The sequence below is a fragment of the Tachysurus vachellii genome, chromosome 2 (assembly GCF_030014155.1).
Source record: "Tachysurus vachellii isolate PV-2020 chromosome 2, HZAU_Pvac_v1, whole genome shotgun sequence".
Lineage (NCBI taxonomy): Eukaryota > Metazoa > Chordata > Actinopteri > Siluriformes > Bagridae > Tachysurus > Tachysurus vachellii.
In genome coordinates, this window is record NC_083461.1 from 32,495,029 (window position 1) to 32,567,117 (window position 72,089).

Sequence of the window (72,089 nt, forward strand, 5' to 3'; positions counted from 1 at the left end):
GCAATTTCTCTCATTCACTCTGCTACAATGGCAATTTGCATATACTCCAGAATGTTTTGAAGAGTAACCATATGAATTCCTTCTTTGCCATAAAAATGAACTTAATCTCCAAAAAAATACATTTCCACTGCATTCAACTGACATCATGTCAGTGATTCTCTTACTAACACAGAGAGTTTTAACAAGGATTAGCCTGGAGATCACTCTGTCATGCTGATTATGCTAGAATAACAGACTAGAAACTTTAAAAGGAGGATGGTGCTTAAAATCATTGTTCTCTGCTAGTCATGGTTACCTGCAAAGAAACATGTGCAGTCATCATTGCTTTGCACAAAAAGGATTCACAGGCAAGGATATTGCTGCTAGTAAGTTTGCAAGATTGCAACCATTTCAGATCATCAGGAACTTCAAGGAGAGGCAAGCACTCAGTCTCCTAAAGTTGATTTAGCTCTGGGATTGCAGCACCACCAGTGCAGAGCTTGCTCAGGAAGATGAAGACGATGGTCCGGTGTAAAGAAGGGCAGCAAAGAAGTCCTTCTCATTAGAAAAACTTCAGGGACAGACAAAAAGGTACAAGGACTGGAATGCTGAGGACTGGGTTAAAGTCATTTCCCCTGATGAATCCCCTATTCTTTAAAGAATAGAACAAAAACATCCTCTAAAAAGCAACCATCCTGGGGTAAATTAGTATATAACAATTAAAAACTGGTGTAAACCAAATATTTTCAATCTCTTACACCTGTTAATAGTTAAACTTGCCTAAAGCAGGCTACCTGGTTCTATCCTCATAATTTATAACTGAGTCTAGCATTTGCTGATCACATTCACTGTTAAACAACACACTGTTCAACTGGTGTTATTTTTTGTCAGGTTTATTTTGTGCCAGATCATCAAGCATCCCCAATATGTTTATCATTAAAAAAAGTAAAATAAAACATGCACATGCATGCAGTTCATATTATGGAATATAATAAACCTGTACTGAAAAAGACTCAATGATTTTTACACTATTTTAAAAATGTTTTCAAATTGCATTCCTGTCAATAGAGTGGGCATACCAAAAAAATAATGATGATGATTATTGTTATTAACTATTATTATTATTATTATTATTATTATTATTATTATTATTATTATTATTATTATTATTAGTGTAGTAGTGAAGAAAAACTGCAACATACTGCATTGTGCCATACACATTATTGTACACAGTACTAGTTTCCAAGTGCTAGACAGCAGCTACTGTATGCAAGTCATTATAAAAGGCATTAATGTAATTTAATTTAACAAGGTAACCACATTTCTTTGATAATCATCCTTCTAATTGGCTGGGAGGTGACAAGGACTATTACATTATGTCATGACAATATTGCATGCTGATTATATAAAAAAAAGCTAAAAAATTGCAGGTAAATAAATAAATAAATAGAAGTGAAAAATACATAATGAACAGTACCACTATTTATCACTTTACTGTATTTATCCTGTTGTGTAAAATGATTTCTTGGTGCTACCACAATAACAACTGTAACATGAAATTTAAATAAAAATTAAATTCACATCAATCATCATAGAATTAGCATAATATTTAGTAAATCTATCCTGTATACAGTGTATCATTAGCTAAAAAGTGTACAGTATATCATCAGCTGCAGCAGTACCACATACTACACCCAAACCTTACATATTTGATGTTCTTTTTTTGTTTTATGTTGTAATTAAGACCAAGAAGTCAGGATGGAAAATGTCTTGATTGTCATATAATATAAATAAATAAAATTGATGACTTCAGCATTGACAGAACTATCAAGAAATATTTTATTTAATGCAAACTGTGGTGCTGTATATTAGATAATCTGTTAATTTTTATGTAAGTTATCTTTTCTTTAATAACAAATACCTGTACTGGTTTTACTAAAGTAAAACTTTTATTTGTTGATGTTTTCGGTAGGATATTTATTTAAAATATACATTTACAAAATTTTGCAGACACCCTTATACAGTGGACAATATCACAAATTAGGGATCTATCAATTTTAAATATTAAATATTTGCTTTCTTTGTTTCAAATACTTCAATTTAATTATTTATTAGACTAAACAGGTCTGTTGAAAAGAGAAGTTAAATAACTCTTGATTTATTGCACTATATGCAAACACTAGATTTTATTTATTAACTATACAGAGTTTGCCTAAAAAAGAAGCGTAGGCCTCTGTGAAGTCTACAATTTCTACTCAGATTGTCATATAGAAGCATTTGATTTATACCTACACTTAAGGAAGAAAATAGCCATTTAAGGAAACTAAGAATCAGGTTTTTACTGTGCGTATCCAGTTCTATGAAATATACCACATAGAAAATATAGAATATAAAAATCTAAATAAAAGCTTGACACTGACTCATTTCTACTCTGAATATACTCTGAACATCAGTGAAACTGATGTTTCTGTAAATGATTATGTAGTTTATTTAAAAGGCAAATGCACTGTGTGTTGTACACATGCAAATAAGTGACATTTGATGTCCTGGGGCTATAAATCTTTCGTCTAACAATGTGCCAAATCCTGTTGTCTTTGTATAAAGAGATATTGTTCAGTAAATGTTGCTGTGGTTCCATATGTTGTTACCTATAAAAGACAAAGAACAAGAGTGTGTATGTAAGTGCATGCAGCATAGAATGATGGTATTGTTTTCTTAATTATTATGAGTTATTAAAAGCCCCAAAACACAGAAATCTGAAATTTAATTTGTTTTTCAGTTTGTCACGCTAAGAAAATGTCTGATAAAAATGCTGAGAATTAAATTATATATTTAGTGATATATATTTAGTTTCCTGTGCAAAGTTTAGTCATGCAAAAGGGGGCATAAATTCAGGTAGCTATACAGTACCTCAGCTGGTCCTGATAGTCAAATCAAGCTGAAATTTGGTGTATTTGATATATATCGTATAAGCAGATTCTCCTCATGACATAATTTTGATGTCTGTCATCAGCCAATCAGATATCAGAACCAAAATTCCAATTAAGATGAAAAAGGACATACCTTTTCTTTCTGATAATTTCTAGCCTAATTAATTCAGCAATTCTTTAGCAGGTAGCTTACACAGCTAGCACAACGATATCATATAAAATTGCAATAAGTAAGTTAATGTATGGTCTAAAAATCTTCCACAGAAATGGCCACTAATGTGTTGTATGCAAGATGTGCTTGCACCCCGTAGAAAAGTGTTTGTGTCTTTACTCTAATAATAATAATAATAATACTACTACTACTAATAATAATAATAATAATAATAATTATTATTATTATTATTAGTATTATTATTAGTATTATTATTATTATTATTATTATTATTATTATTATTATTATTATTAGTATTATCATTAGTATTATTATTATTATTCATTCATTCATTCATTCATTCATCTTCTACCGCTTATCCGAACTACCTCGGGTAACGGGGAGCCTGTGCCTATCTCAGGCGTCATCGGGCATCAAGGCAGGATACACCCTGGACGGAGTGCCAACCCATCGCAGATTATTATTAGTATTATCATTATTATTATTATCACATTATTATTATTATTATTATTATTATTATTATTATTATTATTAGTAGTAGTATTATTAGTATTATTATTATTATTATTATTATTATTATTATTATTATTATTATTATTATTATTATTATCTGTAGTAGTAGTAGTACGCTTCCAAGATTTCTTACCCTGTTCTAAGTCTCAGTTTCCAGTTCTGGTTCCTTTGTCCAACGGACCTGAAACGCTGATTTCTGGACATTGTCAAATTTAATCTATGAAGAAAAAATTCTGTTATGTGCTATTGTGCTTGAGTAATACTTCACTTACACAATATAATATAATACTCTTCTTACAGTGTAGCAGAACTACAATCAGAGTAATGGCCAATGAGTGTAACTAAAAGGTAAGTGTACATTCTAACAAACACACACCTTTTGAAGAACATTGTCCCTCGTGGTAGGGTTGTTGAGATCTTCAGTGCTGTTAAACTTTACTCTCAGAAATGCCCTCTTGATTACAGGGACTAAAAAAAGAATAATTATTTATATATAGCAACTCTAAATTTAAATTAAATCGTAAATTGAACATAAAGTGGAACCTGCAACTCCATAAACTTCCACTTCACAGAGTGTGAGGTACTGGGTAACATAAGGAAGGATGATGTTCACGTAACGGCCCCGCATATTGCAGGTGTAATTTTCAGAGGCACCAGCAGGGATGCTAAGGATAACAACACATCTACAGAGAGAGAAAATAAAACAACAGAGGTGTAATGTATTAACTTACTTAAAAAAAATTAAGATAATTCCAACATTAATAAATCTTTATAAAGCTGAAACCACCCTGAAGTTTATTATCTTAATACCAGAGGGTGCAGACTATTTTAGTTTTTAATGACACATCATAATTATTCCTTAGTTTATAGTCAGGTTTAATTTTGTAAAACATCTATTTGACATGTAAACCCGGTTAGAAATTATTGTAGAAGCTATAAAAATTATATCACCACATTCTCTTTTTGTCTGTATATAAAAAGACAAAAATGCTTCCACTTCACAGAGTGAGAGAACCTGAATGTATGTATCAGTCACAAATACACATTACATTATTAGCACCTTTAGTGGAATGCTTTAAAAAAAGTAAAAAGTGGTGCATAATGTAAATGCATACAAAGAATTTTTAACAAATTAAAATCACTTATCCTCAGCAAGCTTTATAGGCAATATTTATAAGTTATTATAAGTGTTTTTTTTTTATTTTCACCTAAAGTTATTGTTGCCATTGTTGATTAAGGAATTGCCAATGTGGATCTCACCACCGTTTAGCCGGTCTGTACAGCAGTCACCTCTGTTAGTGATGATTACATTGCTAATGTCATACACAGCCAACAAGTCCACCCTCCACCATGGGTTATACTCAGCATTTGTAGTGGTACATGAGTGGGAATTCACGTTAGTTGCCCTGTTGCCGTCGATAGCAAAGGAAGCATATCTTTGTAAGTATGTGGAAGATTGTGTTGCTATTCCTCCTAAGGCCACATTGACTTGGGAATTAAAACAAAACAAAAAAATTATATATTATTTACACACAAATATCATATGGACATAATGTATAAAATTCTTACCTTGCTGATGGGTCAGTATCCACTGCACTAAGAAAATGTACATCCCTGTACAAAAATGTATTCTAATATTATACATGTGATCATGAAAAGAGATGACACCTCATAGGTATTTTTTAATCTTAAATATTATATTATTTAAATAGATAATTGTATTTTAGTTAAATTGATCATATATATTAAATTGATCTTAGTTTATTACAACCAACCATAACACAATATTTGTTTTAAAACTGTACTTGAAATCTTTTTGATTCTTTTTTACCTAAAAAAAGAAGCATGGACCTTTGTGAATTCTCCACGTTCTGTTCAAATTGAAAGATAAGAACTTCAGATTTACAACTGCACTTTAGGAAAGAAAGTGGAAAGCCACATGAAGAAGCAACGTAGAATTCACCAGTTAAGAACCAGACTTTTACATTGCAGAACCAATTATAAAGTGCATCAGATAGCAAATATATACTGTATAGATTTCTTACCTTGCTTGACATATAACAGAAAGTCATCTCTATGTTGGTTTTAATCTCTGAGCTGTTTGCTCGTGTTTCACAAAAGGATTAAGGAGTTTATTTAAAAGTCAAATGCATTTTTGAATTTCACAAATGCAAATATGTTTGACTCTGTCTGAAAGACAGGTCAAGTTTTAAAACACATTATGCAAAAAGCTTCCATTTAGATTATAAATACCGAAATTTAAAGGTGTAGGTTCTATCCATAATTACAATTGTTTCATGAGTTTATTCTTGTCTGATTCATGTAAACCGTTGTGTAAATGTGTTGTGCTAAAGAGAAAAATAATTTTTGAAATTAATCAACAAGCATTCCCTTTGGTCATCTGATTTATTGATGTTTTTTGGTTTTAGAGATTCACAAGACTTTCAGAATTAAGAGCATTTCGATATCCAGCAATAAGTACACATTATACTTTAGGACAAAGTAATAACACAAAAAAAGTATCCATTTTCCAAAATGTGAAGATGTTTTTTTTAGAGGGAATTCTCAATAATAGTATCAACAGGATCATTCAGTAATAATAGCATAAGATATTCACATATCACATGTGGTAATCAAAAAAGCATCTTGGATCATACAACATGTCAAAGTGAATGGGAACAAGCTACAACCAAACTAGGTTCCACTCCTTTTTGTCAGCCAAAAAGAGGAATCTGAGGCTACAGTGGGCATGGAGTGTTATCTGATCTGATGAATCACGGTTTATGTTATGACATGTAGATAATCTAAAACTCATGAATCTAAGCGCCATGAATTGCTGTAGGTGGTATAATAATGTGGAAAATATTTTGGGATGGGATGTAATCATGCCAACATTGACCAGAATATCAAATGAATGTTTTCAATACCTTCTAGAATCCATGTCATCATGAAATTAGGCTGGTCTAAAACAAAAGGACTCCATATTCTTAGTGTAATGCAAATTTTAAGCAAACTATCACTGTAGAACCCTTTGTGTCTGTGTGGTTGTGTGTGTGGTTGAGGCTGTGTGAGACCAGTGTCTTTTGGGCTTTCTTTACTTTCTATTGTCCCTATTACAACTGTACAAGCACTTTACTAAGCAGGTCTAACTAAACTAAGCAGTCCACAAGTTCAAGCTTAAGAGTAAATGTGGTGTGTTGGCTGTATATGAGGTACAAGGTCCTCAGATCTTTGCTTAGAGACCTAATGATGTGATGTGTGATCTCGACATGTGGGATTGCACCAAATAAACTGGTCCACTCTTTACCAAATAAACTGGTCATCAGAAATATAATACAACCAAAGGCCAAAAGATTACTATTACACAACAACAAATCAATATCAACACATCACTTTTTTCTACTGGAAGGGCTTTTATACTACCTGATCATCAGCATGGATCTTTCTAGACTCCCAAGATAAAGTGGGCTTTTTTTCTCTCTTCACCTGTCTTTCAAATGCTGGCTTCACCAGTATAGATAAGAGGTTGAAGACTTCCTATATCATGGCCAGAGCCAGACAATCCTTCTCTATCATTACAGCTGATGTACAACACAGGGCACTCCTTTTCCTCCACCACTTTGACTACTGTATATCCCTCATCTGATAAGTCACTTTGCAAAACAAAGGGGAAAACAACCTTTTTCTTCTATAGTCTATTTTCTCTAACAATGTGATTCAATAAAAAACTTTTTTTAAACACAGCCCATGTCAGTGTCTATCAGAATGTTTGTGAAATAAAAAAGCTAAGAATGAGATCATTATGTGATATTGTTTTATTATTTGTCCTTTTTTTGTCTCTAGTTTGTAGGCATTTTGGCAGGGCAATTCCTGTATTTTACACATAAAATAGTGCAGTGGTGACATCTGCTGTTCAGAAGGCTCTAACCAAATTTAAGGACAACAGCTCCCTTTCAAGGGAACTCGACGCTGTATCAGGAATGACACTATGGGAATGCTTCTTTGAGGAAGTTGTGTCTGCATCTCTGTGTGCGCACACGCCAATTTAATGGCTCAGAAAGGACATGTGGCAAAGTGATTAAATGCCAGCAAGTCCATATAAGGACATCTACCTCACATTACGCCAGGTTCTTTTTCTGGAGGAAGTACTCTATGTATGTTTGTGTCAATTGTCTATCCTGTCTTTCTAGTTCAGGGGAAAAAAATAGCTCAAGGGAAAAAAGTATGATTTTGCCGAGCAAGCATTTTAGGAGGTGCATGCATCTGTGCCCCTGCTATTTTATGGAGGATGAAATGCACTCTCTTTGCATTGTTTGGAAGAGGAGCATGCCCGGTTGGTTCTTGAGGGAGCTGGCTGCATGCACTGTGATTCCGATCCCATTGTATTTTCCAAGCAGGTATCTGTGCCTCGTTGTTCAGGTCCCACATCTGCCGAGGCGGCACGATGGCTTCAATCATGGAGTTCGCAGGTTGAGTTAGCGGAAGTGGAGCAAGAGATGGGTCCTTCCCTTTATCTTGCCCTTTCCCCTGACTCCCCTGATTTGCTCGGTTTTGGGAGCCCTTGTGGGTAAAGCATATACGGTAGCAGGCCAAGCTACCTACCAGGCTGAGTTGAAAAAAGAGCTTGATGGTGCTGAGGGATTGGACCCTCAGGCAGTAGCTGAGCTCTGCCGAGCCACTGATCTTGTGTTCCATGGCAAAAAGCAGACAGTACGTTCCATAGGCTGTTCAATGGCTGTGCTAGTTGCCATGGCGAGGCACTTGTGGCTCAATTTAACAGGGTTTAAAAGCAAAAATAAGTCCTTTCTCCTGGATGTCAGATTTCGCCTCAGGGCTTGTTTGGTGATCCACCGTACTGACGTCAACAAGCACCAGGAGGTAAATTGCCCGTCAATGTTGTACAAGAAATTTATCCCTCGCTGTGGCGAGCAGCCTGAGCCATCTTCCAGCCAAACTCAACCCCCTCCTAGCTCAAGAGCGATGAAAAGGGTGCAATGTGACTACCAGTGCGCTGTTTCAGGGCACCAGGAAGAACAGTGAGAGGCTGATACCACTCTCAGAGAACCGGGCAGCGCAAGAACTTCTGACAGGCGTGTCTCAGTGGGTCCTGGACACCGTGGTAAATAGGCACAGGATAAAGTTCACCTCCTGTCCTCTACTGTTTCAAGGTGTGTTGCCCACAATCCTTGGCAAACACCAGGCAGCGTTCTACCAGGAGCTTCTCTCACTCCTGAGGAAAGGGGCCATAGTACAGGTTCCCCTCCCTTAAAGGGACTCCACCTTTTACAGATGATATTTCGTTGTTACCAAGAAAGACAGGGACTGAGTCCAATTATGGACCGTCAAGCTCTGAACTTACAAGTTTATGATGCTTACACTGAAGGTTATTGCGTCCCAGATCAGGTCCTAGGACTGGTTTGTTATGATAGACCTTAAAGACGATTATTTTCACACATTTGCTTTCGGGGGCTTAGCTTACCAGTATTGTATTCTTTCTTTTGGCCTAGCCCTTTCATCACACATACGAAGTATGAAGCATCCATGTACTGAATTACCTGGACGACTGGCTCATTCTAACCCAGTCAAAGGCTATGGTGACCAGTCATCAAGATGTTGTGCTTGCCCATATGAGGTCTCTAGGCCCCAGGTTCAACCCAGAGCAGTGTGTGCTTTCTCCTTCTCAGAGATCCACCTGTCTGGGAGTAGTTTCCGACTCTTTCTCCCGCTTGAGTGGCTTCTATATTAGCAGCAAAGGCAGCAGCAGCCAACATTATTCCTTTGGATATGCTTCACATGAACCCAATCCAGCTCTGGCCTAGGTGTGTGGGCTTTCATCCCCGCAGACGTCCCTTTATTTTCATAAGGGATATGCGCTGTCGACTTCATAACCTTCTTATGTTAAAAAGGCCCTGGTTCCAGGTTTTGGGTTCCATTCTAGGGCCCTCATTTTTGCAATGCTACACCACCACCCAAAATGTGGAAGCTGTGGGTCTGGCTCCTGAGGTGGACCAGTTCCTAGAGTCAGGCCTCTCATCTTAGGTGACAGAGGTGACGCTGTTGAATTTTAGGGCTCCCTCCACTAGAAAGTTTGCACTGAAGTGGAGGCCATTCTGCCTCTGGTGCCATGAATGCTGTCAGGATCCAGTACATTGCCCAGTTGGTACACTGCTGGAGTTTCTTTAGGCTCACCTTTCTCTGGGTCTGTCCATGTCTACTTTGATGGCGTATATGGCCGCCACTGCTTCAAACCACAAACCTGTCCTCTGGGCCTCATTGGGTAGGCACTCTCTGGTCTCTCGCATTCTGCGTGGTGCCAGGCAGCTGACACCTTCCTTCAGACCACGTCTTCCTTCCTGCGACCTCTCTGTGGTCCTGGAGGGGCTGCTGAAATTTCTGAGAAGTTTCTGACCCTGAAGATGGCTCTGCTCCTAACCACGGCCTCCCTTGAAATTTGCAGGCTCTGTTGGTCTAGAACTTGTTCCTGGCAGGTGCAAGGCTATCTTGCTCCCCAGGATGGGATATGCCTCTAAGGTGCCCAGGATGGCCGGTTGTCCAGTCATCCTACAGGCCTAATGCCCCCCACCCCATGAGTCGGCAGATCAGGAGAGCCTGCATTTGCTTTGCCCAGTGAGGGCTTTGTCCACCGCTTGAGATTGTGGTGTAACTCCTCCTCCATGTTTGCCTGTTTCGTGAGCTGAAACAGGAGTAATCCAGTCTCAAACAATGCCAGGCATACTGTGTAGTAGAGGCCATTAAACAGGCCTATAAGGCACATGGTGCTGCTTTGCCTCTAGGCATCAGTACTCACTCCACTAGGGAGTGGATATTTTTAGAAATCTATTCCATCCTAGTAACCCTGGGAACAAGGATTGCACAAGACTACACACTGAATGCTACTCATTTATACATAGGCATGTTTTAGGGAGATCAGAAAAAAACAGCAAAGAGGAAACCTACACAGACATAGCAAAACCTGGAGTATTCCACATAACAGATACACTTAAATATCACTTTCTGTTAACATTTATGTAGAGAAAGTTCCTCATATTTAGCATTGGCTTATGCAGGTGCTCTAGGTGGCATGACATTATAAATTAACGTGTTAGATGTTATGAATTCATTGACAGGACAGATACTCAACAAAGAAAATACAACCACTAACTACAATTTCAAGTGCACATTGTTCTATTCTTTAATCCAATTTTTATTTGATATTTTTATTATTAAACAAACAGACCAGAGTGGAAGTACAGTTGTGCACAAAAGTTTGCATACCTTGGAAGAATAATATTAAGGTGAATGTGATGGCCACTCCAGAACCTTCACCTTTTTTTCTGCTGTAGCCATTGGAGGGTCAACCTTGCCTTGTGTTTTGAATCATTGTCATTTTGGAACATCAGAGAGCGTCCCATGACATCATGATATATTGTCTTCCAGTATTTTTGATAACATGCTGCATTCATCTTGCCATCAACCTTTACTAACTTCCCTGTGCCACTGGAGCTCACACAGCCCCAAAACATAAGTGATCCACCACCATGCTTTACAGTGGAGATGGTGTACTCCTCACCATAGACCTTGTTGACTCCTCTCCAAACATAACATTTATGGTTGTTACTATAAAGTTCAATTTTGGTCTCATCACTCCAAATGACTGTGAGGCTTGTCTAGGTGCTGTCTGGTGTACTGAAGGTGGACCTTTTTGTGACATGGACACAGTAATGGCTTTCTCCTGGCAACTCCTTATTGTCGCAGGATAGAGCTTATTGTTGTGACGTCACGTAGTAATAGCCTATCGGAGAGCACTGGTGCGTATAAGGGAGGGTGTCAGGTTCATGGTCATTGAACATGCGTCATTTTGAGGTGCTCTTCCGGTTTCCGGTTCCGTGTTCAACAGAGGCCGCTGGGTGTTACTGGTGCGGCTAGCTGCGCTACGGTTATATTTTGTTTCCAGTCACCTTCAGTTACCTGGGAGTGCTTCGCAAAGGGAAAAAGAAAAGGGTCAAAACAAACTCTGCTGCGACACTGTCTACCCTCAGCGTTCTTTTGTGACCCGATGTCCATCTGTATCCGGTGTATTACCGGACCAGTACTGCATCTGTTGATTTGGTATGGCGGACGGCTGTATTTCTCCGGTTCCGGGGGATTTCTGCAGTTGAGTCTGCACACTGTTCCCGGGACAACGCTGCTGTTTTGTTCCGTGTTAAAGTGTTTCGTTCCAGCTCGCAAAATTCCACTCCAGTTGTTTTGTTTATGTGTTTTGAATATGAAAAATGTGCAGTACCTGTATTTATAAATGACAAATATAGTATAAAAACATACAATAATAAAAGACAATGTTAAAAAAATAAACTGGTTTTACTTTACAGAATATGCGCACGGAGGTTGAGGGAGGAATAATCATGAGGAATTTTGTCTCGTCCTTACACTTTCGCTTTCGTTCACTTACTCGCTACTGTACACTCTTAATACTACTTTACACTTAAATGGAACTTAACTAAACTTCACTAAAATTAACAAACTTAGATCAAGCATCGCGTTAGTTCTGGCAGGCCACGTCGTCAAACGTGCATCAGCTGTTAATCAGCTGTCCACAACGCGCACCAATACGGTTACGACATCCATATTACCCAACCATTTAAATTACAATTCATAGAACCGCTCTAGCGCTTCGCTGCTGCTGCGATTTAAACTCCCTCCTCCAACCCCGACTCCACCATGCCGGAACCTGTGTTCGTTGTACCAATTTACGTCATAAATCTCCACATATTTTTCTCTCTCCCTCTCTCTCTAATTATTTAATTATTTATTTATCAATTCATTCATTTATTACTTTCCAAAAACGCGTAAGCGAACATATCTAATACTATGCATGATTAGTGGTTCTGTTATACGGGGGTTTTATTCTATTTTCTAGTCGCTGCTCTCCCAGCTCTGTCCACGCATGCGCACGGACGGGCATGTGGATTTTTGTCCAGAACAGAACCATACCGCCAACATTAACTGTATGCATATCATCTAATAAATTATCTTTTGACAAAGTGGTCCTGACAGAAATGAAATTCTCTTAACTTAACTGAACTTAATTGCTACAATTTCTGTTTTCTTTACATTAATTTTGCTTAATTTTCTTCATTGCTTTTCTCTTCACTTGTTTTTGCTTTTTTTGTCACTCTTTCCTCACTAACATCTGCCGGTCGTTTTAACAAAAACCTGTTCGGTCGGCATATCAGATGTGGTGTAGTCGCACAAGTTACATTTTTTAACGGATCCAACGCTTAAAACGGATCCAAAAATTACGGATCCGCAGATGGTCGGCACCTCACGCAGCACCTTTGCGACTCTCCAGAGGAAATGAATGACTTCCGTTTTATCGGCCGTCGTTTCTCGTGTGCAGTGCAAAGGCAGCTTTAACCGAGTGAGACGCGGGAAGCTGAGGCGGGAAACAGAGCACACGTGGTTGTTGGGGATCTACGTTTCGGCAGCGGCTGCTCGTATGCTCGTATCTCAAAAATTTGCTCGTACAGTATATCAAGACAAAAATTTGGTCGAATCACAGCTCGTATCTCAAAAAATTTGTATGTCAAAGCACTCGTATCTCGAGGCATCACTGTATTGCATTATGCCATGATTATTTGAGAAAACAATAATACAATATTAAATTATTAGAATCTTCTAATTAAAAAAAGGATGGTTGCAGTGTTTTCTTTTGTGTATTAAAACAATTACAGCTCTTACAGAAAGGCTACCGAATACACCTACTAAATTATGTGAGAGAAATTTAAAGTTTTTCTCATTTGCTAAAACACTAAACCCTATTGTCTGAACCAAATGCTCAGTTGCCTGAACCCACTGATTGAATCAATCACTCTTTTGGCAAAACCATAAGCACTTTTCACCAGTTTAGACACAACTTGCCAACACATTTTCATTGTGATGCACCCGTGCTGCATAATGGTGAGCACAGGTGACAAAAGCCAAACACAATTAAACCACAGGTGTCACCACTTGAACACAACAACTCAAAATTGATCACACTTGTGGCTAATAATGTGAGGGAACATATACAGCAAGCCAGTTCAGAGAGCACTGGTTTGCGAGACCCTACAATGGATAGAAGTCTGAGACACCAAACATAGATTCACTGTGTCCACCATAATCCGAAGATTTAGAGAAGAGAACAGGTAATTACCTTTTTTTGACATTATAGTACAGTATGTAAATGTTGACAGCAATTATTGTATGACATACTATATACTGTACCACAGTATAATGTAAGTAAATATATGTTTCAGTACATCACTGTACCAATGTACTGTAGTATTGTAATGGAGGGTTGGTCTAACTGTTTGTAGGCCTAGTATTCCATGTATAAAACTCCATGTTCTCTTTTTGTAGAATTGAAAGACTGCCACATGGGGGTGGGAGGACAGGTATGTTCATTTCAGAAGATCATTGAGGACCATGTAAATTTTGAGGGTATCTACAGTGTCAGCCTCTCTACTGTTGATCGTGTCCTCAAGCGCAACAAACTGAAACAGCTATACAGAGTGCCCTTTGATCGCAACTCAGACAGAGTCAAAGAGCAAAGATTCCAGTATGTACAGGTTGGCATATATCCAGACACATTCAATGTTGATTACTCCAAGTAGTGATTTACTGTAGTGGCCTAAATCACTTTTTTCCGTATCACTCACCAAACTATATCTATTTCTACAGAGGGTTCTTCAACTGGATGCAATGGAAAGACCCCATGAATACGTGTACTTGATGATGCCTTGATAGAGGTGAGATTTCATTGTACCCTGCACAGATTCAAGGCACCCTGTGCCAGAATCAGAAAAACAGCCCCAGAACAGAATGTTACAGTGTTCTTTTCTTTGTATGCTTCATTTTTGTGTCTGTGAACATGATGAAGCTGATGTGACTTGCCAAAAAGTTTTGTCTCGTCTGTCCAAATGACATTCTCTCTACATTCATGTATATCTCTCCGAGCTGTTTTATAAACTTGATTCATTACTGGTTTACAGTCGGGGCGTTGCGGCGGAGAACACGCTGATTTACAGAGTTTTTGTAAAGATTGTTCTGCCCCCTTTGACTTGTATGATATGTCAGTAATGCATTGCTGTATATTTATCCCTAGTACAAGTTTATTGAATTAACTGGTTTTGTATTTCTTCTCTCTTAAGCAGTTTCAGTGATTTTTAAATTAATCTGTTTTTAACGGTTATGCCTGGACTGTTATTTGTATTCTGTGTTCTTTTTTTTGTTTTGTTGTTTCTAATAGTGTATGTTTGCCGTATATATATCCACCTACGACTATCGGACGATGAACTGTGATTAGTGAGGCTTAACAGAGGGAGCGTATATTTGTGTCTTATTTTTGGTTTATCCTTTTTTATTGGTTTATCAATGTGTTAAATATTATGCACTGCTTTGTTGTGTGGTTTGTCCCTTCTGTAAAAGTGGATCCAATCTAGTTTCTTCTCAATTGTGGGTAAGTCTTTTTGGTTTAACTTATTTTCCTGGGTAACCCAGGTGGCATAGTTGGTTCCTTTCCATTCTCAATACTTTAACCAAAGGTTACATAAGTATTAGTTTAGGAGGTGTGCAGCCAATTTATTGTAAATTTTTTTCTTTGTCTTTTTCTGTATTAAGTTATTCTTATTGTATTTCACTAATATACAGTGGTGTGAAAAAGTATTGGTTCCTGATTTTATTTTTTATTTTTGCACGTTTGTCACACTTTTTGTTTCAGATCATGAAACAAATTAAAATATTAGTCAAAGATAAAACACACGGAGGCAAACAGTTTTTCACAGACGGCAATGTGGGTTTGGATTTCGTTTCCCTTAATAACAAAAACCTTCATTTAAAAACTGCATGTTGTGTTTACTTGCGTTATCTTTGACTACTATTCAAATTTGTCTGATGATCTGAAACAAAAAGTGTGACAAACGTGCAAAAAAATAAAAAAAATCAGGAAGGGGCCAACATTTCACACCACATACAGTATAGCTTGCAATTCCACAATAAAGGTGGCACAAAAACCAGCATTAGTTCACTTATTTACAAACTTAGGATATCATCAACCAAAAAGTAGTTTCAGTATTTTTTAAAAATATAAACATGATTGAGGAAAGAGAGGAGAGTGTCTGTGTCTGAATTCAAGGGTATGGAGGAGAATGAGTCAAGAAGAAGCTTACCCAGTCTCTGGACATTCATTTCAGAGAAGATCTGTGCAAGGAGCTGAAACTTTACGTTAAAGCCTTAAGCCTTAAAACCTTCAGGAATTGAAGAGTATCTGTATAGAGAAGTGGACCAAAATTCCTCCTGAGATATGTGCATACCAATTGACCAACTACAAGAAATGCCTGACCTCTGTGCTTGCCAACAAGGTTTTAAGTCATATTTTACTTAAGAATCAAATACCTATTTCACTCAATCAAATAAAAATTAATTTATAAACTTTTATTTAATGTTTTTTTTTCTGGATTTTTTGATTTTGTATTTTGTCTCTCTCTGTTAAAATAAACCTACCCTGAATTATTTTGGACGGTTTATTTCCTTGTAAGGGATTAAACTTACAAAATCAGCATGGGATCAAATAATTTTTCCCCCACTGTATGCAAATAGCTGAGTTGAAATTACTCAGTGAGATTTCTCCAAACAGTAGGTCATTTGCAACATTTGTTTGACAATTGCTTCTATCAGCAAACATAGCTCTTCTTTCTGTCCCCTCTTGTATCTCGAAGCCTTGATTTCTGGTGGCCATCGTTGACTGCAAATGTTAAGAAGTACGTCAAAGCCTGCGTTATTTGTGCCTGGTCAAGGACACCCTGACAACTGCCTTAAAGGCTTTTTGAACCCTTTCCTGTACCACAGTGCCATCCATGATCAGTTCTCAGTTTACTACCTCTGTTAGTGATGATTACCGTTGTAATTTCATACACCGCCAACAAATCCACCCTCCACCATGGGTCGGTCTCAGGGTTTGTGTGTGTGCATGGGCCAGAATACATGCTAGATGCTCTGTTGCCATCAATAGCAGAGGGAGCAAAGTAAGTGCTGCCTGAAGAAGTTTGGGTTGCTATGCCTCTTAGGGCAACATTGACTGGAGGGAATAAGAGAACACAACATTATACAAGTATAAGTTTTATCCTTGTCTGATTCACAAAAGCTATTGTATAAATAAATGTGTTACACTAAAGCAAAATCAAATATGTCAATATAATTGATGTAATGAATCACAAAGCATTCCTTTTGGTCATCTGATTTATTCTTTAAGAGATTAAAACTTTCATGGTTAAGAGCTTTTTATTTACAGCAATAGAGCACAGCATCAGTAATAGGACAAAACATCAATAACATTGCCATCTGAAATGTCAAAATGTGATTTTTGATTTGTGAAGAGAAATTGTTTTATTATAAGAATTATAAATTATAAATTATTATAAATTCTTAAAAAATAAATAGTGTTAATTTTTATACTTAACAAATGTTCAAAAGCAACCTTGGGGCTATATAAAAAAAAAAAAATGGCCAAAACCCCTGAATTTGGAATTAAAACTAACATGGGGTTTTGGCCTTCTACAAGTCTTTTGTTAAGGAAAACACTATTTTGCATGAATTCTGCTCACCTAATGGTTGTTGTGAATTCTGATTGATGCTGTTATCTGTAACTGCGAGCATCAATCAGAATTCACAACAACCATTAGAATGGTAAAAGAAAAAAATACTGGTCACTTCATGTGTTTTCTCTGATTCGATAGCTATCTGATTTGTTAAAACTGTTCCATTTACATTAGATCACATAAATGCGTCTTGGCGAATTAGATATCAATCCGATCTTTCTACTCCCGCCCAAAATGCAAATATATTTTACCTCATTTCCAGGGTAATTGAAATGGAACATGCTTTGGTGTATGCGGTTTTCAGAATGCAATCAAAAAGAAGATGTAAAAACTTACGACGGTTATGCTACAAAAAAACAGCATTTACTGTTTGCTGCATTTTCGCTGGCAGCAGCAGTGCATTTTAAGACCCAACGAGACACGTGGGTGAAAGTCACTTGCGAGTGATGTACTTCCGTTTGGGAGGAGTATAGCGCTGACGTATGTGGCTTGAACAACCACATTCATTTACACCTGTCCAGTTTCATGTGAAACGCATCCCAGACCACCCCCTGAAGTGGTGGTCCACATATTTATATTCGTCTCAAAAACGTTTCGGAGGGTATTTATACCTGGTCTTTTTACAATCGGATACTGTAGCTATGCGATCACAGAAAACGCATGAAGTGACCAGGTGTAAAAAGCCCCTCAGTGATGATAACATTGTAGTTAACAGTGATTACACAGAATAACCAAACACTGTACTAAACAGAGGGCAGAAGAGTTCAAGCTGACAGAAAGGTTACAGTAACAATTCTTTCAATTGTTTTGAGCAGAAAAGCCTTTTGAATCATACAACCTGAAAAATGCAAAATGTATTTAAAATTTGACTACAGAAACATTTGTGTGTAAACACTGGTGTTGTTTGTACATCCTGTTATTTATACTGTTCCAAATGTGTTCTACTTTATGACGATTTCGGACCTTCAGTGAGAAGAGGTCAACCCTGCGAGGATCCTGGGGCACCAAGAGATGTGCCAGCTCCAGTTGGATTCTGCTTCATGAGGATTTCAGACATTCAAAGAGAAGATGCCAACTACATGTGGTCTTTGAGAACAACATCCTCTTAATCAATGCATAACTGTCGAGCTGTCTATGACTGTACAAAGGACATTATTCACAATAACACTCTCAGAGGTTTATAACAGTTTATAATCACACCTTCAGTGTCGTTCATTCAAAGATGGGTTCACTTTTGTGCCTGGATCCTCTCAATGTTTCTTCCTGTTCCATCTAAAGGAGATTTTCCTTGCCACTGTCACCTCAGACCTTTATCATGTAACGGGGGAATTCCATTTTTACTCAGAGAAGGGGGGTACCGGGTCCGGCCCGTTATCCACTGCAGTAGTGGATAGGAAATCGGACAGATGTCCTGAGCAGATAGAGAAAGCGTGTGGCTGGGTAGGGAGTGATGACAGGATAGGATCAAAGTGGGGCAAATAGAAACAAGGAAAAGTGCAGGGATTAGCTTGTAATTGTGAATATCATCTATCTATCTATCTATCTATCTATCTATCTATCTATCTATCTATCTATATATATATATATATATATATATATATATATATATATATATATATATATATATATATATATATATATATTTTATGAACCAAAATTAACAAGTGAAGTTGGAATGCTTTTGATGACAGAGAACGCCCCAAGCGGGGCTCGATCCCTGGAATTGTTGGACTAAACCACTACCGTTACCACTATGTGCTCTGATTCAGTTTACCACTCTGAAACTTAGTCAGAATTCTTCTTTTCAAGCTTCTAGTCATTATATTTAGCTTATATATATTACCTCTCAGGATGTAATATGTAAATGTAAAATGTAAAACCTCCTGGTCCAGTCCCTGTCGGGTAACATCTGATAGATTATGTTCTCTCAACCAAAGTCATGGAGACTATATTGAGTCCTACCCTCTTCAGAACTGTAAATCTTTTCATGCTAGCGGATTAGCGTTTGGATTATTTCCCTTTCCGCTCCTGGATTTCTCTGTATTTCACAGATCTATGAACTGCTATCTGTGAGTTTTCTGTTTCCGTTGGATTATTCCTGCTCCGTGGATGGTTACCCTCTTCAGAACTGTGAGTTTTTTTTAAACTGAGAACTCTGAACTGCTGTTGTGGAACTCTGTCCAGATCCGTGGATCTTTTTCTATCCGTGAACCCTGTGTCCGCTTTAGGGATTTATTCCTTTTCAGGGTAGTAGCCTTCTGTAGCTTATTAGCTTTCTGGTTTCTGTTTTCTCTCTGTTAACCTGCTATGGTGTTCCTGTATTTTTGCTATTGTATATTGTTACTTCAGTTTTATGTTCTCTGATACTTTTAAGCATTGACAATGTATTGTACTTCTCTTAAGCTTCTCCTGTTTTGTTTCTGTTTTGTTATAAGCTTTCTTGTAGAGATGAGCCGGATACTCGGCTGAAACGAGTATCCGGTACGGATAAAGCACTTCTGCCGAGTATGAGTATTATACGAGTAATACGAGTCAATATCTGTGCTCGGATTGAATGAAAATCATCATTGGTAGCTGATTGTGTCAGCGTTCCTTGATAGGCTAGTCACAGCGCCCTTCACAACCTTCAGCTATCGCTAACCAGTAACCAGACACTGAGTGTCTGACACGTTGTTGCTGTATTTCATAAAAACATAAAGGTAGTAAGCTAGTGTTATAAATATTACAAATGAATTATTAAGCTACACACACACACTCACACACACACACCTGGTGTGGAAATAAAAAAATAAAAAAAGAACCAAAAAAAAAATAAAAAATCACACAGATCATAAAAAAAATTAAAAGTTAAAAAAGAAAGTTATGTTGTTCATTACATTTTACTTCATAATCGCACTGCATTGTTTTGTTTTCATTGTTGCAAAACCTGTTCTGTAATATAGTTCGTTTGCTATCGTGATCAAAACCATTGATCTGAAGCTCAATCCTGATGCTGTCCTGTAAATATTTTTCTAATCAGCAATAAATATAACAATTTCTGATCAACCCATATCAATTGCATGCTTAAAATAACATACCGGTTAAAGCCCCGCCCATTTCTGCCTACTTCCGGGTCAGGCCCCACCCACTCCGAGTACAGATACAGATACAGATAATTCATATGGTTAACAGATACAGATACAGATAATGCTGTACTCGCTCATCCCTACTTTCTTGGCAGTCTATTTAAGCTCTGTGTTGTGTCGGAGCTCAGAGACTGCCTCTAGGTGGACACATCGCAGGGTGAACCAGGGTCTTTTGTCTTCAGCCAATTATTAACTAAACTATATAAAACTTTGCTGGACTAACTATAACATATAGAGAATAAAACAATGAAGAGCCAGACCTGGATGAGAAGGAGCAAACTTCTTTATTGCAGTCAATCAGCCAACAATACCATTGAGCTCAAGGAAAATACCCACAACCAGATGCACAAGTAGATGGTCTAAAATCTCCAGGAAAATCCCCTTCATATATATACCCTGGCACCAGTGGACGCCTTCTCTTTTAATTGACATATTCAATTCTGTTTTTAATTGGCAATTTCCCATTATTTCTGAGTTGCACCTGAAACCCCGCCTAGTCATTTACATGGCTTCTCAGAATTCCCTTTATTTCCCAGAATTTACAAAATTGGCTCATACACCTCCTTACTGACTTAATATACTGTTTTCTGAAATCCCCTAATTTCCAGGAATAGAGGCCTGCCCATTACTCACATGCCCATTTATGGATTTTCCTGCCTATTTGATTTCATATTATTTTCAACCTTTTTCATCATTGATATTAAAAAAAATGCGCTTCCTTGTTCTATCACATTTTGCCGCTCAACTCTTCTATCAGAAATCTGGTGGATTAATTCCTCTGCAACTACAATGAGTAAGTCTCCTCATCCCTTTTCATTTTATTCTGTATTGTTACATAGTTATTTATTGATTATATTTTAATTCTGTGAGTTTTGATTATATTAATGCCTTGTCTCACATTGCTATTTATGTGCTTCGTGTAACTCTTGCTGCTATAATGCTATTGCTAATTTTGCTTATAATTCTATGTTAACTTGCTAAGCTCACTGTGTTCTCATGATCTCAGTCTGTCATTTCCCAGACTGGGCTTGCTCATGCATATTTTAAGCATTAGTTCCACTATTCCCACTAAGAGATACTCAATTCCCCTTTTCCCCTCAGATCCTCAGACATAGTCTCAGAAGGCCTATGCAGCTGGCAAAAAGATTTAGCCTGCTAGTCCCTCCCTTTACAGTAGGCCTACTCCAGCGGGTATTCTAACTTCATACCATCACTGGCAGCTGTCTTACATGGCAGGCGAGCTGTCACCAAGTTTTTGGAACACCTCAGTGCCTCTGAGTTGTCTGAGTGTCCCTTCATGTTGTCACACATTGTGAAGAAACCCTTTACTTCCACCCAAACCCTTCTGTGTGACACTACTTTGCAGTGGACCCAGACTGAGTGTTGCCATCATGTTGAGTCTTGCTGCCCTGAGCTTGAACCACTTGCCTCTCCTCCAGCTCCTCCTCCTTTGTCCCATATCTCCTACTTCACCAGCTTCTCCTTCAGATCCTAAGACTGGATCCCCAGGCCCACTTCTTGCTTCTCCTGGGCCTGCCAGTACTGAGTCAGGTTACATTAATTATTGAGTAATAACCTTTTTCCTAAATTTATGATTTTAATAAACTACTTAACCTGTTTACACTCTGGATCAGGTGTGGTTATTCCCCTTTTTTTTAATTATTATAACATCTGGTTCTTATGATTAATCCTATATGTCTTAGGACACCTATTATAATAATATTAAAGTATATGCTTTCAACCTTGGGGCATTCTTGGATTTTAATATATTTCTCAACATTACTCCAATTTAAAGCCGTAAAGCCTCATCTCTTTTCTCTATTAGCCTTTTGCGTGTACCTTACATTCTATTACCCAAACTATGGCCTCCTGATCCCTCAAACAGTTCCCTTATTTATATAATGCATAACAGCCATAAAGAGAAAATAAAAATTAAGAAATCAGAGAAATGAGAAATAGGAGATATAAAAAATCAATATTACATTTGGTTCAGCAGGAATTACACAGTTCAGCAGGAATTTTTATCTCAATATCACTCTTCTATTCAGGCCTATTCACAGTGAGTTTCACCACAGCTGGTTATGCTTACCACAACTATAAATAGCAGTATTCACTCATGAGACTTCACACTCACACAGACTTACACTCACATACATAGTTAACTACTACTAGTGGGCCTTTCCCTTTGCTATTTCCCATCCAGCTCTTATTCACCCTTGGGGATATACACTGTTGGGGAACTCAGAGCCCTATGCTGAGTCTTGCTGCCTAGGCACACTTCTTGCATCTCCTGGGCCTGTCAGTGCTGAGTCTGGTTACTTTAAATATTATTATTATTATAATAACCTTTTTTTTAAGTTTATGATTTTAATAAACTAGTTAACCTGTTTACACTCTGGCTCAGGTTTCATTATTCTCCTTCTTTTAATTATTATAAAATCTGGGTCTTATGATTAATCCCATATGTCTTAGGACACCTATTAGCATTCATTCATCATTCATCTTCTACCGTTTATCCGAACTTCCTCGGGTCACGGGGAGCCATCTCAGGCGTCATCGGGCATCAAGGCAGGATACACCCTGGACGGAGTGCCAACCCATCGCAGGGCACACACACATACTCATTCACTCACGCAATCACACACTAGGGACAATTTTTCCCAGAGATGCCAATCAACCTACCATGCATGTCTTTGGACCGGGGAGGAAACCGGAGTACCCGGAGGAAACCCCCGAGGGGCGGGGAGAACATGCAAACTCCACACACACAAGGTGGAGGCGGGAATCAAACCCCGACCCTGGAGGTGTGAGGCGAACGTGCTAACCACTAAGCCACCGTGCCCCCCGACACCTATTATAATAATATTAAATAATATATTATATATTATAATAATATTAAAGTATAAGCTTTCGACCTTGGGGCATTCAATTTCTCAACAGATGCCTCCCTCAGATTTTTCCCTCCAGCTTTTGTCTGTTAAAACCCCTTTAATTCTTTTCTGTGTCTCTGAATCTGGGTCTTCCCCTGTCAATGCTTGACAGTACCATCTGACCAACCATGGACTTGTTAGCCGAATTTGCACTACAGCCATGGGCAATGGGTGTAATTGCATGGCACTGTAATGTATGATGTCTTCTACTTCTCTTGTCCAGGCCATAGAGTTTGGATGGTGCCGCATTTCAGTTAATGAAAGGGAGCGATGGATGTCCTATGGACTATGTCTGTACTGTGGTCAAGCGGGTCACTTGGTGGCCACTTGCCCAGCAAAAGTTTGGGCTCATCATTGAGCAAAAGTGCAGCTACAGATTATTCAATATCTTGCATGATAAATAAAATGTCAAATGTTTTGGGGAATGGAATGGTCTGAGCAAGGATATATTAAGATATAAAAAGATGTAAAACATACACATTAAATAAATGATAATAAAAAAATCCAATTAATAATTGTAGTAAGCATGAATCAATAACCGATTATAACTAGTAAGTTGCTTTACTGAGACTAATCAGTCTACAAGTTTTGTACATTTAAGTTTTTACAGAAAGGAAGACAGTTCATAGTGGATACATTTATCCAAGCCTTATTCTTACATGATCTCATACATAAAACATTACCTGTGACAAAATGTGATAAAACAAAAAGAATACATTTATTAAGTGTGTGAAAATTTGGTTAAATCTTAAAATATTTGATTGGATGAGGGGTGATTAATTCTATATATTCCATATCTCATAGCTATATTAAAAGAAGATTTGGAAAAAAATAAAATCATCATCTTCGTCATCGATCATGATTTGTTTTTTTCTGTTCTGCAAACTTTTTTTGGAACTTAAATTTTTGTAACATAACATAATTTGTCACTTTGCCAGAAAGCTAGTGAATACATCTACTCAATTATAATTAGTGATTAGTGTGAGAAGCATAATCCTACCATAATATTTAACTATTATGTTAGGTTCAAACCTAAGCTTGACAATTGCCCATATATATATATATTCCTATTCCTAAATATACAAATTTGTATAACAAAAAGCTACAAGAACTATTTAGCTTTGCTCAATTAGATTATATATTATACATTTATACTTCTCACCAGTAATTTATCACCTAGACAGCTGTTCCATATGCACACACAAACCTTACTTTTTCGAGTTCATTGTTCATGTTCCTTGACCGCTTCTTCTTCTTCTTCTTCTTCTTCTTCTTCTTCTTCTTCTTCTTCATCTTCTTCTTCTTCTACTTCTTCGCATTTAAGATACTTAGTCATATCACTTAGGTAAAAAAAATACACAAATGAGTAAAGAACTAGGTAACAGCCAAACTGTTCTACAAAATTCAAAGAAAATATCAAGAGAGATTTAAGTATATTTAATACAAATCATACCACAGTACTGCTTAAGGTCAGAAGGCTGCGATTCATAGCGTTGGTTCATCTTAAAAAAATCATTCTAACTTATCCTATCTATAATAGTAATTCATTTACAAGGATTTGTGTGGCTAACACTTTGCAACTAAGTCTAATAATAACAGATTTATGTTATTTATGAAAAAAGAAATAAAATTAATTAGTGATTTTATTATATTTATTAATTTTATTATAAAATAAATTATATGATGATGCTTTCTTGTCTTGTGAATGTGCTACATCATTAAATGTAAATAGCTGAAAGTGTCATTCAGTGCAAAATTGCAAATTGTAATTGTGCTTAAGTTGTTTTGCTATATAGGAAGACATGCTATAATTGGAAAATAATCAAAATAACTGGGTGGTAACAGTAACTCCACGTCACATTAGTCCCCATCACTGATTATTTTCCAATAACAGCATGCATGGTCATGCAAGTAAAGAATTTTACTAAACCATTTTTAAATGATCAAAGCTATTCTAAGCCTAATATATATATATATATATATATACGTATATATATCAAAATAACTGGGTGGTAACAGTAACTCCACGTCACATTAGTCCCCATCACTGATTATTTTCCAATAACAGCATGCATGGTCATGCAAGTAAAGAATTTTACTAAACCATTTTTAAATGATCAAAGCTATTCTAAGCCTAATATATATATATGTATACGTATATACATATATATATTAGGCTTAGAATAGCTTTGATCATTTAAAAATGGTTTAGTAAAATTCTTTACTTGCATGACCATGCATGCTGTTATTGGAAAATAATCAGTGATGGGGACTAATGTGACGTGGAGTTACTGTTACCACCCAGTTATTTTGATATATATATACGTATATATATATATATATATATATATATATATATATATATATATATATATATATATATATATATATATATATAATAGGTATAATATATATTATAATATAATATTATTATATAATATATATATATATTATTTTTATTATTATTAAAATTATTATTTTATTATTTATATATATATATATATATATATATATATATATATATATATATATATATATATATATATATATATATATTTTTTTTTTTAATATTCTTAGTATTGTACATAGTATGGCTGCCACATGTCAATAATTTCTAATAAAACAGTGCTTAATTTACTTGAAAGGCATGTAGAGGGCAAGAGTCTGAGATCAGGTGCAAAGTTTAATCATACAAAGGAGGGGGCGAAAGTTAATACTAGTAGTAGTAGTAGTAGTAGTAGTAGTAGTAATAATACTCTTTTAAGATTTCTTACCCTTTTCTAATTTTCAGTTTTAATTTCTGGTCCCACTGTCCATCGAATATGAAATAATGACGGCTGGACAGACTTTATCTATGGAAGAAAATGACTGTTGTTATGCAATAACTTATTTACCTTTTATTTAATTACTGACCAGCTCATCTGATGTTTTCCATTTATTTTGTAGAAAGAAACCACCACTGAAGCACCCTTGATAAATTATATTATTTGGGTGGCAAAACATTCTCAGCACAGCAGTGATACTAAAATTCTGGTGCAATGTTGAATGTATTTTTATGTGCAAAAGTAACAATGGGTTTGGTCACTGCTGGGTTAAGAAAAATAATTACAGGTGAGGCAACAAACTGTACGGTAGAGGGAATACAAGCTAAAGTACTACACTTATTAATGGGCAATATGTGTAGCTACAAGATATTTGTAGTAAACTGAATGTATATTCTCACAAACACAAACCTTTTGATGAACTTCCTCCCATATGGTAGGGTTGCTGAGATCCTCACTGCTGTTGAAATTTAATTTCAGAAATGCCCTCTTAGTAACACGGGCTATAAAAAAAATCAATGCTAATATTTAGCAACTGTGAAATGGATGACTTTAAACTTATATGAAATTGGGAATTGAATATAAAAATGTAATCTAAAACACCATAGACTTCCACTTCACAGAGGCTGACAATGTGGTTAGGACCGGGAATGATGATGTTCACGTAACGACCAGACATATTGCAGGTGTAGTTTACAGAGGCAATAGCAGGTATGCTAGAGATAACAGCACAACTACAGAGGAAGAGAGAAAATAATAGGGGGTAAACTTTTACCACTATGTTAATACAAAGTTATTATTGCTTTATAAATGATTTAAAATGTTAAGAAGTAATTATAAGATAATTCTAAAATTATAAGAAGTACAAACTTATGAACACAGTTTTATGAATATATTCTGTAAGAGTTTAAATGATTGGCAAATAAGGCATACACACTTTATTTATAACTTTACAACTAAAAATGTCTACAACTAAAAAATGCCAAAAATGCTTTATAAGTATGTATAAAAAATAATTCTCCATAATTCTACATTATATTATTATATTAATTATGTGGTAAAGTTTAAATGCATACAAATAATTGTTAATAAAAACACTTATAGGCAAGCATTAATAACACTCTTTAAGTAAACTCTCTTTAATTTGATATTTTTGTATAATTTTTCACCTGGGGTTATTGTTGCCGTTGTTGATTGAGGAGTTCCCAATGTGAATCTCAGCACCATTTATTCGTTCTGGACAGCAATCACCTCTGTTAGTGACGATTACCATTATAATATCATACACTGCCAACAAATCCAAACTCCACCATGGGTCGGTCTGAATGTTTGTGTGTGTGCATGATCCGGAACGCATGTTAGAGTTTCTGTTGCCATCAATAGCAAAGGGAGCATGGTAACTGTTAGCGTATGAAGAGGATTGTGTTGCTATTCCTCTTAGGGCCACATTGACTGGAGGGAATAAGAGAACACACACACATGAAATATATATACCTTGTAAGTTTTATTTATGTCCTATTTTTCTACATTGAAATTGTATACTAAAGCTGGCATGCACTATACATGACTATGAAAAACCTTAAAATAAATTTATATCATATCCATCAGAATGTTGTTTAAAAACATTTCAGTTAAAATATCTAGGCATAAGGAAAATCTCACTGTTTGTACAGTGCAGTTAACATGAACAATATAACTATCATGACCAAATAATTAATTGTGAATATTAAATATTCAAAATACTGAACATATTTTGTCTTTGTACATTTTTTTTATAATATTTAAAACAATTTTAAAGATTTTAGGAATCTCATTGTGGTCTCAGATATGTGGACCCAATTAATGTGTACATAAAATATTTTAACCTTGCTGATGGGTCAGTTTCCACTGCAGTGAGAAAATGCATACCCCTGTGCAAAAATACATTATTTGATATTATACATTTGATTATGTGTCTGTTTAGGCAGAGACATAAGTTCAATTTCAACTTTATTTATATAATAGGATTAACATAAGGCATAATGTATTTATTTTCATTGGTATAATTAGAGAAATTAATTAATTATTAATTAATATTGAATTAATTAATTCAATATATAATAGAAATGAAATGTGTACATATATATATATATATATATATATATATATATATATATATATATATATATATATGAGAGAGAGAGAGAGAGGGAGAGGGAGAGAGAGAGAGAGAGGGAGAGGGAGAGAGAGAGAGAGAGAGAGAGAGAGAGAGAATTGTATATAACAAACAGTAATTTTAAAACTATTACTGGAATCATTTTGATACTTGAAATCAGTGTTTACCTAAAGTAAGAAGCAGGGGCCTTTGTGAAGTCTCCATTTTCTATTTAAAAAAAAAGAAATTCAGATATATAACCAAACTCAACAAAGGAAAGAGAAATAGCAAATTGAGAAAGCAATGTTGTACTCATTAGTTAAGAATCAGACTTTTACTGTGCAAGTACATTAAGTATGTATGATAGCAAATATATAATGTAACGACAAATAAAGTCAAAGATTAGAAAGATTTCTTACTTTTCTTGATGAAGGTCAGAGAGTTTCAGAGAGGTCAGAGAGTTTTAAACTCTAAGCTGTCCACTGATGTTTTCGTGAGTGAGTATGGGATTTATTTAAAAGGCAAATGTACTTTGTTTTACAAATGGAAATTAGATTGTCTCAGATGACAATCCATAACAAAGTTTAAAAACACATGATGCAAAAGGTTTCCATTTAGGTTTTATACTGTATATACAGAAATGCATTATACAAGTATAGGTTTTATCATTGTCTCATTCACAAAAGCTATTGTATAATTTATTCACAAAGCTATTGTATATTTAGTGTTACACTAAAGCAAAATCAAATATGTCAATAGAATTGATGTGATGTGATTAATCACAAAGCATTCCTTTTGGTCATCTGATTTATTCTTTAAGAGATTAAAACTTTCAGGGTTAAGAGCTTTTCATTTCCAGCAATAGAACACAGCATCAGTAACAGGACAAAACATCAATGGCATTGCCATCTGAACTGTCAAAATGTGTAGATTTGTGATTTGTGTTAGAATTGTGTTTTATTATAAGAGAAAATTCTTGAAAAATAAATATATTGTTGTAATTTTTTATACGGGGGCACGGTGGCTTAGTGGTTAGCACGTTCGCCTCACACCTCCAGGGTTGGGGGTTCGATTCCCGCCTCCGCCTTGTGTGTGTGGAGTTTGCATGTTCTCCCCGTGCCTCGGGGGTTTCCTCCGGGTATTGCGGTTTCCTCCCCCGGTTCAAAGACATGCATGGTAGGTTGATTGGCATCTCTGGAAAATTGTCCGTAGTGTGTGATTGTGTGAGTGAATGAGAGTGTGTGTGTGTGTGTGTGCCCTGTGATGGGTGGGCACTCCATCCAGGGTGTATCCTGCCTTGATGCCCGATGACGCCTGAGATAGGCACAGGCTCCCCGTGACCCGAGGTAGTTCGGATAAGTGGTAGAAGATGAATGAATGAATGAACGAATTTTTTATACTTAACAAACCTTAAAAAAGCAACCTTGGGCCTAAATTAAAATTGTCTAACATTTAAGTCTTAAATCCAAATTCAGGGGTTTTGGCCTTCTACAAGTCTTTTGTTTAGGAAAGTACTATTTTGCATGAATTCTGCATTAGGTGATTCATAGCTCCTTGAGTGCCAGAAGTTATTTGCTTCTGCAGGATGTTCTAAAGCTAAGCTCATTCATGTGGCAGCTGTGCAATACATAAAATCATGCAGTTACAGATAATTCAGTCAGAATTCACAACGACCATTAGAATGGTGAAAAACCAATCTTAGTAATCTCAGTGATGAATTCATTGTTGTTGTCCTTTCCCCAGACTCCAGTTATGTTGGCTTTTTAAACACAACCCCCACCTGGACTGGGCCAGTGGGCATGTCTTGGACTAGGGCTCCAACTGCTAGTCTTCAAAGCCTTCTCAGCCTTACTCCTGCTTTGGCTCCGGTGGCCAAAGGACCACATACTGACCTTAGTCTGGTTCCCGCATTATATCATGACCTGGGGGAGTTCTTCAGCATGACTAAGGCCCTGCCTCCTCACCGGTCCTACAACTGCACCATTGAGCTTCTCCCCAGTTCCATGCCCCCTTGAGGCTGGTTTTACAACCTTACCAATCCTGAAAGGGAGGCTATGACCTAGTACATCCAGGAACCTCTTACGACTGACTTAAGCCACCCCTTCTCCCCCAATGTTGCCGCCGTTGATGTCCTTCACCTTTAAGCTGCTTCAGGGAGCCACCATATTCTCTAAGCTCGACCTTCGCAAAGCTTCGAGTAGAAGACGGCTTTCAAAATTTTGTCTGGCCATTACGAGCATTTAGTCATGCCGTTTGATCTCAATAATGCGCCGGTGGTCTTCTAGGCTCAGATTAACAACGCTCTGCAGGATATGCTCAACCGGTTTGTATTTGTGTACCTAGACGATATCCTCATCTTTTCCCGATCCATGGAGGAGCATCAGAGCATGTCCGGGCCGTGCATTGCTGCCTTCTCCATCAGCACCTCTTTGTTAAGGCTGAGAAGTGTGAGTTCCAGGTCACCCCCACCTTCTTGGGGTTTGTCCTCTCAGCTGAAAACATTCTTTTAAAAAAAAAAAAAAAAAAAAACTTTTACATTTACGTTAAACTTATGTTTACCTAAACCAGAACGTTTCACATTCTAAACAAACCCATACTTGATTTTTCTTTTCAAGATTTTTAATGTTGTTTTTATATTTTTATGTTTCTTTATCTTTTCTTGCATTATGACTTCATCCTGAATTCTCAGAGTCAAAAACCCTCCACCAGCTGTTTCTTGCTTGGAAAGTTTGGGCCTTTCTCAGATACAATTACATTCAACTTTTAAAATTCTCATTATAATTTAACATGAAACATATATATAAAAAAAATAGGATCTCTTATTCCTATCATTATGGGGTTTTATTTTTACATTTTGCACTGTGAATCATTCTTATTTTGTGTTGACAAAACATCATGGGTATGTCAGAGTCACTTTCTATTTTCATGTTAATTAATCTAAACACATTACTATTTTATGCATTTTGAATTACATATTTAGTTTTGTGCCAGAGTGAACTTTATGTTCTACAAACCTTTAGCAATATGCTTCAACAATGCATGAATTCTCAAATATTTGAACTGAATGTGTTCCACAGGAAAAACCCTGCTATGAACAATCTACATGTCCTTAACTTCAAGTTCAGAAGAGGTACAATTAATGATGCTGTGCAGGCTCTATATATCTGATAAGACTTGCCAAACTAAGGATGTTCATAAACTACACAAAGCCTATTAATTCTTAACAGATGCACCTAAAAAACTGGTGTTCAAAACTACTCATGACGGCACCTCATCTTTTGCAATTACACAAATTCATAGAGGAATAAAATATATCTGACATGAAAGATTTTATTTTATTTATTTCTTATTTTGGTTATTCTAATAAGGTATACTTTCTTTAATAATAAATCATTTACAGGAACTTGTACTGCAGCAGGAAAGTGTTCAGGACAGAGTGAGGAAAGTGAGGAAGGTTTTATTATAACTACTATTATATGTGATCATTGGAACTATCATATCTTGTGGACGTTCAACAGCATTGCAATATATGTAAAAAGTACAATATCTCAAATTTATTTTATAAAGTAGGGACCTAGAAATTTTGAATATAAAATATTAAAAACAATAAGCATTTGCTTTCTTTATTTCAAATTCTTCAAGAGTCTGATAGATACATTGAATAGGTCTGATAGATACATTGTCATTTTGCATTGTTACAATAAAATGTATTGAATCATTCAAAGTTTATTGCAATACATGCTAACACTACAGGTTATTTTTAACTATACTTAAAATAAGAGTTTGCCCTAAAATAAGTGTAGGCCTCTGTAAAAGATCTATTTTCTACTCAAGATGTCAAATAGAAAATTTACACCTAACATAGCATTCACCAGTTAAGAATCACTTTTACTGTGCACATACAATTATAAAGTACATCATACAAATATACAAGTATACAAGTACAAATATAGAATATATTAACTTAACAGCACATCTTTGACAGTTTACTTACTGTATCTTGCTCTACATTGGTCAGAAAGTAAATATAAAATATTTATTTAAATGCAAATAAGCGACCCTATCCACCCAGTCTATACCTCTATCCTCTATCAATATGCCTAATTAAAATCCACCAAGGAACTGCCATATTCTCACAGAAAGTAATAATAATAATAATAATAATAATAATAATAATAATAATAATAATAATGAAAAAAAGTTACTAATTACAATAGGCCCCTTGCACATTATTATTATTATTATTATTATTATTATTATTATTATTATTATTATTATTATTATTATTATTATTTTTTTTTTTTTTTTACTCTAAAAGCATGATCTATCAGTGAGCATCAGTGTATGATGTGAGCATCAGTGTACTTTTATGTGATCGAATATCATCCATATATCCTGTTATGTTTTTGTATCAGTTAGTGATTATAAACAGTTATTGTCCAGTAGATGGTGTTGTGATTCCGTTGTGTTGGTATCTACAAACGAGAAAGAACAAGAGTGAGTGCCTAAAGCAGAGGCATTCAACTAAAATTTAAAGAGGTCCAGTAAGAGAATATTTCTTGAAGCAAAGGTCCGGAAGATCATAATGTCTAACTAGTTAGTGTGATATATATTTAAGTAGCCTAGTAGTTGTATCAACATCTGCAAGCAATCAATACCTGACTGTCAAATTAAATAAATTCATTACAATTCAAAAACCTTTTGACAATATTTATTGTCACGTAACATAGAACTGAACACATGTATGATTGTAGATATGTAAATCATTCTCTCATTAAATAAATAAAAGTAGGGCTACATTTCAAAACAAGATAAAATAAATAAAATGTGAAAATTGTGTATGTTTAAATAAAGTGCTTAACTTTCCCTCTCTCAGTGAGAGAACTGAGCTCTAGCTTGGCTTGGGTTAGGGTTAGGGTTAAACCTGGGCTTGAATGGAGTCAGGGCCGTTCTCATACATATGTGTATGAGAGTCTAGTCTGTTAAAAATGTATGATAAAACTGCTGAGTATTAGATACTTTAGTGATATTTTAGAATTTGTCTTCTCTAGTTTTATATCACAATAGTTAATATAGTATTATTGCAACAGTGTTGTAACATTGTTTTGGAACATAATAGGATCATTATTTGTTTAGTTACTTAATTACCTACTATTTACTCAATTAGGTAGTCAATAGGTACTCTCTCCCCATACTCAGGGAAGCAAGATGGGTCTGATTGGCCTGATGATGTTGTAGTTTAAGATTTTATATTTGGTCCATTTCTCATGAGTCCTACATGCAAATATTTTTTTCCCCACTGATTTATTATTATTATTATTATTATTATTATTATTATTATTATTATTATTATTATTATTATTATTAATCACACAAAGTTTGATAATTTTAAAAATTAACAAATCTGACTTTTTCAAAATAGTCCCGGAATTTTGGATAAATCTCTACAAATAAACTACTAAGCATTGTACACAATACTGCTGTCAATCAGTTCTAATGAGGCTGTAATTAATTAGCTTGAAAAGCTGTATTGTGCTTGCATGGATTCACACTTATCTTGAAAGATATGTACAGGATAAGATTCTGATTATAGACATACAAATGGGGTGGGGCAAAGTCAGGTAGCTGTATCTCAGAAGGTCCTGGGATCAAGCTGAAATTTGGTATATTTCTTATATATCTTTAAGTAAATTCTGATAACATAATTTTTTAAAAGATGTGGCTGTCATCGGCTAATCAGATATCAAAGGATATTTGAAAATGTTCCCATTAAGCTACCTGATGCAGTCTTACTCGAACTGGCCACCCAGAGGTGGCTTTTTTATTCACAGGGGTCAGAGTGAAGTTCAAATAACTATCTGTCTGGAACCAAAATTAAAATTAAGCTGATACAGTATATGATGTGTCCTCTCTTTCTGCTAATTTCTAACTGAATTTATACAGCAGATTTCTAGGAAACACAATTAGCACAAAGATACCATCTCAAAATATGATAAGTATGTTAATGTATGATCCATGTATCTGGGCACTGGAGTGTTTATATGCATAGAGTCCTTGCACCCTGCAGATCAGGGTTTGTATCTTTTATTATTATTATTATTATTATTATTATTATTATTATTATTATTATTATTATTATTTTTTTTTTTTAGTGTGGTTGTTATTGTTGGTTTTATTATTTTTATAATTATTGTTGTCGTTATTATTATTATTATTAGTAGTAGTAATTAAGTAGAATAGTAGAAGTAATAGAAGTAGTAGTTGTTGTTGTAGTAATAGTAGTACTCTTTTAAGCATTCTTACCATTCTTCAAGTGTTAGGTTTCAGTTCTGGTTCCTTTGTCCAACGGATTTGAAATACTGATGACTGGATGTTGGCAGATTTGATCTATATAGAAAAATGACTCATTACTATGTGCTATAGTGCTATGAGTCATACCCAATGAGTATAGCTACAAGGTATGTTTACCAAATAAACTGACAAATGAGTGTACATTCTCACAAACACACACCTTTTGAAGAATTTTGTCCCTCATGGTAAGGTTGCTGAGATCCTCAATGCTGTTAAACTTTATTCTCAGAAATACCCTTTTAAAAACAGGGACTGCAAAAAAGTCAACAATGTTGATATTTAGCAAAAAAAAAATTAATAATTTAAATAAAATTGTGAATTGAATTTAAGGTGGAACCTGCAACTCCATAGACTTCAACTTCACATAGTGTGAGGAACTGGGTAATACTGGGAATAATAATATTCGTGTAACGACCCCGCATATTGCAGGTGTAATTTTCAGAGGCACCAGCAGGGATGCTAGGGATAACAACACATCTACCGAAAGAGAAAATAAAACAACAAAGGCGGAATGTACTGTATTAAGTCACTGTCAAATATTGATTCATGTTTAATCATTTTTTTATAAAAATGTCACCACCATTAAGTTGATTTTTATATTTTTTTATATATTTCATTTTTATATAATATACATTTTTTATATATTTTAAAATTTTATAAAAGTGTGCAGAATATTTTTTTAATGACACATTATACTTTTTCATTATACATTTCATTTATATTCAAGATTATATTTATTAAAACATTTTTTTTTTTCATTTTCACCTGGGGTTATTGTTGCCGTTGTTGATTAAGGAGTTGCCAATGTGGATCTCAGCACCATTTATACGTTCTGCACAACAGTCAGCTCTGTTAGTGATAATTACATTACTAATGTCATACACCGCTAACAAATCCACCTTCCACCATGGGCCAATCTGAGCATTTGTAGTAGTACATGAGTAGGAATTCATGTTAGATGCTCTGTTGCCATCAATAGCTAAAGAAGCATAGAAACTGACACTGTATGAAGATGATTGTGTTGCTATTCCTTTCAAGGCCACATCGACTGAGAAGAAGAAAACGTATTTAGACAAAACATATATAAAAGCACATTCAAGTGCACGCACAAATACTATATACACATAATATATACATTTTTAATGTAAATAAATTCTTACCTTGTTGATGGGACAGTAACCACTGCATTGAGAAAATGTATATCCCTGTGGAAAAATTATATTTTCTATTGTTATTCCTGTGATTGTGTGATGGCTTATTGGGAGACATAATAGAAATAACATGTACAGTAACAGGTATTTTCAAAATATTAAAATATAAAAAGATATTCTTATTTTAAATTCTTAAAAATATTTCTAGGAGAAATTAAATCAATTTTAAATCAATTTTACAAAATCAACTTTAAATCATTTTGATGCTTGAAACCAGTGTTTACCTAAAATAAAAAGCATTGGCTTCTGTGAATTCTCCATCTTCTGTTCAAATAGAAGATAACTTCAGATTTACATCCTTAATGAAATTCAAGAAAAAGTAATGAGAAAACTAGTTGCAAAATCAATATAGCATTCACTAATTAAGAATCACATTTTTGATGTGCTTTTAATAAAGCAAATTATATGGCAATTATATTAAGTATTAAGCCAAATAAAGGCCAAATAATGTAGAAGGATAGAAGGATTTCTTACCTTGCTTGACATGTATCAGAAGGTCATTTCTTAGTCGTTTTTAAACTAGAAGCTGTCCACTGGTGTTTTAAGAAACGATTATGTACAGTAGTTCATTTAAAAGGCAAATGCACCCTATTTAAAAAATAGGTTTGCCCCAGATGACAGTGAAAAACAAAGTTTGATGATGAAAAAGTTTTCAGTTATGTTTTAGATATACACAAATACATTATACAAGTATCAGCTTTTGTTCAGCATAACAATTGATTCTTGAGTCTACAGATAAGTGTTTCAGTTAGTATTTACATGAACCGACTTTACACAGATTTTTACACAAAAACATACACCATGTTAATGAGAAAAAAGAAGAAAATTGCCAGACTGGATTAATCTGGTGAGAAAGGTTACAGTAACAATAATCCGTTGTTGTAGAGAACAGAAAAGCATCTTGGATAATAAAACATGTAAACGAGAACCTCTGTGTCAGCCAAGATCAGGAATCTGAGGCTACAGTAAGCACAGAAATGACAGCGTTATCTTAGCACCATAAATTGTAACCTGCTGCAGGTGGTATAATAATGTGGAAATATTTTCTTTCAATTATTTCATATCAAGCCATGGCGTTCTTAATAATGTGACTACATCAAGTTTTATAGAAGTAAAATCTCAGTTTAAGTACTTGCAAATACTTAAAGAAATGCAGATTTTATGCAAAATATGACCATGGAACACTTTGTTTATGTGTAGTTGTGGGTGTATGTGGAGACAAGAGTCTTTTGTGCTTCTTTTTATTTATATTGTCCCTATTTCTTTAGCACAAGCACTTTTCTAAAACTAAATAAAAGAAAAGCAAAAAAAAAAAAAAAAAAGCTTAAGTTCAAGCTTAAGAGCAAAAGTGGTGTGTTGGCTGCATATGAGGCATAATGTCCTCAGGTCAATGGGGCGAGCAACAACATGCATCATGTGGTGACACTGATCTCAAACAATCATTATACAAATGTTGCTCGAGGTTGTTTCAACAACACTATGGCATCAGGCCTATTGTTTGGGAACGTTATCTCTTTGTACAGATATTAGTATTAGACTTAGTATTTCAAAAGCAATAGTGATTGTTGGTCTCTACTAATAGAATCTTCATGTGACATCTCATTTCTTTATTGCAGGTTGTGGCTGAGCAGTCTCCTCAGTCAATCTCATTTGACCATCTGCCACTCTCTCTGAGTGCAAGTTACAATCTGGTGCACGCAAATTAGGGAGCTGACTTCCCATCAAGGCAGAGCTTGAGGCCAGGGGAGGGGCGGCCTCACCCTCAGGAGGTGTAGGAAGCCATTTTTCAGAAGTACAGTTGAGTGGACTAGTTTGCCTCCTAGAAATCAACCCACTGTCCCCTCCTCTGTGGCTGGATGCCATGGTGCAGACAAATAGCTCCACTCCCAGAAGTCCTAGGGTTCTCTATGAGTCTGCCAATCATTAGTGGCTCATTAGTGGGATCCTTTGGAGATTAGCATCCAGAGGGCCAGAAATCTGGAATCTTTGGATCTGGCCCCTGTAGCAACTCAGCAACTGACAGATATGTACAGTGCTAAAGTACCTCCTGCAGGAGTTCTGCACAGCATGGCTAACCCTTGCTATCCTTATGGTGTATATGGTGGATATATCTGCTAGCAATGAACCCATCCTTGGGGTAAAATATTATATAACAGGTAAAAAAAAAGGTTCTTACTCCTACTTCTCTCTAGTAGGTGAGCCATGCTTATGTGTTGCCTAATGCTCTTTCAGATTAAATTAAGGTTAATATCTTCAGTGGTTAATTGGTTGATCAGGGATCAATCAGTGACCAGGCATTATTCATATTATAAAAGCTGCAATTTTACTGGTGTAAACCAAACATTATTTTACCCTCTTAGACCTGTTAATTGTAACAGTTGAAATTGCCTAAAGCTGGCTACTTGACAGTCGGGTCCCATCCTCATAATTTATAATGTCTAGCCCTTGAACTGTTGATCACATCAACTATTCAACAACCCCCCCCAAAGTCTATAAACAACACACTGTTCAACTGTAGTTGTTGTTTTTTTGACTCAATAAGACTCAATGATTTTTAAGACTATTTTTAAATTCCTGTCAAAAGAGTGGCATACCAATAAAAATATGTTTATTATAATTATTATTATTAGTTGTAGTAGTAGTAGTAGTAGTAGAAGAATTGCAACATATTGCATTGTGCCATACACACTATTATACACAGTATTAGTGTGCAGGTGCTACACAGCAGCTATACAAGTCATTACAAAAGGCATTAATGTAATTTAATTTAACAAAAATAAACACATTTTATGATAATCAAACCTCAGTGTTGTAATTTAGACCAAGATTTCTGCTTTGTGCAAGTCAGGATGGCAAATGTCTTGAATGACATATCATTTTTATTGAATGTCACATCATTTTAATTAGTTACCCTTTCTTTAATAACACATATATAGAAACCTGTACTGCAAATTCTCCACATAATCAATATCTAATAAACAGATCTGTGTTGCTTTTTATAAAAGTAAATCTTTTATTTGTTAATTTTGTGAAGTTTTCCGTAAGATGTTTATTTAAAATATACATATACAATTTTTTTGCAGACACCCTTATCCAGAGTACAATATCACAAATTTTGTTTTACAAAGTAGGGACCAATAAATTTTGAATATTAAATATTAAAAATATGAAACATTTGCTTTCTTTGTTTCAAATACTTCAATAGTCTAATTATTTATTACTTCTTTTATTTTTACTTATTATTATACTAGATTTTATTTTTAACTACTGTATATACTTAAAATCAGAGTTTGCCAGATAGAAACATTTGATTTACACCTAAACTTACGAAAGAAAATAGCCATTTAAGGAAGCAATTGCCAGTTATGAATCAGATTTTTACTGTGCACATGCAATTATATGAAATATATCATATAGAAAATATAGAATATAAAAATCTAAATAAAAGCACAGCTTATAGAGATTTCATTTCCTTGCTAAACACTGGACAGAAAGTAATATTTTTACTTTTCCGAATAGTGCAGTTGATATTTCGGTAAATGATTATGTCGTTTTTTTAAAAGGCAAATGCACTTTTTTGTTATACACATGCAAATTAGTGATATTAGCCGCCCTGTGTCTATAACTCTATCCTCTATCAATGTTCCAAATTTCATAAAAAGTGTTTGGTGCATGAATGCATGAATTATTATTATTATTATTATTATTATTATTATTATTATTATTATTAAATATAATTCATATATCCTGTTGTCTTTTTTATAAACAGATATTGTTCAGTAAATGTTGCTGTAGTTCCATATGTTGTTACTTATTAAAGAAGAACAAGAGTGTGTATGTGAGTGCATGCAGCGTAGAATATTATTTTGAGATATATTAATATTTGTTTTCTGTAGTTTGAGTTATATATAGTTTATATATATTGAAGCAATTAAGCATTGAACAATTGAAAATTGAAGCATTGTTCAATTAAGCATTGAACATTAAATGATTGTCTTGGAACAGTATTTTGGATCATTATTAGGGATCATATTGGCTTATTTAATTTATTTCAGAAGCTATAACCATGAGTACTTGCATGGATTCACACTTAAACTGAAAGGCATGTGCAGGACAAGATTTTTAGTTTAGTCCAATCAAGCTAGAATTTGGTGTTTATGATATATATCTTATAAGCAGATTCTCCTCATGACATAATATTGATAAAATGTGTCTGTCATCAGCCAATCAGATATCTTTAAGGTGCCCTTCCACAGAAAACCGTTTTTACTTGTATGGTTTAATTTCTGTTTGGAGCAAACCTACGTTTCAGTTTCAGTTTGAAAATTGTATACACAACCACAAGGTTTGGGTAGGGTAGCAAACACATTTACATCCATTATTGGTGTGCAGAAAGCAGAAACTTGAATACCGGTGCGCTAAGGTTAATACGTTGACCAAAACAGACAAGAAAACGCATTTTGGAAAAAACATTTTCGGCAATCACAGACATTCGCATTCAGACGGGATTAGATTTCTCAGAGGAGTGCCGATTTTGCTGAAAAACAGTAGGTAATTTGCTCTGGAATTTTTACACAGGTCGTGGGAGAAAAAGACAGACATGGCAGATTCGGACGGGATTAAAATCACAAAGTACGTCTGTGAAACTGAAATTTCTCTAACGACCCCCTGTAAAACTAGTTCCGTCCGAATAGGGCTAATGACACATTTATAAATACCGAGAGAGAAAGCATGACTTCACCTTACTGTCAAAATCAAATGGCAATCGAAAAAGTGTCATAGAGAAAAGTGAGAGGTTAGCAGCTCTAGAACAAAGTTTGGAAAACATGCAAGAGAGTTTGAAGCAACTACACTAAAAGGTTCAAAAGGATACTGTTCATTGGAGCTTAATGCAGTGAATGTTTTGGACAGACAATTAAATGTTGTTTACAGTGATGCCTCGAGATACGAGTGCGAAAAACATACGAATTTTTTGAGATACGAGCTGTGATTCGACCATAATTTTGTCTTGATATACGAGCAAATTTTTGAGATACAGCATCCGAGCCGCCACCGAAACAAAGATCCCCAAGTTCAGATAAGTTAAGAGAATTTCAGTTCTGTCAGGACCACTTTGTCAAAAGAGAATTTATTAGATGATATGCATACAGTTAGTGTTGGCGGTATGGTTCTGTTCTGGACAAAAATCCACGCGCCCGTCCGTGTGCATGCGTGGACAGAGCGCGGAGAGCAGCGACTAGAAAATAGAATAACCCCCCCGTATAACAGAACCACTAATCATGCATAGTATTAGATATGCTCGCTTACGCGTTTTTGGAAAGTAATAAATGAATGAATGGATAAATAAATAATGAAATAATTAGCGAGAGAGGGAGAGAGAGAGAAAAATATGTGGAGATTTATGACGTAAACTGGTACAAGGAACACATTTTCTGGCATGGTGGAGTCGGGGTTGGAGGAGGGAGTTTAGATCGCGGCAGCAGCGACGCGCTAGAGCGGCTCTATGAATGGGAATTTAAATGATCGGGTAATATGGATGTCGTAACCGGATTGGTGCGCGTCGTGGACAGCTGATTAACAGCTGATGCACGCTTGACGACGTGGCCTGCCAGAACTAACGCGATGCTTGATTTAAGTTCGTTAATTTTAGTGAAGTTTAGTTAAGTTCCATTTAAGTGTAAAGTAGCATTAAGAGTGTACAGTAGCGAGTAAGTGAACGAAAGCGAAAGAGTACGTACGAGACAAAATTCCTCCTGTTTACTCCTCCCTCAAACTCCGTGTGCATCTTCCGTAAGATTAAAACCAGTTTCTTTTTTTTCACATTCTCTTTTATTACTGTATGTTTTTATACAATATTTGTCATTTATAAAAACAGGTACTGTACATTTTTCATATTCAAAACACATAAACAAAACAACTGGAGTGGAATTTTGCGAGCTGGAACGGATTAATGGGATTTCAATTAATTTAAACGGGGAAAATTGTTTTTAGATACGAGCAATTTGAGATACGAGCAAAGTCACGGAATTAATTAAACTCGTATCTCGAGGCATCACTGTATTCCGTTTGGGAATGCTTCTGCAGTTATTTTTCATAATGCCGTTTTTTTTTTTTTTTTTGAGAATGCAGTATCTGGTGTTTTTCTAATTTTATAGTTAAGTAATAGCCATAAAGTTGTTTTTAAGACTTCTGGAGAGAAGAATGTATCACTTTAGTCCGTGAATCTGTGATCCTTGTCTTTTTTCCTAAATTTGAAATGTCCTGGAAATGTCCTGGAAAATGATCTCTGAAAAAGAGTGGGAACCCTGACAAAGATATCTGAAAATGTGATAAGTATGTTAATGTATGGTCTACAAGTCTTCAACAGAAATGGCCACTGGGGGTGTTATATGCAAGACATGCTTGCACCCTGTATACCGGTGTTTGTCTCTTATTATTATTATTAGGGTTCAAGTGCGAAGCGCTGGAAACCTATTGTTTTTGTTAGGATTTTTATTATTATTATTATTATTAGGGTTCAAGCGCGAAGCGCTGGAAACCTATTGTTTTTGTTAGGATTTTTATTATTATTATTATTATTATTATTATTATTATTAGGGTTCAAGCGCGAAGCGCTGGAAACCTATTGTTTTTGTTAGGATTTTTATTATTATTATTATTATTATTATTATTATTATTATTATTATTATTCTGCCCTAGAAACGGTCGTGCAGCCCAAACCGTAAGGCCTAGAGAGCTCAAACTTGGTCAGATGGTAGTACTGGTCACAGTTACTCAGGGCCAAGGTTTCAGCGGAATCGGACAATTTGGGGCGCTTCAGCGCCCCTCAACACGTTTGTGCCCATAACTCCCAAACCGTATGTCCAAATCTCAAGTGCTTTATATCTTTGGAATCCTTTGCTCATGACTTAAAAAACGTATATCTCCAATTTCATTCCCCCCTTGAAAAGTTTTTTTATAGTGCATTTTGTCCGAAACCTACTTTTGCTAACTAGTCCTAGGTTTTTCGCCTGATCGAGACCAATCCAGTGCAGTAATATTCTCTGGAGTCTCATTGTCAATAATCTTCGAAAAAAAGCCAAAATTTTGATTCAGGGTCCTTAAGGGGCCCCAAAACGTTTGGACTGTGAGGAGCCAGTTTTACTAAAATGTCAATAACTCAAGAACTAAACGAGCTAGCCCCGCCCCCAAAATTAGCGAAATCAAAAAGTTAGCACAACATGGACATGTCATATATCAAAACACTCAGCACGATGAGGGGAATTTGCCACGTGCAAGCACATTCACATTTTCTTCAGGAAATGGCTTGCAGGTCACTCGTTCTACATCTGGGTGCTTGTGTTTCTTCGCTTTATGGATATGACTTTGTTTATTTTAGGGAAAACTGGACAGGTGAGTACTTCACATGACATATATTGTGGCACCCTCTGTATCATGACATATGTAGCATGACATGACATATATTGTGGCACCCTCTGTAACTTGCGGGTCACTTTGTGTATGTGAAAATCCTTTAAGGCCTTAAACTCCCTAAAGGCCTTAAACGCTTGAACCCGGGAAATGCTGCTTGCAGCTTTAATTATTATTATTATTATTATTATTATTATTATTATTATTCTGCCCTAGAAACGGTCGTGCAGCCAAAACCATAAGGCCTAGAGAGCTCAAACTTGGTCAGATGGTAGTACTGGTCACAGTTACTCAGGGCCAAAATCTCAGCATAATCGGACAATTTGGGGCGCTTCAGCGCCCCAAAACGTGTTTGTCCCCATAACCCCTAAACCCCTAAAACTCATATGTCCAAATCTCAAGTGCTTTATATCTTTGGAATCCTTGGCTCATGACTTAAAAAACGTATATCTCCAATTTCATTTCCGCCATTTTCATTTTTTCGCTATCGCGCATTTTATCCGAAACCTACTTTTGCTAACTAGTCCTAGGTTTTTCGCCTGATCAAGACCAATCCAGTGCAGTAATTTTCTCTGGAGTCTCAATGACAATAATTTTCGAAAAAAAGTCGAAATTTTGATTCAGGGTCCTTAAGGGGCCCCAAAAAGTTTGGACTGTGAGGAGCCAGTTTTATTAAAATGTCAATAACTCAAGAATTAAATGAGCTATCAACACCAAACTTGGGACACATGTGAAAGAGGTCAAACCGAGGTCATATTTCAAAAACCGTGGGGATTGGCCACTTCGTGGCGCTATAATGGAAAACTCACTAAAAACAGCCATTTTTTAAAAAAAGCCCTCTAGCGCCCCCAACAGTCCAAAAACCCAATTTTGTGCTGACTTGTAAGGCAAAGATTCTGATTCTGGTTCTTGTCTTGAAGTGGGCGGGGCTTTACTTACCAGTTAAACGCTAGCCAATGATGCTTTTCATACAATCTGAGCACAGATATTGACTCATATTACTCGTATAATACTCGTACTCGGCAGAAGTGCTTTATCCGTACCGGATACTCGTTTCAGCCGAGTATCCGGCTCATCTCTAATGGATATGACTTTGTTTATTTTAGGGAAAACTGGATGGGTGAGTACTTCACATGACATATGTTGTGGCACCCTCTGTAGCATGACATATGTAGCATGACATGACATATATTGTCATGTCAATCCAAAGGCCTTAAACGCTTGAACCCGGGAAATGCTGCTTGCAGCTTTAAGTATTATTATTATTATTTTATTTTTTTATTTTTAACTTTTTTTATTTTATTTTATTATTATTATTACCAACGGACCTGAAATGTTGATGTCTGGACATTGTCAGATTTGATCTATGGAGAAAAGTTATGGTGATGTGCTATTGTGTATGCAATACTTTATTTAAAGTATATAACATAATACACTAGTTATGGTGTACCATAATGATGACTGGACCTTGGAAGATTTGATCTATGGAGAAAAAAATCTGCTATGTACTGTTGTGCTTGTTTAATACTTAAATTGCACAATATAATATAATACTTAGTGGTTAGTGGTTGGCACGTTCGCCTCACACCTCCAGGGTCGGGGTTCGATTCCCGCCTCCGCCTTGTGTGTGTGGAGTTTGCATGTTCTCCCCGTGCCTCGGGGGTTTCCTCCGGGTACTCTGGTTTCCTCCCCCTGGTCCAAAGACATGCATGGTAGGTTGATTGGCATCTCTGGAAAATTGTCCGTAGTGTGTGATTGCGTGAGTGAATGAGAGTGTGTGTGCCCTGCGATGGGTTGGCACTCCGTCCAGAGTGTATCCTGCCTTGATGCCCGATGACGCCTGAGATAGGCACAGGCTCCCCGTGACCCGAGGTAGTTCGGATAAGCGGTAGAAAATGAGAGAGAGAGAATATAATACACTTTCTACAGTTCAGGAGAGGAAGATTTATTAAACGATTACCTTGGTTTTATGTTATTTAAATAAATGTTTTTTATTTCAACTATTGTTGCCATTGTTGATTAAGGAATTGCCAAATGTGGATCTCACAGCAGTCTGTACAGCAGTCACCTCTGTTAGTGATGATTACATTGCTAATGTCAGACATTGCAAACAAGTCCACCCTCCACCATGGGTAATACTCAGCATTTGTAGTAGTACATGAATGGGAATTCATGTTAGTTGCCCTGTTGCCATCGATAGCAAAGGAAGCATATCTTTGCAAAGTATGTGGAAGATTGTGTTGCTATTCCTCATTGCCTTGGGAATTAAACAAAACTATATATATATATATATATATATATATATATATATATATATATATATATATATATATATATATATATATATTGTTTTGTTTAATTCCCAAGGCAATGAGGAATAGCAACACAATCTTGTCTTGAAGTGGTCGGGGCTTTAATTTTCATACAATGTGTGTGTCTGTATAATATGTGTATATATATATATATATATATACACATATTATACAGACACACACAAACACACACACAAATTCTTACTGATGGGTCACTATCCCTGTGCAAAAATATATTTTCTTATATTATACATGTGATGGTCAGCTTAGGAGGAAACGTAAAAAGAAATGACACCTGACAGGTATTTTCAAAATATATAAAAGTACAACATTGTAATTATATTTAAATCAAATTGATCTTATATATAAAATAGATCTTAGTTTATTGCAACCAACATATAACAGAAAGTCATCTCTTTGTTGCTTTTAAACTCTGAGCTGTTTACTGGTGTTTCGCAAAACAATTGTGGAGTTTATTTAAAAGTCAAATGCATTTTTGAATTTCACAAATGCAAATTGTTTGACTCTGTCCAAAAGACAAGTCAAGTTTTAAAACACATGGTGTAAAAAGCTTCCATTTAGGTTATATACACAGAAATATAAAGGTGTAGGTTCTATCCTTAATTACAATTGTTTCATGAGTTTATTCTTGCCTTGATTCATGTAAACCGTTGTGTAAATGTGTTATGTGTAAATGTGTAAATGTGCTAAAGCAAAAATTTATTTTTGAGATGAATCAACAAGCATTCCCTCTGGTCATCTGATTTATTGATGGTTTTTTGTTTTAGAGATTCACATGACTTTCAGAATTAAGAGCTTTTTGATATCCAACAATAAATACACATTATAAGACAAAATAATAAGACAAAGAATAAATAAATAAATAAATAAATAACGTATCCATTTTCCGAAATGTGAAGGTTATTTAAGAGGGAATTGTCAATAATATTATCAACAAGATCATTAATAGCATAAGATATTCACGTTGTTAATATTCATCACACAAAGGATAAAATAAATATATTGTGGTTTTTCTTAAAAACATTTTAAAAATGTGTAAAGTGACCTTGGGTGCAATATATATCTCAGTGATGATGGCATGGTTGTTGTTACCATAGTTTACACAGAATGGTGGAAAAAACAAACATCTTGTTGATGAGAGGACAAAATAGAATGACCAGACTGGTTCAAGCTGACAGAGAGGTCACAGTAACAATACTCTGTAGTAATCAAAAAAGCATCGTGGATCATACAACATGTCAAAGTGGATGCAAACAAGCTACAACTTAGGTTCCTTAGGCAAATTAGGTTCCACTCCTTTTTCTCAGCCAAAAAGAGGAATAAGAGGCTACAGTGGGCATGGAGTGTTATCTGATCTGATGAATCACGGTTTATGTTCTAAATGTAGACATGTAGATAATCTAAAATTCATGAATCTAAGCACCATGAATTGCTGTAGGTGGTATAATAATGTGGAAAATATTTTGGGATGGGATGCAATCATGCCAACATTGACCAGAATATCAAATGAATGTTTTCAATACCCTCTAGAATCCATGCCATGATGAAATTAGGCTGGTCTGAAACAAAAGGACTCCATATTCTTAGTGTAATGCAAATTTTAAGCAAACTATCACTGTAGAACCCTTTGTGTCTGTGTGGATGTGGGTGTGTTTGTCCAGTGTATTTTGTGCTTCCTTTACTTTATATTGTCCCTATTTCAAATGCACAAACTTTTCTAAGCAGGTCTAACTAAACTAAGCAGTCCAGAAGTTCAAGCTTAAGAAAACTAATGATGCAATGTGTGACCTCAACATGTGGGATTGCACCAAACAAACTGGTCCTCTCTTCATCAAAAATATAATACAATCAAAGGCCAAAAGATTACAACAGCAAATCAATATCAACACATCACCCCTTTTTTCTGCTGGAAGGGCTTTTATACCACCCGATCATCAGCTCTTTCTAGACTCCCAAGATAAAATAGGCTTTTTTTCTCTCGTCACCTGTCTTTCAAATGCTGGCTTCACCAGTATAGATAAACCAGACAAACCTTCTCTATCATGCCAGCTGATGTATAACAGAGGGCACTTATTTCCCTCCACCAATTGTGACTATACATTCCCCATCCCTCTACTGATAAGTCACTTTGCAAAAAAAAAAGGGAAAGCAACCTTTTTCTTCTATTGTTCATTTTCTCTGACCATGTGATTCAGTAAAAAACTCTTTTAAACACAACCCATGTCAGTGTCTATCAGAATGTTTGTGAAATAAAAAAGCTAAGAATGAGATCATTATGTGATATTGTTTTAGTATTTGTCTTTTTTTGTCTCTAGTTTATAGGCATTTTGGCAGGGCAATTCCTGTATTTTACACATAAAATAGGGCAGTGGTGACATCTGCTGTTCAGAAGGCTCTAAACAAATTTAAGAAAAACAGTAAAATAAGGTCCCTTTCAAGGCAACTCGACATTGCATCAGGGCTGACACTATGGGAATGCTTCTTTGAGGAAGTTGTGTCTGAATCTCTGTGTGCGCTAAACGCCAATTTAATGGCTCAAAGTCAATGTGACAAAGTGATTATATGCCAGCAAGTCCATATAAGGACATCTACCTCACATTACTCCAGATTCTTTTTCTGGAAGTACTCTATGTATGTTTGTGTCGATTATCTGTGCTGTCTGTCTACTTCAGGGAGAAAAAGTATGATGTTACCAAGCACGCATTTTAGGAGTTGCATGCATTTGTGCCCCCTTTATTTTACAGAGGATAAAATGCACTCTCTTTGCGTTGTTTGTTTGGAAGAAGAGCATGTCCGGTCGGTTCTTGAGGGAGCCAGCTGCATGCATTGCGATTCCGATTCCATTTGGCTGTATTTTCACGGCAGGCGTCTTTGCCTCATGGTTTAGGGAGCTTGAGCCCTTGTGGATAAAGCCTATATGGCAGCAGGCCAAGCTGGTGTGGCTCTTCACACCACAGCGCTTTTGCAAGCCTACAGTACCAGGCTGAGCTGAGAAACAAGCTTTACGATGGTGAGGGATTGGACCTTTGTACAAAAGCTTTCATTTCATTGTATTGTATTCATTTGATTTAAAGACAGTACACATTCAAGCTTGCATGAGCTTCACTTTACTATCCACTTTAGATCAAATCATTTTCAGTAATGTGAAAACACTTTAAAAGGCATGAGAAAATTAAAAGCTTTTGTACAAGGCAGTTAACATGGATATTAAATATTTTATTTTTAATATTTCAGAATTTTAAAACTTATTTTCAATTCTCTTAACTTGCTGATGGGTCACTATCCACTTCTAAGAGAAGCTGCATATCCATCTGCAAAAATACAGAATCCTGATAGGTAATTGAAAAACCAATTGTAATTTTAAATTGTTGACAGTTTAACTGAAAAGAGATGTTAGCATGTTGCTAATAACACTTAATGTTATTTTTTTAATGTTAGCTTAAAAAAATACATGAATCTATATTTTACCTAAGCAAAGAAGCACAGGCCTCTGTGAATTTGCCATTTTCTGCTGAATTAGGTAAGAAATTTAGATTTACCCCCACTCTCAAGGAAGGGAAGGAAAATAGTCAACTGAGGAAGCAATATAGCTTTCACCAAATAAGATCTATTAATATGCACATCCAATTATATGACATATCAGAAAGAAAATATATAATGCATTAAGCCAAATAAAGTCATAGTTTAGAGATATTTTTTACCCTGTTTGCTATATATCAGAATGTCATGCCTTTGACCCCATTAAGCTCTGAGCTATCCACTTGGTCTTTTGCTAAATGACGTGTGGTTTATTTAAAAGGCAAATCCACTTTGTATTTCATAAATGCAAATAAGTTTGGCTCAGACAACAGACTATAACAAAGTTTAAAAGAGCATGTGACCATGTCACCAGCGTCCAGGTTTTATCCTGCCTGACAAATGATTTGTGAATTAATCTGTCAGGAAGCGGGTGTCTTTCACAGAGCATAATCACAAATGCAGGGATAACGTAAAAGGTGGTTTTATTAAGAGAAATAACAAAACTACACCAGGTTACGTATGTAACCCGGGTCCCTGAGAAGGAAACGAGACGCTGCGTCAGGGCTGACACTATGGGAATGCTTCTCTGAGGAAGCTCTGTGTCTGAAGCTCTGTGTGCACACGCCAATTTAATGGCTCGGGAAGGACACATGACCAAGTGATTATGTGCGAGAGGATGCCGGGGCATTGCCAGCGATGCAGCATCTTGATCCCTTGTCAGGTAACAGGGTTACATATGTAACCTGGTGTTGTTCCCTTTTGAGGGAACTCGACGCTGCATCAGGGCTGACGCTATGGGACCGCCAATACCCTCGCCGCCACCCACTGGCCGATGACTGTGCCAGAGGCCTGTTAGAGAACACGAGTAGACTGGGAACAGAACATCAATGGCCCTGAAGGACCTGGGACCCTGGAGTGGGGTCCAAGTCTAGGTTATAAAACCTGATAAAGGTGTGTGGAGAGGACCATCCCGCTGCAGCACAAAAATCAAGAGGGACATCCCTGGCTAAGGCACTGGACGAGGTGATACCCCTTGTAGAGTGACCAGTGATGCCGAGAGGTGAGGCAAAGCCACACGCCTCATAGGCCTGTGTAATGGCCTACACTACCCAATGCGCCAGGCGCTGTTTGGAAACCGGATTACCCCAGTTCTATGCCCAAAATCAGACAAAACTCTCCTGTTCCGCTGACTCATGGGACAGGGGACAGTAAGCTTGCAGAATGACTGGACATGCCGCCATCCTGGGCACCTTAGGGATACATCCTGCCCTGGGGTCCAGAATAGCCATGGACATGCCAGGCAAATTCTAGGCAGGTGAAGGTGATCAACAGGGCCTGTAAATCACCCACTCTTTTGAGAGAGGCCAAGGCTAGGAGCAGAGCCATTTTCAGGGTCAGAAACCTCTCAGAGGCTGACTCCATGGGCCCAAAGGGGGCTTCCAGCAGCCCCTCCATGACTACAGTGAGGTCCCAGGAAGGAAGGTGTGGTCTACAGGAAGGCCTCAGCCACCTGGCACCATGCAGAAAGCAAGAGACCAGAGGGTGCCTACCCAAGGAGGCCCCAAAGACAGGTTTGTGGTTCACAGTGAGGGTGGCCACATACACCTTTAAAGTAGACGGGGTCAGAGAAAAGCAAGACTGCAGGAACTCCAGAACTTTACCGACTGGGCAGTGAACTGGATCCTGACAGTGTTCATTGCACCAGAGGTGAAAAAGCCTCCACTTCAGAGCATACAGCTTCCTCGTGGAGGGAGCCCTAGCATTCAGTAGAGTCTCTGTCACCTCTGATGGGTTGACTCCTTGGAGGCGAACAGATCCACTTCCACCCAGCTGAAAATCTGCCAAATTCGCTCCACCACGTGGGGTGGAGACACCACTCTCTGTTCCTCAGCACCTGCCTCGACAGGAAGTCTGGCTCCCAATTTACATGACCCCAGAATGAAAAACGTTTTCAGAGAAAAAACCTGGTCTCTGCTTAGAGCAGAATCTGCTGCACCAACCTGAACAGGGGGCATGAATGCAGACTGCCCTGATGATTGATTTAGGACACCACCGCAGTGCTGTCTGTACATACTAAGAAATGGCAGCCCCTGAGGTGTGGGAGAAAGCGTTTCAATGCTAGAAACACGGCCCTCATCTCCAGGCAATTTATGTGCCATTAGAGATAAGGGCCCTTCCATAGACCCCGGGCAGTGTGGCCATCCAAGGCCACTCCCCACCCCGAAAGCGAGGCATCCATCTGAAAGAGTCCTGAGACTGTGACACACCTCACACATCTTTTCCACATAAGAAGGGTACGAAGCCCACAGCGCATAACCCTTATAACCCTGAGGGGATGTCTGTGGGGATGAAAGCCCGCACCCCTGAGCCAGAGCTGGAATGACCTCATGTGAAGCAGCCCCAAAGGGATAACGTTGGCTGCTGCTGACATGAGGCTCAGCACTCTCTGTGTCTCGGTGACAAAGAGGCCTCGACCTAGCTGAATAGCTTTCACTGCTGACAAGATGGAAGCCACCCGACTGGGAGACAGATGTCCCTGCATGATGGTGGTTCTCTGAGAAGTAAAAAGCTCACACATTTCTGGGTTCAACCTGAGGCCTAGAGACCTCATATGGGCAAGCACAGCATCTCGATGACTGGCCACCATAGCCTTCGACTGGGCCAGAATGAACTTCTGAGTACATCAGGTCCAAAATAGGATGCAATACTTCTGCGTCTGAGTACTTCTGAGTCTTCAGAGTACAGTTCAGGTCCAAAATAGGATGCAGCCCCCATCCTTCTTGGGAAAAATGAAATATCGGCTGTAAAAAAGGGCAAGATAAAGGGAAATACCCGTCTTTTGCTCCGCTTCCGCTATCTCAACCTGCGAACCCTATGATCAAAGCCGCTGCGCTGCCTCGGGACCTGAACCACAAACCTTGAAAATACAGCCAAGCGGGATCGGAGAGTACGCAGAGGAAATCCCTCACAAGGCATGCAGCTTGCACCCTTCGAGAGCCGACCAGGCAAGCTCTTCTCCCAAACAAACAACGCAAAAAGTGTGCGGGTCATCCCTCGTGATATAACAGGGGCATGGACAGACAATTGACACACATACACAGAGAACTTCCTGAAGACAAACTAGCTGGAGTAATGTGATGTAGATACCCTTATATGGACTTACTGACGTATAATCACTTCGTCGCGTGTCCTTCCTGAGCCATTAAATTGCCATGTGTGCACACAGAGCTTCAGACACAACTTCCTCACAGAAGCATTACCATAGCGTCAGCCCTGAAGCAGCTTCGAGTTCCCTTAAAAGAGAACTACAAACACAAGTCAACTGAAACAACAGAACACGAAACAGAAACTAAGAGACACAACATCAAACAAAAACAAAAGGACTCAGCAAACAACAAACAAAACACTCGGTATAAATAGGGGTAACAGTTAGTGAGTCACAAAAGACAGGTGTGCAGAGGCGGGAATGGATTAATGGTCAGGTGGGGCACACTTGAGCACAAAACAAAAACAAACACACATGGCACAAGACAAACTAAGCCTGCCAGAACATCCCCCTGATGTTCAGGCAGGGAATAGTCCAAAATGTCCATGACAAAACCCCCCTTTAAGGCGTGGCTCCCAACGCACCAACCCAAAACCAAGCCTGACAGTCCAAAGGTTAATGATCCTGGCTAGAATCAGGGAGGAACAAGGTGAGGAACATGGGGGGGCAAGGAAAATGGCGAGGGACATGGGGGGAGTGAGGAACATGGCGGCATAGCCAGATGGGGCCAAGCGACGACCGAGCAGAATTGCCGAGGGACATCTGCCAGCCTGACTACATACAAACACAATTGTATTACTTTCTTAGAACAATTTTCAATAAAAAAATATATTTCTGATATCAATTTCAGTGAAAAGCAGAATCTTTATTTACATGAGTTTCACAATTTCTATGTTTCCTATGCCTTTGCTTTAATGACAGTGTGCACTCAAGCACAAACACAAACTCCACATAACCCCACAAGTTTCAGCTAAGCCTGATGATGCATTTTAGATCAAATGTGCCTGACCATGACTGCAACACATTTCAATAGAAGAAATAAGGTGTGAGGAAAATTTCACCTTTTTTTACAATGCAGTTAATATGAACAATGTAACAAATTTGCTTTATAAGTAGGGCCCTAGAAATAGTGAAAAATTGTGGATATTTAATACAGTGCTTACATAAAATGGCAGGTTTTGTTGTGTAAAGATAAAACATGTCACAGCCTTTTTCAACTTTTATGTGAAATTGCAATAAGTATATTAAAGAGAATTGTTTTAGGGGAAAAATGAGACATGAAAATGTACAATAACCTGGATGCATAAGTGTGCACAACCTTTTGTAATTAAGGATGTGGAAGTGTTCAGAATCAACCAATCACATTCAGACTCATGTTAAATACTAATTATTATATTACACTCAATCAATTAAAGTGACTAATTAAACACAAATATAGTACAGAATGTTTCTAATGGAAAACCTGGAAAAGAAACAAAGAGCTTACAAAGTAGTATGGGATCTCATTGTCGAGAAATATCAATAAGGAGAAGGTTACAAAACATACCAGACATTGAATATACCATATATGATGCTACCCTTAACTTAATATTTTGTTGCACAACCATTTGAGGCAATCACTGCAATAAAGTGATTTCTGAAAAAATCTCTATGAGACTTCTGCAACTGTTGACAAGTATTTTGGCCCACTCATCATAAGCAAACTGCTCAAGCTGTCTTACAGTAGATTTGAAAGGTGCCTTCTCCAGACTGCATGTTTCAGATCTTTTCACAGATGTTCAAATCCTATTGAACATCTGTGAAAAGATCTGAAACATGCAGTCTGGGTGTTTTCACCTTTGTGTTTTGGGTCATTATTCTGTTGGAGGACCCATGGTCTGCGAAAGAAAGCTTTTTTGGCACTGGGCAGCACATTTTGCTCGAGAAAGCCTTGATAGATGTGAGATTTCATTGTACCCTGCAGAGATTCAAGACACCCTGTGCCAGAATCAGGAAAACAGCCCCAGAACAGTATTTACAGTGTTCTTTTCTTTGTATGCTTTATTTTTGTGTCTGTGAACATGATGAGGCTGATATGACTTGCCAAAAAGTTTTGTCATCTCTCATCTGTCCAAAGGAAATTCTCCCAAAAGCTTGGTAGCTTGTCAATATGCATTTTGGCAAATTCCAGTCTCGCTTGTAATGATTTGCTTTCAAAAGTGGAGTCCCCCTTTAGTCTTTCATTAAGTCCTCTTTGGCTCAAACAGCGATGGATGGTGCGATCAGACACTGATGTACCTTGACCTTGGATTTCATTTCTAATCTCTTTGGAAGGTGTTCTGGGCTCTTTGGGTACCATTCATAATATCTATCTCTTCAATTTGTTGTCAATTTTCCCCTTGTGGCAATGACCAGGAAGGTTGGCAACAGTCCCGTGGACCATAAACTTCTTGATAATATGTGCAACTGTAGTCACAGGTACATCACGCTAATTGGAAATGGTTTTATAGCCTTTACCTTTAAGATGCTTGTCTATAAACAGCAGAGTGACTGCTATGTTTGAAGACACCTCTCATAGGACACACTTTAGTTTAACATGTCCCTAAGGTCAAATTATTTTCAATCATTTCTATGTGTACCATGGTTTGTGTTCAGGCCAGTTTCATTAGTATCTTTTTTCAAATGCTTCTATTATGACACAATTCAAAAGCAATATATGATTTTCATTAGTCAGTTTTCTGTAAATGTGTATTTATTATTACTTCAGTCAGTTTCAAATTATTTTAGTAATCATTTAGAGTTTTTCTTTCTTTAATGGAAGGGTACCAAAAATTTTTCAACTTGTGTCAAAAATCCTTATCAAAAATCTGTAGGGTGACTTGAAGTGGTCTTTGCTCAGGGGATGCCAAATTTGACCAATTTGAGTTAACAAGCTTTTGAAGGGAAGAATCAAGAAATATTGTTAAGATGTGCCAAATCGATCATCTTTTAGCCAAAAGTATTAAATGCTGTTAGATTCAGGAGATTTAATATAATGGTTATTCAACTAAGTATTAGTTTAATGGGTGTGCAAAAAGTTTATTGTACTTTTTTTTTCACGGAGGCAAACAATTTTTCACACATGGCCATGTGGGTTTGGGTCCAGACATTCAGAGCTGAAACTTTGAAGAGAACTGCATGTTGTGTTTACTTGTGTTATCTTTGACTAATATTTAAATTTGTTTAATAATCTGAAACAAAATGTGTGACAAACGTGTAAAAAGATAAAAAATCAGAAAGGAGGCCAACAGTTTTTCACACCACTTGTATAGCTTGTAATTTCACAATAAAGGTGGAACAAAAACCAGCATTAGTTCACTTATTTACAAACTTAGGATACCATCAACCAAAAAGTAGTTTAATTTTTTTAATATACTGTAAACATATAACAAACAGAGAAAATAAGAGCTAGTTTAACTGTTTCCATAACAGATAGGTCTTTAGCCATCATTTGAAAAACGCCAGTTACTCAGCTGTTCTGACATCTAGGGGAAGTTCATTCCACTACCTCAGTGCCAGAAATGAGAAGAGTCTTGATGTATGCCTCTTACACTGGGTCATGGCGGGACTTGTCAAGCAGTGTTAGTAGATTAAAGAAAGCATGGTGCATTGTGAGGAGTGACAAGAGCTTTGGGGTAAAAGGGAGCTGATCAATTTTTGGCTTTGTAAGCAAGCTTCAGTGTTTGAATCTGATGTGTGCAGCTACAGGAAGCCAGTGGAGGGAGCACAGCAGTGGAGTGGTATGTGAGAACTCAGGCAGGTTGAAAACAGGTTGTGTAGCTACACTTTGAATCATTTGCAGAGGACAAATTGCATTCATAGGTAGACCTGCCAGCATTGAGATGCAGAGACTGAACAAGCACCTGAGCAGCATGTGTGAATAAAAATAGTTGAATGCTTCTGATGTTGTGAAGAAGAAACTGACATGAGTGTGTCACAGTAGCAACATGCGAGAAATAGGACAGTTGATTTTCCATGGTTACCCCAAGTTTGCAAGCCGTAGATCGTTGTATAGTGATATTGAAAAATTCTGACCTTCAGATGAATCACCTGAAATAACCAGAAGCTCAGTTATGCTGGTATTGAGATTCAATTGATGAGCCATCATCAATGTTGATATGTCCACCAGACTTGCTGAGATTCAAGCAGAAGCCATGATATCTGAAGAAGTGAAGTAGAATATAATTTGAGTGTCATAAGCATTACAGTGGTAAGAAAACCCACGTGAGGATATTACTTCATCAAGAGGGTGAGTATACAGGGAGAAAATGAGATGGCCAAGTACTGAGACCTGTGGAACACCAGTGGAAAGTCTGCGTGGAGCAGATGTTACTCTCGTCCATAGTACCCGATATGAGATACCTTCCAGGTAGGAAGCAAACCATTCCCGTGCCGATCCACAAATTCCCTGAGGGTGGACAAGAGAGTCTTTTGGTTGACCAGAGGATGAGGACAGATGAAAGCTTGACTGATCTGGCAGCAGGTAACAGATGTCACTCCCTCCATGTTACCTGATATGAGCTACCTTCCAGGTAGGAAGCAAACCATTCCCATGCCGATCCTCGTATTCCCTAGAGTTGGACAAGAGAGTCTTGTGGTTGACCGCAGGATGAGGACAAATGACAGCATGGCTGATGTTTGCATGCTGTGTTTGTCGGTTCTGTGTTTTTTTTTGTTGTTCTTTCCCGCTCTCTCTTTGCTCGCTATCTGTCTCCTCAGATCCCTGCCATTGGACACCTTTCCTGTCAATCCTGATTAGCCTGTGTGACGTCACTTGTCGATCCACCAATCAACGCCCGATCCCGCCTATTTAAACCCGCCACCATTCATTCATGGAGTTTGCTCGCTCGTGTTGCTGTTGAACTTGACCCTGCTTGATAACGTGTGCTGATTTGTTCGACACGTTGCGTTGTAGTAGTAGTAGTAGTAGCCTTTATTGTCACTGGTCACAGGTAACCAGCGAAATTAGCCATCAACCTGCCCATACATACAATACATACAATATGACAAGCAAGTAATCCAGCACAGGCAAGTAGCCATCATGTCCTGCGGCCTTTATCTTTGGCGCTGGTCACAGACCCACTTGTCAGACTGGTGGTACAAAGCGGCGAAGGCGTGGGATGGGGGGTGGGGGGTGAGTGCATATCTTTATATGTGTATGTGTGTGTGTATGTACTGTATGTAAGTGTAGGCCTGGAGAGTCGTTGCTCCCGGCATCAAATCTTGGTGCCTCAGTCCGCAAGATTGTCATAGCGATACACAGCAAATTGCCATGGAGACAACCTTGATTAGGTCCCAAAGAGAGTCAACAATCAGCAGGTGTCTGTAGAAGTGGGTGAAGGAACGCAAGAGCGTCTCGCTGCAGTGCTCTTCCAGGGGAATTGTTGTTCCAACAGCGGCCTTGGCCGAGGCCAGTGCTGGTTGAGGGGGAGCCGAAAGCAGATAAGATTAGGATTGTTTGGTCTTGGGGCGAGTAGACGCATTCCAATTTACACGACTACTCTCTTAGTCCATTCTGGTCTTCATATCTTGTGTGTTCTTTTTCCGTTGTATGTCAGACTGTTCATGTAACTCAACTCGTTAGTCGCTCATTCTGCGTCTGTATGTTAGTGTTCATTTGCCCTGTGTGTGACTTTGTGTATATTGGGGAAAGTGGACAGGTAAATATGTCACGTGACATACATTGTGCAACACATAGGTAATCACTTCTGTATTAGACACATTAGGTTAGGAGCGCGTGCCACCCCCTGTACGTTTTGTTTGGGTAGGTAGTGTAGGTTACTTAGGGCGTCATTTGATTACTGAATTGATGCCTCTTCTTATTGGTCATTATGACCCATCAATTCTGTTATTAATTGCCTGCAAGTTCTCAATGGCTTTGTAATCATAGGCACTAATAAGTAGGCTGACCTAAGCTTCATTATGTGGAATATATACTTCACTGAGGTAATGCAGCCTGCTCATATACTTCTGTTTATGTTTTCCTTTTTCATTCACATTTTTAGTTTCACTGGTACTTGGTATAGGATACATTCCCCATTACCTGCCCCAATAACTCCACTGGTTTCATGTTCTTTTGACAGAAAGACACATGTCTTGACCTCAATGGTGACTTTAAGCTTCTCTCTTGTGACTGGAATTTCCTTCACTAAGTAAAGCACACTTGGGTTGTTTGCAGGACACTCTTGGCATTGTATTCTCTTTCTACAGTGCTTACTTGGGTGACTTTGGAGTGAGGCAGGCAAAGCAGAGACCTCTGACTTCCGGAACTTAATTTTATCATTAGGAATCTGAACTTTTAAGGAATTCTTCAAAAAGTTATGAATCTTTTTAAATGAATCAGTTGGTTTGATTGAGTCCTCTCACAAAGACATGTTCTCCAAAAGGAGAGACACATAGCAAAACTGTTATTTTTAGGGTTAATTTTTATCATGGACTTTCTTTTGAGCTGATGGCCAAGATTTCTCCAAATAGTAGGTCATTTGCAACATGTTTGACAATTGCTTCTATCAGCAAACATAGCTCTTCTTTCTGTTCCCTCTTGTATCTCGAAGACTTAATTTCTGGTGGCCATCATTGACTGCAAATGTTAAGAAGTACGTCAAAGCCTGCATCATTTGTGCCTTTACAAGGACACCCCAACAACTGCCTTAAGGGCTTTTTGAACACTTTCCTATACCACAGTGCCCATGGTCAGTTCTCAGTTTACACGTCTACACCAGTATTGTCTGGGAAAGATAGTCTGGCTTTCCACAAAGAACTTATTGCTCAAGCTTCCTTTAAGAAACTCAGCTCAATATAACTCTGGCTGTTCAAGGTCCTGCACCAAAACAATCCTATAAACTACCGTTTACAGCTGCCTGCCACTTATCATATCACACACCCATTCCATGCCTCTCGGATTGTCTTCTCTGGTTATTGTACTTTGGCCTGTGTTTTGGATTATCTGCTTATTATTTTAATAAACTCTGCATATGGATTCCAATCCTTCAGTCTCAGACACTGCGTCATGCTTTGGTTCATTGTGAGTCCTGTCCATCTAAATGATCTCAAGACAGTCTTTGGATTTACAGATTGAGTGGAAAAGGTGATTTTCTCCAGGGTGATGGCAGTCTACAGGGATCTGCCTGTATCCCTTTTTTCAGAAACCTAGTGCTGAATAAAAACTGAGAACCATGATTCCAGCATTTCCTCAGGGGCATTGGGTATAGCCACTGTGCTGAACTTTCTACAGTTCACACAAAACCAGATATTGAGTGCCTTGGGAACCAGGACCACCAGACTGGTCCAGTCACTGTGGGACTCCTTGATTAAATCAGGCAGGAGCTCTTTGAGATGAAAAAACACAGAATATCAAATCCACTAAAGGCAGTAGTGTGTTCTCGTTTTTTAGCTCCTAAAAACATATCTATTTAGCCAGGCATACACATAATATCCCATAAATTTGTGCTCCAATACATCTGATCAAATGCACATCATCTAGTGCTTGTTAATATTATGAACAGCAGCTATGCTAATTTCTCTTCACTTGTTTTTAGTGATCGTGCCAGCTCCAGTTGTGTTTGCTTCATGAAGATTTCAGACCTTCAGTAGGATAAGGACAAGTCTGTGAGGATCCCCAAGGCACCAAGAGATGTACCGGTTCCAGTTGGATTTTGCTTCATGAGGATTTTGGTCATTCTAAGAGAAGATGCCAACTACATGTAGTCTCCTAACAAATCCATGATTAATCAGACACTGCTTCAGAGACAGTCCTGCCATTGTCCAAAGTCTAAGTCAAAGCATAATGAGAATTTCTTTGTTGGTTCTTAGTTAAAGATTATTGAATATCTTGCATACAAAAAATGTCAACTGTTAAGGGAATGGAATGCTCTGAGCAAGGACACCTTAAGGTAGAAAAAGATGTAAAGTTCTTTTTGTTCTTTACTCAGACTAATTAACTCTGACAGGTTTTGTACATTTAAGTATTTACAGAAAGGAAATGGTGAATACATTTATCCAAGCTTTATTCTTAGATGATCTCATAAATAAAGCATTTCTTGTGACAAAATGTGACAAAACAAAAAGAAAACATTTATTAAGAGTCTAAACATTTGGTTAGATCTTGACATATTTGATTGGTGGAGGGGTGATTAATTCTAAATATTCCATGTGTCATAGCAATATTAGAAAATTATGTGAGAGATAGTGAGAGAAGCATAATCCTACCATAATAGGTAACTATGTTAAATTCAAACCTAACCTTTATATATATATATATATATATATATATATATATATATATATATATATATATATATATATATATAATTACACACACACACAATCTTAAATCTAGTCATAAATATACAAATTTCTATAAACAAAAAGCCACAAGAACTATTTAGCTCATTTAACTCTGCTCATTTAGATTATATATCATACATTTATACAGGCTTTTCCAAAAAGTACTTCTAACCAGTAATTTATTCCCTAGCTAGCTGTTCCAACCCCACTTTATTAAACATATTGTTGTTGTTGTTGTTCCTTGACAGCTTCTTCTTCTTCTTCTTCTTCTTCTTCTTCTTCTTCTTCTTCTTCATCTTCATTTCTCTAATGTATTTAAGATATGTTGTATGTTATACTATATGTTATACTATTTAATCAAATAGTTAAAATAAATACACCAATGAGTAAATAAATAGGTAACAGCCAAACTGACATTCTACAAAATTCAAAGAACTATTAAGAGAGCTATAACACAGTGCTGTTTCATTCTCAAATTTGATAAGTCAGAATGTTAGAAGGCTGCAATTCATATTCTAGGTTCATCTTAAAAAATTTATTCTAACTTATCCTTTTTATAATAGTAAATCATTCACAGGGAATTGTGTGGCTAACATGTCCCATGAACTATGTCTAATAATAATAAAATATTTCTGTTGTTATTTATGAAAAAAATTAATTAATTAATTAGTTACTGTATATGGTAATGCTTTCAGGTAAACTAAATGTCTTGTGAATATTCTACATCATTAAATGTAAACAGTTTAAAGTGTAATTCAGTACAAAATTGAAAATTGTTATTATTCTTAAATTGTTGTGCTATAAGAGGAAATGCTATAATTGGAAAATTATCAAAATAACTGTGTGATAACAGTAACACCACTTAAGATTAGTCCCCAATCACTGATTATTTTAATAACAGCATGCCTGGTTGTGCTAAAAAATGTTACTAAACCAACTTTAACGTTAAATGCTCAAAACTATTCTAAGCCTAATATAAGGCATTTTTCAAAATAATCTTAGCATTGTACACTATGGTGCCACTCATCATTTGTAATAAGGCAGTACTTAATTAACTTTAAAGGCACGTACAGAGCAAGATTCTGAGATCAGGTGCAAAGTTTAATCATACAAAGGGGGAGGGCTAAAGTTTAGTACTAGTAGCAATAGCAATAGTAGTAGTAGTAGTAATACTCTTCTAAGCTTTCTTACCCTTTTCTAATTTTCAGTGTCCATTTCTGGTCCCATTGTCAATCGAACATGAGATATTGAGGGCTGGACAGATTTGATCTATGGAAAAAATGTACTGTTATATGTTATGCAATATTTCAATTTCTTTGTATTTAATTACTGACCAGCTCATCTAATGTTTTTCTGACTACATTTATTCTGTAGAAAGAAACCAACACTAGAGTAGCCTTGATAAAATATATTATTTGGGTGGTGAAACATTCTCAGTACAGTAGTGATTGTGGTGAATGTTGAATGTATTTTATGAGCAACAGTAATAATGGGTTTGGTCACTGCTGGGTTAAGAAATATCCAGTTTCCTTTATTATAGGAGAGGCAACAAGCTGTATTGTAGAGGGACTACAAGCTGAAGGACTACAATTATTAATGGGCAATATGTGTAGCTAAAAGATATTTGTAATAAACTGACAACTGAATGTATATTCTCATAAACACAAACCTTTTGATTAACTTCATCCCATATGGTAGGGTTGCTGAGATCCTCACTGCTGTTGAACTTTAATTTCAGAAATACCCTCACGGTAACAGGGACTATAAAATCATCAATGCTAACATTTGGCAACTGTTGTGAAATGGATAAGGACTTTAAAATTTTATAAAATTTGGAATTGAATATAAAAATGTAATATTACATACTATAGACTTCCACTTCACAGAGGCTGACAATGTGGTTAGGACCAGGAATGAAGATGTTCACATAACGACCAAACATATGGCAGGTGTAGTTTACAGAGGCACCAGCAGGTATGCTAGATATAACAGTACATCTACAGGGGTAGAGAGAAAATAATAGGGGGTTTTACGTTAATATTAAAAAAAAAAGTTAAAACAAAGTTACTGTATAATATATATTATAAATATTATATAATATTACTTTATCAAGCTGTCACCACCTGAAAGTTAATTATTTTATAACCAAAGTGTGCAGAAGAATTTTGTTTTTATTTTATTAAAGAATGACAACATTTTTTAGGTTTAATTTTGTGGAAGGTCTGTGAAACAAATCAGTTCTTGTTATGCCTTATATCATAGCAACTGTAGACAAAAAAAATAAATAAATACAATTTAAATTTAAGTTAAAATGTCATTGCCTAACAAAAGTACAAACTTATGAACACAGTTATATGAATATATCCTATAAGAGTTCTGGATTTAAATGTTGCCAAGTTAAACTTTGAGTCATATATTGAGTGATGTCAACTGGATTTCTTTCATTTTAAGTCGAAACGTTTCACTTCTCATCCAAGCAGTTTCTTCATTTTGAGGAAAAAGGGCAAAAATCCACAAATTTGTATCCGAGAGGACCAAGTCAGACTTGTTAGAGTAATAATGGAAAGGGTGAAAAGAGCAGTTGACATGACTCAACTTTTAGCTAACCACAACTGGATGATTGTCTAAGAATCTTCACAGACAAATCTTTATACAAAGCTTTAAAACAGGGGTGGGCAAACTGGGATTTAAAGTTTGGAAGATGGGCTGGGCCAATAGCAGATGAAGAAAAAATTAAATATTTGTTATATACTAAAAATATTTAGCTGTCCAGTCCATATTAAAAGCTTTTTTTTTAGTCCATCCAATGTTAAAGTAGGGCTAAACAGCAAATGTGTAGAATGAATATCTGTGTATACTCAGCTTTAGCAAGAGTACAGTAAGTAGTGTTTGGAGTGGGCCATTTAGTGGAATCAACTGCTGGGCACTGCAGGTAAAGTAAGAAATGAATGTGGTCTTGAGGTAAATTCTCAACACGGGCCATAATTACAACTGCCTACAACTGCTTTCAAATCTGCAGTGCTAAATATATGAGTGACTTTATTTAATACACTGATGACATTTAAAATATTTTGTAATATATTTCGTAAAAACTTTAAAAATGTCTTAAAGTGCTTCATATTCCACATTCTATTATGTGGTAATAAATGCATACAAATAACTGTTAATAACTTACACACACACATATATAGGCAAGCATTAATAACGCTCTTTAAGTAAACTCTCTTGAATTTGATATTTTTATATAATTTTTCACCTGGGGTTATTGTTGCCGTTGTTGATTAAGGAGTTGCCAATGTGAATCTCAGCACCATCTATCCGTTCTGGACAGCAGTCGCCTCTGTTAGTGATAATTACCTTTGCAATTTCATACTCCGCCAACAAATCCACCCTCCACCATGGGTCGGTCTCAGTATATGTGTGTGTGCATGAGGCGGAATAGATGTTAGATGCTCTGTTGCCATCAATAGCACGGGGAGCAGAGTAAGGGCCGTTTGTAGAAGATTGGGTTGCTATGCCTCTTAGGGCAAGATTGTCTGGAGGGCATAAGGAAACGAAAACATACACAAACATATATTTATACACACAAGCAAATACACAGTGGGGTCCAAAAGAGAAAATGCTACATTTTTTTGTTTTGTTTTGCTTTTATCGAACCATTTTCATTTAAAAAAATTAATGATATACATCTTATACAAATGGAGACCCTTTCAATTACGTACGTGAATTTCAGCATCTGTTAGTATTATTTATTTCCTATTTTGCTTCAGTGAAATTGTATACTAAAGCTGGCATGCAGTACACATGACTATGAAAAAATCTGACAATCCATTTAGATCAAATCCATTAGAATGTTCCTTACAAACATTTTACTTAAAACAATCTAGGTATAAGGAAAATCTCACCATTTGTACAGTGCAGTTAACATGAAAAATATCACAATATAATGACCAAACAATTAATTGTGAATATTAAATAATCAAAATATTGGACACATAATTTCTTTGTGAATTTTTTTAAATATTAAAAATATTCTTCAAGATTTCAGGATTCTCAATGTGGTCTCAGATATTGGGACCCCACTAAATATGTACATAAAATATTTTTACCTTGCTGATGGGTCAGTGTCCACTGCAATGAGAAAATGCATATTCCTGTGCAAAAATACATAATTTAGTATTATACATTTGATTATGTGTCTGTTTAGGAGAAGACATAAGAATAACCTACAGTGCCTTGCAAAAGTATTCATACCCACTGAACCTTTTCAAATTTGAACACGTTACAACCACAGACAAAAATGTATTTTATTAGGATTTTATGTGATGCAAGTCTTGTGCAAAGCTGGTAGAGACATACCCCAAAAGACCTGCAGCTGTAATTGCAGCAAAAGGTGGATCTACAAAATATTGACTCAGTGGGGCTGAATACAAATGCACACCACACTTTTCAGATATTTATTTGTAAAAAAAAAAATTGGACACCATTTATAATTTTCATTCCACTTCATATATATATATATATATATATATATATATATATATATATATATATATATATATATATTCATATATATATTATATTATATTATATTTGATCGTTTATTGTAATGAACATTAACACAATATTTAAAACTATTAATGAAATGAAATAGTCACTACTTACCTAAAGTAAGAATCAGGGGCCTCTGTGAAGTCTCCATTATCTATTTAAATGGAAAAAGAAGAACTTCAGTATTACAACCAAACTCAAAAAAGGAAAGAAAAATAAAGATAAAAAAAAGATAAATTGAGGAAGCAATATTGTACTCATTGTTTCATGTTTAAATTAGTTCAATCAGACTTTTACTGTTTATGTGGAAGTAGATTAAGTAAGTATGATAGCAAATATATAATGTAACAAGACAAATAAAGTCACAGATTAGAAAGATTTCTTACTTTGCTTGACTAAGGTCAGAGAGTCACCTCTTGGATGTATTAAACTCTAAGCTGTCCACTGATGTTTTCTTGAGTGTGTGTGGAATTTATTTAAAAGGCAAATGCACGTTGTTTTACAAATGGAAATAAGTTTCTCAGACGACAGTCTATAACAAAGTTTAAAAACACATGATGCAAAATGTTTCCATTTAGGTTTAATACTGTATATACAGAAATGCATTATACAAGTATAAGTTTTATCCTTGTCTGATTCACAAAAGCTATTGTATAAATGTGTTACACTAAAGCAAAAGCAAATGTCAATATAAATGATGTGATTAATCACAAACCATTCCTTTGGTCATCTGATTTATTCTTTAAGAGATTAAAACTTTCAGGGTTAAGAGCTTTTTATTTCCAGCAATAGAACACAGCATCAGTAACAGGACAAAACATCAATAACATTGCCATCTGAAATGTCAAAATGTGAGGATTTGTGAAAAGAAATTGTGTTTTATTATAAGAGAATTGTGTTTTATTATTAGAGAAAATTCTTGAGAAATAAATATATTGTGGTAATTTTTTATATTTAACAAACGTTCAACCTTGGGGGCTAAATAAATTAATATTGTCTAACATTTAAGTCTTAAATCCAAATTCAGGGGTTTTGGCCTTCTACAAGTCTTTTGTTTAGGAAAACACTATTTTGCATGAATTCTGCATTAGGTGAGTCAGAGCTCCTTGAGTGCCAGAAGTGCTTCTGCAGGATGTTCTTAAGCTCAGCTCATTCATGTGGCAGCAGTGCAATACATAAAATCATGCAGTTACAGATAATTCAGTCAGAATTCACAACAAGCATTAGAATGGTAAAAAAAAAAAAACTGATCTCAGCAATCTCAGTGTTGAATTCATTGTTGTTATCAGAGTTTTCAAAGAAAAAAACAAACACAGTGCTGAATAGAGGGCAAAGAGTTGACAGAAAGTTGACAGAAAGGTTACAGTAACAATAATCCTTTCAATTGTGGTGAGCAGAAAAGCCTGAATAATGAAAAATGTATTTAAAATATGACTACAGAAACCTCTGTGTGTAAACATTGGTGTCATTTGTACTTCCTGTTACTTATACTGTTCCAATTGTGTTCTGCTTCATGACGATTTCGGACCTTCAGCGAGAAGAGGCCAACCCTGCGAGGATCACTGGGCACCAAGAGATGTACCAGCTCAAGTTTATTTCTGCTCCATGAGGATTTCAGACATTTAAAGAGGTGCCAAAGATGCCAACTACATGTGGTCTTTGAGAACAACATCCTCTTAATCAATGCACAACTTTCAAACTGTCTATGACTGTACAAAAGACATTATTCACAATTACACGCTCAGAGGTTTACAACAATTTATAATCACACCCTTCAGTGTCATCCAAATACAGATGGGTTCCTCTTGAGTCTGTATCCTCTCATGGTTTCTTCCTCTTCTTCATCTAAAGGAGATTTTACTTGCCACTGTCACATCAGGCAGTGATATCCTTATCGTTATGGATTAAATACAAACCCTTTAAAAAATAAGACTATTATCAACCATCAACCTTTGTCAATATTAATCTTGAACATTTTGTACTATATTTCTTATGTTCTGTAAATCTGCTTTGAGACAATGTGCTATACAAATAAAATAATTAAATACAAATAAATATTTCTTTCACACAAGCACTTTTCAGTTCATACCACTTCCACTTAATAAAACTGAATAAAAGGAAACAAAGAAACAAACAAAATACTAGTCACAACATGTCAAGTTCAAGTTTTAGCTCAAGACAAATGGCACTGGTTACGGAAGGATTTCTAAACTTCTGAATATTCCAGCAAGCATTGTCGAGACAATAATCCGTGATCAATATTATCAACTGATTATTAAAAAAACTATAACAACAACAACAACAACAATAATAATAATAAAAAGTGTAACCTTGAATACCATACTCAATACGGATTTTCTATATAAATGTTCTTGGGATTTTTTTCACCTGAGGTTATTGTTGCCAATGTGGATTTCACCACCATTTGCCTATTCTGGACAGCAATCATCTCAGTTAGTGATAATTACATTGCTAATGTCATACAGCACCAACAAATCCACCCTTCACCATGGGCCATTGTCAGCATTTGTGTGTACGCAAAGGAGGCGCTCAGGTGAGATGCTCGGTTTCCATCAATAGCAAAGGAAACATAGTAATAGCTAGAGAATGAAGAAGATTGTGCTGCAATTCCTCCTAAGGCCACATTGACTTGAGGGGAGAAGAGAACACATTACTGTACTGTATATACACACACATATATATTATGTATAAACACACTCTTGTATTTGTGTATTCATATGTATTCTATGATATTATTACCTTGCTGATGGGTCAGTATCCACTGCAATGAGAAAATTTCATTATGTGCCTTTTAATGCTAACAATTAATTTTTATTGAAATTCCTAAGTAAAGAAGCATGGGCCTCTGAATTCTCCATTTTCTGCTCAAATTAAAAAAGACAACTTCACACAATTTAAATCTGCACTCAAGGATTTAAAGGAAAATAGTCAATTAAAGTGCATAATTTAACAAATATACAATGTATTAATCCCAATATAGGCACAGTTTAGAGAAGGTTCTTGCCTTGCTCAATATACACTCTAAAAAACGATTTGTTGGCATATATAGTGTCTGTAACAAAGATATATAAGTTACAAGGTGAACCTAAGTGTATGCATAAATATAATGAAAAAACATGTCACGTCAACTAGTATTAAAATTGCATCAAAACTAAGTAATTATAACATAATATTTTAAGTTTGACTGTGAGCCATGTGATATGCAAATCTGGAAAAAAAAACTGGAGCCATTTTGTGAAGCACATGTGAAGACGGTGGAAAGAGGTAAGCTTAACTTTCTATAAACTAAGCAAAATATTCGATTTTGAGGTTTTGACATTAATAAACACTTGTTTGTAGTGTTAGATGAAGATATTTTCTGAAACACAAAGAGACGAAGACACTGAAAAGAGGTAAGATTTGTCGTTTTAACGTACATTCGTTTATTTGTGTTAATGCGTTTGTGGTCAAGAAAGAAACTTTTTTAAATTGAATTTCTGAATTGCTACGAATTTAGCTTCAACAATTAGAAACGTGTTACTTGAATACTTATGAAAGTCCAGTTTGTACAAGTAAGTTATTGTATGAAAGGAGGAACGAGTGTGCACGTGATTGTCTGCCTAAAAGCAGTGTGCCTCCATCGAATGAATGTTCTAGTGGTTAATTTGTTTATTTCAGAGCTATGTGACCATGCAGCGCGTTGGCAGTTTGCATTAAGATAAGGGCGAATTCTGACGAATCTGTTCCCGCCCTGCTCCGTGTAACGCTTTGCAGTTCTTTGTTCAATTCCCACCATCAAAATGAACCAAATGAAAAGTTGGCTCGAAACTTAATTTTTTTTCATTTTTTAGAATAATTCACAAACAGATAATTGCCAATCAGGTTAATTTTCGATTCTGCAAGTTTGGTTTGTTGCATCTGAATCTTGATTTTTGAACAAAATGAAATTAAAAATGACATTATTCTGATTTTCCATTTATATAATTAGCGCTCACGGGTGGATCATACCACCAGTACTATTTTCTCATAATAACGAAAAGGTTTCTTGTAATTACTTTGTTTCTCGTAACATATTTTCTTATAATAATGAGAAACTTCTACGCATGCGTAATTGCGGAGCAGAAGGGCGTGACATGCTAGCGACATCCGCTGGTCTCAGCATAGCACATTATGCAAAAACGTAATCTATTAATATCTTTAAATAACAGTATTGATAAATTACCAGCATATGAGTATTTTGCCAATAAAAGGTGATGCGTCATTTTAGGTCATTTTAGTATATACAATCTTTTACTGAAAAGGTCTATGCTAGTAAGACACTGCAATGTCTTGCCTATCCATACTACTGTAAATATAAAACTTTTTCCCTCCTTCTAGCTCAGAGCAAGAAAGTGTTGCAAAGGGGGCAGCATCAAGGAAGTGTCCTGTTGGAAGTGAACTTTCATTTGTTAATTTGACACATTTGTTGAACATTCATGATGTGTGGTTTTAGGCTTCACCATTGTATTGCAGCCTGTTTCAAAAAATAAAGTGAAATGCTTTATTTTGTGTGATTTGCATGTGTAATTTATTTTAGTGAAGTGACTTGGTGACCCATACTAGGAATTTGTGCTCTGCGTTTAACCCATTCAAGCAGCAGTGCAGTATGCAGACCAATAGCTGATGATCTAAAATAACTTAAAATTTTACATTGGTTCAACTCAATTAATTCTCTTTTTTTTTTAACATAAATGAGCTTAAATTTTAAGTTAACTTAACTTGCAATTACATAGCAGATTCTACCATGCTACATATATTTTTAAGTAAACAATGTTGAGTGTACCCAAAAATTTAAGTACATATAACAGTTTTCTTGTTAAACTTTGTTTAATTTTTCCAAGTTGGGTTTACTTAAAAAGTGTGATGCAAAAATGGTGCATACATATTTGAAGTAAATCCAACACATAATTTTTTAGAGTTTTGGTAAATTTGATGAGTTTTGATTTGGTAAATTATTATGTAGTTTATTTAAATGGCAAATGAACTTTCGTGTTTCATACATGGAAGTGGAAAATCATTTCACCATAAATCGGCCACAAACAGTTTCTCCTTGCAAGATTTCTGACAGTAGTAAAAAGGATTATCAGAAGTGTTGTCCAAGCACCAAGGACCAGCTGTGGATAGCTTCAGAATGACCTGGAATTAGCAGTTACAGTTGCTTCAAAGAAACAATATGGAATGCACTTAGCCACCATGGCCTGTATGCACACTCACCACACAAGACTCCATTGCTGAAGAAAAAAAAAATCATGTTGAAGCTTGTTTAAAGTTTGCTGCACAACTTTTAGACAAGCCTGTGAAATACTGAGAAATTATAGACTAGATCAAAATTCAGATGCCGTGATACACACCATGTTTGGAGGTCAAATGGCACTGCACATCACCCCAAAATCACCATACCAACAGTGAAGTTTGGAGGTGGGAACATCATGGTGTGGGGTTGTTTTTCAGCATACTGTACAGCACTGGCAATTTTCATGCAATTGAAGGAAGGATGAATTTAAAAATGTCCCAAGACATTCTTGATAAAAATCTGCTGCCATCTACCAGGGTGATGAAGATGAAATTATGGTGGACAGTTTAGCAAAACAATAATCCCAAACACACAGCCAAAGATTGGCCCAGCCAATCACCTGAGGAATTCAATATAAAATCTATGGAAATAACTAAACATCAGTGTTCATAGAAGAGGCCCATGGAACCTTCAATATTTGTAGACTGTGTGAAAGAATGGGCCAAAAATCACACCTGAGCAATGTATGCAACTAGATTCACCAGCTGTATAGGCTGACCTCAGCTTTATTATGTGGGAAACATTCTTCATCAAGGTAATACAACATACTCACATTCTTCTGCTGAGTTTTTCCTTTCACACTAGTACAATGAATGACACGTTCTCCATTATCTGTCCAAGTAACTCCATTGTTTGCATGTTTGGTTGATGCAAACGTGCTTGTGACCTCACTGGTTATTCAGTCTTTGCAGGTTTGGCTGGAATTTCCTTCACTACATGGAGAGCACTTAGGTTTTCACAGAACACTCTTGGCATTGCATTCTCTTTCTGCAGTGCTTAATCAGGTAGCCATGATGAAGACTTTTTGACCAGGAAAATTCAGGAATTCAGGAGTCTCTTTTCATGAAGACCTTCAACACTGTGTTCTAGAAAACTGAAGAGATACTTAGACTTAATATTCGATTCATTTTTCCTCCTTCTGACATCCAAGAATTCTCCAGTGGATCATTTGTAATGTTCATATGCCAATTGATGAAGCCTACTAGAAGACTGGGTTCTTTCTGTCCCTTCATGTATCTCAAAGTCCTAACTTCTTAAATTTTGAGATGAGAATTTTCATGATAATCAGATTGTTTATTTCTTCCATGAATTCTACGTGATTTGCAAAATTTAGTGTATTTATGTATAGCATTCCTGTCTTCTGCTCTGATCTTTGGCCATTCAAGTATTCATGTAAGCTGTGGCAATCCGAGCTCATCTCTGTAGTGTTGTTCAAGTAGTCACTTCTCATTCTGGAAGCATTTCTCAGGTAGATAAGCTCACAACTGCAAGGTTGCATGGTTCTCACCTTGTAATGAGTTCAAAATAGTATAAGTTATCTAGGTGGTTTGATCTTTACAGTATTCACATTCTTGATAAACCTTTAGGTCGCAGTTTGAAGATATGATTCAACGTTGCCAACTGCACTTTCCAGGCTTTTAAATGTGCCTCTTCCAGATAATCTTTTTTGCCTTTCCTTCAAAAATGCAGCATTTGATAATGCTTTGTGCTCTGCCTCAAGTTGCAAACAAGCAGAGCTAGTCATGGACCCCTGTGATGTGCAAAGTCAACACAAAAACTTGTTAAAAAGAGCTTTCCAAATCTTTATAATTCTTGTGCTTCAACTAATTCAATATTTCATTCGGAATTAAAATTTTTGTATGCGAAAGCTAAGCTATTTTGTCATTTTTCTCACATATGAGCCTATTCGGGGCCACCTCCAATGCATTTTTTGTTGGATTTGGTGCTCTCTGTTGGCTGTCTGACACAACTTCAATTTTTATTTTCCCAAATGGCACACTTGAACAAATGAT

The 72,089-nt window shown here is 36.3% G+C and overlaps 3 protein-coding genes across 3 annotated transcripts in view; all 3 read right to left on the reverse strand.

Annotated features, from left to right (window-relative positions):
- Positions 1 to 5,666, reverse strand: part of LOC132858221 (uncharacterized) — a 12,656-nt gene extending 6,990 nt beyond the window's left edge. The window contains exons 1-7 of the mRNA XM_060888466.1: positions 5,640 to 5,666; positions 5,426 to 5,465; positions 5,164 to 5,208; positions 4,803 to 5,082; positions 4,138 to 4,277; positions 3,971 to 4,062; positions 3,744 to 3,811 (exon numbers count right to left, since the gene is read on the reverse strand). Of these exons, the coding sequence (XP_060744449.1) occupies positions 3,744 to 3,811; positions 3,971 to 4,062; positions 4,138 to 4,277; positions 4,803 to 5,082; positions 5,164 to 5,208; positions 5,426 to 5,465; positions 5,640 to 5,666 (692 nt within the window). The remainder of the gene's footprint in view (positions 1 to 3,743; positions 3,812 to 3,970; positions 4,063 to 4,137; positions 4,278 to 4,802; positions 5,083 to 5,163; positions 5,209 to 5,425; positions 5,466 to 5,639) is intronic.
- Positions 5,667 to 26,063: 20,397 nt separating this feature from the next.
- LOC132858232 (uncharacterized) lies at positions 26,064 to 36,062 on the reverse strand. The gene is made up of 12 exons (XM_060888478.1): positions 36,026 to 36,062; positions 35,751 to 35,795; positions 35,356 to 35,638; positions 34,928 to 35,067; positions 34,751 to 34,842; positions 34,561 to 34,626; positions 28,428 to 28,467; positions 27,971 to 28,015; positions 27,275 to 27,557; positions 26,687 to 26,839; positions 26,511 to 26,598; positions 26,064 to 26,135 (listed from the first exon to the last, which is right to left on the reverse strand). The coding sequence occupies exons 1-12, from the start codon at positions 36,060 to 36,062 to the stop codon at positions 26,064 to 26,066; spliced, it is 1,344 nt and encodes a 447-aa protein (XP_060744461.1).
- A 25,548-nt stretch (positions 36,063 to 61,610) lies between these two features.
- LOC132841794 (fucolectin-like) lies at positions 61,611 to 65,115 on the reverse strand. The gene is made up of 6 exons (XM_060864326.1): positions 65,079 to 65,115; positions 64,523 to 64,567; positions 63,670 to 63,949; positions 62,280 to 62,410; positions 62,083 to 62,174; positions 61,611 to 61,682 (listed from the first exon to the last, which is right to left on the reverse strand). The coding sequence occupies exons 1-6, from the start codon at positions 65,113 to 65,115 to the stop codon at positions 61,611 to 61,613; spliced, it is 657 nt and encodes a 218-aa protein (XP_060720309.1).
- Positions 65,116 to 72,089: the final 6,974 nt, after the last annotated feature.

Bases quoted from the DNA above. Each gene is read 5' to 3' on its own strand.
- LOC132841794 (XM_060864326.1), bottom strand. From the start codon at position 65,115: ATGGAGACTTCACAGAGGCCCCTGATTCTTACTTTAG. The intron at 63,950-64,522 runs GTAAAAATATTT...TATGCCCTCCAG, and splicing joins GACACTGACCCATCAGCAAG to ACAATCTTGCCCTAAGAGGC. The intron at 62,175-62,279 runs GTATGTAATATT...ATGATTTTATAG, and splicing joins CTGTGAAGTGGAAGTCTATA to TCCCTGTTACCGTGAGGGTA.
- LOC132858232 (XM_060888478.1), bottom strand. From the start codon at position 36,062: ATGGAGAATTCACAGAAGCCAATGCTTTTTATTTTAG. The intron at 34,843-34,927 runs GTTCCACCTTAA...ACTTTTTTGCAG, and splicing joins TGAAGTCTATGGAGTTGCAG to TCCCTGTTTTTAAAAGGGTA. The intron at 28,016-28,427 runs GTAAACACTGAT...ATTTTTGCACAG, and splicing joins GCCCCTGCTTCTTACTTTAG to GGGTATGCATTTTCTCACTG.